The 72,089-nt window shown below is 36.7% G+C and overlaps 1 non-coding gene across 1 annotated transcript; it reads right to left on the bottom strand.

Annotated features, from left to right (window-relative positions):
- Nucleotides 1-49,473: 49,473 nt before the first annotated feature.
- LOC141716463 (small nucleolar RNA R71) lies at nucleotides 49,474-49,580 on the bottom strand. The gene has a single exon (XR_012573172.1). It is a non-coding gene; the product is annotated as a small nucleolar RNA R71 (small nucleolar RNA).
- Between the last annotated feature and the right edge of the window lie 22,509 nt (nucleotides 49,581-72,089).

Raw genomic sequence — 72,089 nt, forward strand, 5'->3', positions numbered from 1 at the left:
TCGGCTAACTAGACAACTAGACTATTCCATCATCAATCCTGAATCACACACCGGAGCGGGTCAGCTCCCAAACCCTTTCCATCGCACAACGGAAGATATAGTCGGCCTGCCGCCTGGAGATCCTACCATGCCTGTCCCCCTGGAGAGATCTGAGTCTCGCTCGGGACGTGAGCTCTATCCCCGTAAGCTCCCTCCTCAAGGATCGGGGTATAGAAGCCCTGGTCTCATAAGCTCGGGTACGCCTACCCGCCCTCTCTGCATCCAACTCCCTCCTGGCCTCATCTAGTCGGCCCTCGGCAACAGCCACTCGGGTCCTCAATACATCCTGAACATATCCATGAGCTAACGAAGACTGCCTGTGGGCAGGGTCAAGAGGTGGTGAATCCGGAGCCGCTGAGGGTGCCTCCTCGGTCTGCCTAGGCTCGGAAGTATGGGTCTCTGAGCTGTCATCATCAGGAATCCAAGATAGTGGTGGAGGGGTAGGGGCTCTGACCACCGGAAGTGTGGGTAAAGGGATACCAGCATACACTACCATAGATCCAACACGTTCCTCAGCTACTGAGACCTCATCCGGGTCCTCCTCATCTGGAATAGCAATAACCCCTGTCTCTGACTCCTCTGAGGGGTCCTCCTCATCTGAAACAGCAATGACCTCCGTCTCAGGCTCCTCTGAGGGGTCCTCCTCATCCTCCTCCATCTCAGGCTCCTCCTGATCCTCAACATCTAGCAATGCCTCATCATGCTCACGCTCGAACATCTCAGGGTCCTCTATCTCAGGCGCCTACACATTAAACGAGCTAAGTTACTATCATGATACTTATAAGGGTTCCCGTAAGGGTTTTAACTGTCAGCACTACTTTAAGTAGTCCGACCATGAACTTGGCAAGAGTTCTTATTATCTTTGTGAGTTTGTTATTATATCATCGCATCATCTCTGAGGTTTATAACGCTTAGCTCTGATACCATTTCTGTAACACCCCCAGATCCGGGGTCGGGGATCCGGGTTGTCACGGTCTTTCTTTCCACAATATCACTTCACTTAATTAATAATAAATAACCTCATGCTGTGACCCCATACTAACATACACCACAACCCGTTATAGTCTCAGAGATGAAATTAAAATAAGTACAAGTCTTTGAATCCACAATTTAAAATTATTACAACCCAAAGTGATTACTTGATAATTTACAGTTAATTGCCATTATCTTCCACAAGTTATAATTATACATAATTTGATTCTCAAAAGTAGATGGTCTGAACTACAATGGATCTACCTCTGCAGCTATAGCAGCCACAACATCATCGGGAAGACGCGGGGCGCTTCCCACGCGCTTGCGCTGGGTCTGCTGGAGTCTGGCCATCTCTCCTAACTGTTGTTGTGTGATGAAGAAATAAAGCAAGAGTGAGCCTTACAGCCCGCAAGATAATACATAGTGATAACAATAATATAAGTATCTAAATGGATACTCACTATAATCTTTATCGTGTGTAAGATAATTACTTACTAGATATAATGTAAAAACAAGGAATGAAGTTACCAATACTTCACCACACTTATATCATTTATAAAGCTACTTGAACTACCACCGTTCAAAGTATTATAAGTTTTAAGAAAAACATCCCATAGATGAGACCACAAGTTAAGACTTGAATAGATTCAATCTTTGAAATATTATTGAATGAAAAAGTTATGAGATACTTTATTTAGTCCCGATATATATATATATCCACATATATATATCTCTAAAACATTTCCTGGAACCTCTGTTATGTAAAGTATGAACAGAGTTGCAATATCCAATGAATTTGGAAGGAAAAGAAAACCTTTGGCATAAACCAGATATCTTGCTGATCAGGCAAAGATACCCATAAGTAACCTTTTCTACTAGTAGATGGACGAATTCCCCACTGGTCATCACCCTGGCCGCATTAGGACCTATGCTGGACTGCCACTCAGCCACTTATGCATTTGATGGACTCCCACTGAGCCACTTACACTATTATGGATGCCCACTGAGCCCATGTTGCTTATGCCGACTCAATAGATGGACTTACTTCCCGAACGTTGGGTAAGTAATCAATTCATTTACCAAAACTGCAACCTTGTTGCGAATATAAAATACACCACAGAGCCGGATTCCCCAGGTTTTGAACGAGTATTTAAATCCCCTTTAAAAGGAAGATCTTAAATATAAAAATGAGTTTTGGGATCCGCTCTAACTTTTAAAAATCATTTTGAAGACTCGAAAACACTTTAAAGAGTGTTTGGAGTAAAGCTGATTTAATGAAGTAAATCAGTCCTCAGAATATTTAGAAAATGACTGAATATTATTATTTAAATAATATTCCCATAAAGAATAATCTTTTATAAAAATAATTGAAGTAGAAGTATTGAAATTTATACTTGAAACGAGTATTAAATAACCAAAGATATACTTATATAAAAGTATTATCTTTATTTGAATAACCGAAAATAAGTTTGATTATTTACACCTTATTCTTTAATAAAATAAAGAATATATTTCAGCAAATAATCGGAGTCATAGATCCTCAAATGAATATTCAAATAATATTCAATAAATAAAATAAGCTGAGTCATAAGCCCTCGAATGAATATTCGAAATAATATTCAATAAATAAATAAGCTGAGTCATAAGCCCTCGAATCAATATTCGAAATAATATTCAATAAATAAATAAGCTGAGTCATAAGCCCTCGAATGAATATTCGAAATAATATTCATTAAATAATAAGCTGAGTCATAATACCTCGAATGAATATTATAAATAATATTCATTAAATAAAATAAAGGAGTCATACATCCTCAAATGAATATCCAAGTAATATTCAATAAATAATATAAAGGAGTCATACGCCTTCGAATAATATTCGAAATAATATTCAATAATAAAATAAAGTGAAAGTTATCGAATAAACCTTATTCGATTAATAGTTTTGAAAACTATGACCATATATATGTATATATATAAATATATATATATATATATAAATATCCATATCCATATATATACAAAATCTACTCGGGATCCTCGACTCCCGGTTTTAGAAAATATTTTCACCTTTGGGTCCCTATACTAAGGGTATATGCAAGTTACCGCTATCCTCTAGCATATGTATTATCAACTGAATCAACAATTATATATGGAAAGAATATGAAACAGGCATGCATATATATACCATAGCAGCATGCTTCAATATATTGCAACATTTGCTAATATAAACATCATGCATCTATCGCAAGATAATGCATATACAAGTGTATACATCACAACAACAGTATAACGGATAGAATACTTGCCTCAGCGACTTGGGGGTGAGAAAGGCTCGGGACGAGTCTGATAACCTATAAACAACAAGTAAGTTGGAATTAAACCAAAATCACTTGTAAACCTATACTTTAACTAACTTAGGCTCTAACGCTTGTTTTGCGCTCACCGATTCGCTTAAGTCACTCGGGTACCCTCGGCTCCACCATTTTTAATAATTTAACCTTTACGAGTTTTAAAGCGATTCCTTCGCGAATGTCTTACCAACTGCCTAACACACTTACCATAAATGTTTCATACATTAATTAACCCTTTTTGGTCTTTAACCTATGTTTCAAAGTAAGGCGAGGGAAAAAGTTTCGTTCGCGAAACGCCGTTACTTGAAACGGTCGTTTCTCCTAAACCGTGCATCAGAATCGAACGAACTACATATCAAAACGAAGCTCGTAACATGAGCTATCTAATCATGGCAGTGGTCATAATCTAGAAGGGGGTTCTCGGGTCCTAATGCTATGCACAAAAACAGTCCAAAGAAAATCGGACGTTACGACGGCTATGTTTACGCGATTTCCAAATTTTAAACCATACAAAACCAACCACAAACCAACCTCAAATCCAACATACAACCAACATCCATCCTTATCACATCATAACAACCCCAACCAATTCAATTTAATCATTCATACTTATGCTTAAACTTAACTTTAATCATACTTAAGTTCCTTTAAATCAAAACCACAACAATTACCATTCCATTTCACTACCATTCCAAATCCCAAACTCTAAATCATAACAACAAGCTACAATATCAACCCACTAATCAAAATCATCTTATAATATATAGGAATCTAGGGTTTGGAGATGGTATACCTTCCTTGAAGTGGTGGGTGGAGCTAGGAAGCCTTAAGAAGCTTGGAGAAGTCTTAAGAATGCTTGGATCTTCAAGAAAACCAAGAAAAGTTCAAGTTAAAAAACTTGAAAACACTATTCATTGTCTTCTTCTTTGATTAAATGAAGAAGATTGAGAAAGAATTAATGGCTTAAACTCATGATATAGTCCTAACTAAGCATGAAGATGACTAGGGAATTATCTTACCAATTTAGGAAGCTTGGATCTTTGATTTTGAAATTCTTGCCTTTGAAAATGTTAAAAAGCCGAGAGCTCTCAAGAACAAGCCTTGGTTGCTTTTGATTTTTTTGATGAGAATGATTTTTACTTGGCTTGGTTGACTTGTTTTGTATTTGATTTAGTCAATTACTTTCTTGCCCTTGAAATTGTGTGGTTACAAAGCTACCACACCTCCTTCCTTCCCATGTCATGCTTATGTCATCTTCATGATGTCATCCTCCCTTCCTTGTACTCTTTCTATTGGTTGGATGACATCCTTCCCACTAATCCCTTTGATTAACTTCCTAATCGTTTGCCTAATGACCGCTGATCTGTTATACGGTTCGCTTAACTTTTGTTCTCGTTTATCGTTTGAAGGATCATACCCGAGATCTTATTACTTAGGTTCCCTTAACCTTTCTCAATACATTATATTCCTTTTTATGATCCTTTATTATAATCCTTTAATTTAAATCCTTTTTATCCTGTTACCTTATACTCAATTCTCTCCGTATCTTGTGGATTTCCGGGAAAAACCAAAGTGTTCGGAATTGGATTCTGACGATCTTTACATACACTTATATACTTCATAGAGTACTAATAATATCCCAGAATATCCATAACAGAACCCCTACATAGTGTGGCGTGAAAAGTTTTCTCATTCAGCTAAAACACTATTCACAAGGGTTACAAAAAGTTGAAAAATTTTGGGGTTATTACAATTTATCTCCTCTCCTTCATTAGGGTCTATTTCTTTCTGTAATCAATGAACACTTCCGCTGTCGTTGCACGTTATCTTATTCGTAGCTTTACATTAAGGCTCCTATACTGGTAGTACTCCCGTTAACCACTTTGTAATCATTAAGTAGAACAGACTATCCAATAGTTAACAAGTCAGCTAATGTCGCATCTTCTTGTTAGAATATATATCACATCATTACAACACCATTAATTCCAAGAAATCTTCAGATCCCTAATCTCCTCTAACTTTCTCTCTTCAACACTTATCCACTCTATTTCACAAGCTAGTCATGAGTGGCCTAATTACTAATAGCTTCTTGTAACCTGATAACAGCCATCCTCCAGAATACTTGAATCTTCTTTCTAAACTCCTTATCACCTTAATTTGTATCTCAATACTCACCATTTACTACAGCTATTGTGTCCCTTCTCGCAATTGCTATTGTTTCATTGATAGAATATGGTGTATAGTAAACAAAAAAAAATACATTCATAGTTGAATGTTCAAAGGAACAAGAATAAGCAAATGAAGGTGTTTAAATAGGTAGTCTCATATCAAGAGATGATAAAATAGCGTTAAATAACTTTAAGAGGCGCAAATGTCGTGATAGAAGGTAATACCATTAATACTGATGGAAGAACAAGGCGCAAATCGAATCTGGAAGAGGATGACGATCCTTAAACGGAAAGCTCCAAACGATCAGTTGATGCAGAGAAATCAGGATCTGCCATTGCCATTGCCTGGATATCACGTTGCTAGTTAAGAATCCCGAATCACAACATGAACCGTGCCGGAGACCTACTATACAGTCGCACTCAACCTCATAATGACCTATCTTTCTATTTCCTATTCCTAATCCTAACCCTCTACCCAATCCCGACAATCTAGGCTTGTATCAGTGACTTATAACCTGTAGCTCTAATACCAACCTGTGGCGCCCTCCAAACCCGGGTCAGAAGTTTGGGGTCCACAACACATACTCAATATATAAGCCTGTATATAAAATATTATTGGCAATGACCCTGCTTTGCATAACCACGGATCGCAACAGGTTAAAGTATGAAAACAAGCCATAACCTTAACTCTTATTACAACGCACCAAATCCCAACTAATTTAATTTACAATTGATATGAAATTATTCTTACAACCTTACTACCTCACTACTGCAATAAGCTCCTGCTAGCTCGATCAATCATAATCTGGAATCCTAGCTCGAACATTGAACTGGGAAACCTCGCTATCAACCGTATCCTTCTTACCTGTAGAATACATAAAAAGATTTGCAAGAGTGAGATAACTAGCTCAGCAAGTCATATTATCAATATCTGAGGTTAAACAATAATAAACGAGATGATTCAAAGGAATCAAGTTTCTTGTTAAACAACCAATAGAATTGGATATTCAATTTAAGTTTTTAAAACCAAGGTTAGGCTGCTGATCAGTCACGCACTAACCCCGAGCAGAGCACACAACACTGCTCTAACTACTGGATCCAAGGCACACATTGGCCTAACTTGACCATCGATGTGGTCTGACCACGAATCTGGTCCATACAAGAAAACTATCCAATTCTAAAGCATTTCAATATGATAAACAAGAGAGTTCAATAAACCGGATCATAATCAATAACAATGAAACATTTGTATAAGAGCATAATAAAAATTCATGGTTACCGAAAGGGTATGTCAAAGTACATAAAAGAATTGGCCTCCAGCCGGTAGGATAATCGGGTATTAGATGAATAGTGTTTTTACAAAGTTTTAGTGCTTTGATATCACCAGGTATGGTTAAGTATAAAAGTTTATGTATATATATACAATTTTGTTCCAGTATTTGGTATATGACGGATATCTATTTGTGGAGTAGTATCGTATTTGTGTGGTTTAATATCTGGTAAATCCACAAGAAATGGTTCACAAAGAATAAGGCTTATGACTCAAAGATCAAATGATGTGGCTTAGGTTCAAGGCTGGAGGATTTAAAGTATTTCCAATATAAAACAGAGCTATTTTGAATATTAACAATAGGTCACAAGAGAATTTAGAAATATTCGCAATAAGTCTTAAGAAAGGTTTAGAAGTACTTGCCTTATCATAATCGATTCCAACTTCAGTTGTACTTGTCTATGACTCTATTCAACCACCATTCATCTGTTTCTCCTATGCCTCGCTTCTAATCTCTGATCACTTGCTGTATTTTCTACATGTCAATTTTATTTCTGATCACCTGCTTCCCTTTCTTACGCCTTGCTTACTCTGCTAGGCATTATAAATATCTATCAATATTTAACTCATGCGATTCTATTCGACATACACTTCTATCTACCCTTCATTTTACCCAAATCCGATTAACGGATTGAAAGTTACGCTATAAACAAGTAATCACCGAACATATAGACCGACAGTCAACCAACAAGTCACATATAACACATAACACGTCAAATAATCAATAACATCTCATTTATAAAGAAGTCTCGGGTCATAAACAGGCTTTCGGGTATTTAAAATGATTTTTAAAACATTTTTTTCGAAATTAAAACAGGTCGTTGGATCAATTTCAGAGTAATAAACAAGGTTCGGTTGGCCAATTTTGGCTTCGAAACAATTTTATAATAATTATCGAGCCTTGGAAATAATTTAAAATAATATTTTAAAGCTCGAAACTATTTTTCGGAATTTTTAAATCATTTATAAATAATTAAATCCAATTAAATTATCAATTAAAATTAATTAATAAATAATTAAACTAATTAATCAATTAATATCTAACTTAATTAATCAATTAATCAATTAAATATTAATTAAAATTAATTAATTAAGTAATTTAGATTTATTTTTAAATTAAAAATAAATTTTAGAATTAAAGTAAATGATTTTCGGAATTTTTTTGAAAATAAAAATCAATTTTATAAATGATTTTATAAAAGAAATCCAGTTTTTAAAAGATTTTAAAACAGAAATCTGGTTTTTGAAAGTTTCAGAAACTTCCAGGTACTAATCTGCAAATCTGCCAAAAACATTTTTGATTTAAGAACTTTTTAGATCAAAACCGGGTCAAAATATAAACAAAACGGGTCAACAATCGGGTTGCCAAGAACAACCCAGACCCGCCGGAAATTTTGCAGAATCCGGCGAGGTCGGGAAGCTCCCGCGACCCCGATTAATGTTCAAATCGATACGTTTTGGTCTGGTTTTTGCTTGGAATTCATTTACAGCCTTCCCAGAAACACTAATCAAGTAACAATCATCACAAACCATGTCTGGAACACAACCTCCGACCAAAATCGATATAAACTCCGGCGAAATCTTTAAAAGACAACTCCGTACTTTTCAGGAATCGTTTGTAAGATATAAATACATGGTTCGATTGCAAATTTGATAAGGAACACAAAGAACCCATCCAGATCAACTGAGAACCCCTAACAAAGATTTCCCCAAATCGAATTGAAAACATTCAAAGTAATATAAACCCTAATTTCTAAATTCCGAGAATCAAACCCAAAATTAAACATGTTATTGAACTCCAAATTTGAAGTATAATATATCAAAATGATCAGGAAAACAAGCTCTACAACATACAATCATCAAATCATTCAAACAACCATCCGTATATAAATTCATAATTTAAATACCAAGAAATTCGAATATAAATAATTAAATAGAAAATCACCTGATGTTTCTGGGTTGAAATTGATGGAAGATTTGGATTCTAGATTTCAGTAGCTTCGTTTTGAATATATGTACGCCAAAATCGGATATCAATAACGCCTTCGAATTTGTGTTTGATTACGAAGAACAAAATATAATTATAGTATTTTCTCTGTAAAAACTCTGTAAATACTGTTTGCAATTGATTTCCGGTACAAAATAAAATACGGTAGAGGCTATTTATAATTACGGAAAATTAGTATCCCGTTGGATCATTCCAGATATAAAACAGTACATTTATTTATAAAAACTGATCCAAACGGTATCGGTTTTCGTGATAATTATCCAAATCAGTACAATTTGTACTGCGGTCTTGGTCTCAGCGCCTGGTTACACGTATTACGAAGTGATAATTGTAATAGTTTTAATAAAAAGCTCCCGTTTATCAAAAATACGAGTTTTATTGATTTACCGAAACGAATATTGTATCGAAAATGTTGCGCCGGGACCCGCGCAGGACAAACCGTACGCCGGATCGAAAAAGTCAAAACACGGAATATGCTCAGAATATTACAATTAGGTTAGAAATGAGTTCTCGGAAGAGTTTCGGGTTCTAAAAACGTAACAACGGATGACGTCGGTTGGTTCCCGTTTTTATAAAATAGGTTTTAAATACCCGGAAAAAGATTTTATAAATTTCATATGATTCCTATAAATTCATAAATCAACATAAAAATAAATAGGAAGATATGACAATTATCTATATTTTATTTGGGACATATAGAAATTGAAATACTCAATTAATTTTATTTTTAAACATCCAAACACCTTTAACACTTAACAAATAATTCACAGAATAGATACTGAACACATATAATAATTATTTATTAGCAAAATAATTACACGATATAACCCGGATATTACATTTACCAAGCCACTGGATGAATCCACCTTTTCAAGGTTGGTAAGTGAGTTAGGTATGCTTAATTACTCTTAAATCTATCTGAGTTATTTGCAAGTTGGTATGCAGCCAGAAATTTAATTGATTTTTCAGTCATGGATGAAATTTTGGCTAAGTCAAAATTTACATCTCGACGGATGATCTTTATCCATCGTGTTTGATCATCCGTCGATATATTATTTGCTAACAAAAATCAATTATATTTCTGGATTATTTTATGTCTCGACGGATAACAGTTTATCCTCATCTATCGAATTGTCTTAATCTCAGCCGTTAATTCCCTGTACATTATCCATCGAGTATACTTATAGTTTGTAAGCATAACACGACGGATAATGGGTGGAATTTTATAGTTTATTTTTAAACGACTATTTTAGGCAATTTCTATTGGTTACTTTATTTTACTTTATTATTTTTATCAGTTATTTTTGAGATAGTATAAAAGCTTATTTCATTGCAATTGCTTTTCTTTTATCATTCTCAATTCAACTGCTCTAATTTCATTCTCTCTCAAAGCACTTACTCTCTTTCTCTCCAAGCTCTTACTCTCTAACAATGGTACCTGTTGTAAAGATTATGTCTCAAATTGGGTTCATTTATGAGAAGAACAATTTCACTGCATTAGTGAACAAGGGTATTCAGCAATCGGATGACTATCACAAGATGATGGACTTTGTGAAGAATTGCAAGCTCAATTATGTCATGCTGGAATCACCCACAATCTTCTGTGAAGTTAAAGAGATGTGGACCACTGCTACCTATAACTCTACAGATAAAACCATCACTCTAACCATTAAAGGTAAAGAATTCTATATAAATAGTGATGTGATAAAAGCATGTTTCAAAATTCCTGATAATAATGTGACTTCACCACACACTGACACTGATATAGTCAATATGCTCAATCCATGCACTATACACTTCCTACTTCTAAACTGAGTGATATTAGGAGAATGGGTCTTAGGAAAAAGTGGAGTTTCTTGTGTGATGTAGTTACAAAGGTTTTCTCATTCGGTGAATATTTCCATGCTTAACATGCTATACATGCTAGTTACAGATAAATTTTATAATTTCAGTGATCTTGTCTTGTTTGAGTTAGGTTTTAAATTAGGGGAGTTAAATAAAAGAGGTAAAAATGTGTATTATGCTAGATTTCTTATGTTATTATCTAACCACCTCTGTGAAGAGATTGTGCTTGAGAACCCTAACAACAAACTGGATTGTTGGGTTCAAGAGAGAAGGTTCATTGCAGATTTGAACAGGGCCAATCATCACAAGGACGTGCCAATTTTCTACTTTCCTGTAATGCAGGTACCTCAGGTAAGTGAGGTAAGTTCATCCATCCCTACAACTATTCCAACCTCCACAATTTCTTTGAGTTCAAGAGTAGCTATGGCAACTGTGCGACCAAACAGTTGCCTACCAAAGCTGCCAAACCTACTATTATCTCAAAATCCAAATCAAAGAAAGCCCCCTCTGGTATCTCCCAAAAGATGCCAGTTGCAAAATCCACAAAAGCCAAAGAGGGGAGTGTGAAGGAGGGTAAGTTAGGTGAGGGAAGGGGTGAACATAAAAGAAACCCCAAGAATAAGGTTGAAGAGTTGAGTGAATCTCAGCCTAGCCACACTACAGTTTCCCAACAAACTGCAGTGCTTAAAAAGGACAAAAGCTCATTTCTAGATGCATCCTCCCAAAAGGATGTAGCTATTGAACAAAGCTCTCAACCAAGAGCACAGGCCAAGAGGGTTAGGGACACAAGCTCACCCCAAACTTATGCCAGAAAGAAGAAATCAAAAACCTTTGGGGATGCACAGGGTACACACACTATGCAAACTGGTGCTAAAGACACAGTCACTGCACCTTCACAAATTCAGCTTGATGTGGCTCCAATAATTGTGGAGTCATAGTCAAAATCTCTAGTTATAGAAGCACCTCAAACACCATACTCACCAACAAATTCTCTGGATGTGGATATGATAAACACATCAATTCCTGATTCCCCTTCTTTAACTCTATTGGGGAAGCCAAAATCTAGTGCAAGTGAACATCATCTTTTAGATGATTTGTTGGCTCACTTGCCAATTCTTTCAGGAACTGTTGTGTCATCTGTGCCTAAAATATCTTCAATCAGCACAGAGTCAACAATAGTTTCTATTCTCAGCTCATTCATTTTTACTCTCTCGACGAATATTGCTCATCCATCGAGTAGTGATTGTATCCCGACGGATAAGCCTAACAGCAGTTATCCGTCGGATAGCAAAACCACTCACTCGATGGATATCACTCATCCATCGAGTATCTCTGCACAACTTCAAACTTTAATTCTTTCAAGTGCAGAAGATTTAGTGGTTGTACAGTCACTCTTAGGATTGAGAGAGAAAAGTGTTTTGAGTGAGAGTCTGGGTTGCTCCCAGGAAAAAGGAGAGGAAATGAGTGAAAATCTGCAATCCATTTCTTCAGGATTGGCAAAAGGGAGTGAGAGGAGTCCCACCTTAGTAGGTGAAGGTGAGGGTGTGAGGGTGGGGAGCCAGGGTGAGACCCTGATGTAACAAAAGAGAGAAAATGAGAGAAATGCAGGTACTGGAGCAATAAGGATGGATGTCATTGCTAGCGAGTCAATGAATGTCCAGGTTATAGACAGGGAAGGACTATCTCAGCATCCTAAAGCTGTTATAGATTCTACTTCTCTTGATGCTGAGGCATTTACTCACCCTGTTCCAGCTTATCAAATTCTAGCTGAACAGGGCAATGACAATACATAAAGGATGCTCAATCTGGTGCATACCACCCAGTCTATGCAAAGGGCTAAGGATGCCATCATAGCTTTGCCTTCTACAGCTGGTGATGTGGACTATGAGACTGGGGGTTCAGATGATTTCTTTGGATATGAGAGTGGGGATAGTGAAGATGAAGCAATGGACATAGGGGAGAAGTAGGCTCAAGCTCAAGGTCAGGTATGACATCATGGGTATTCTCAAAGCACTGTGATGAGCATTACTTCAAGACAACCCTGATCCAGTTAATTAATCAAGCTCACACTGCTCTTCAAACCACTACCAATTCTAGCATCAAGAAGCTCCTTCAGGCACATCTAACCTCCCTGCAACTTCAGCAAATCCAGGGCTTCCAGCATGCTAGAGATTTGAACACCATGAAGGGTGATATTGAGGAGATGAAGAAGGCCATTTCAGATAAAATAGACTCTAAACTTCCAGACACTGCAATGATTGACATCAAGAGGCGATTAAGGAAAAATTCTGATCTTGCAACCAAGATAGATACCTTGGATACAAGAGTGTCAGCTATGGAAGCATCTTTGACTGCCATTCATCTCCATCAAGCCCAACAAACTGATCTACTTCAAAAACTGGTAGTAGCTCAAACCCCCTCCACAACTCAACTTGATGATAACAAAAAGGGGGAGAAAGGACCAAGTGAGGGGGAGAAGCTTCAGATACAAATCAGTAAAGTAATTGTGCCTTCAATTACTATCTCAAAGCCACCAGTCACAGATGGTATAGATCTGATTTAAGCAGCAGCAGCCAACTTGAAAGTTACTGAGAAGGAAAAGTTGAGTTTGGTCAACTGGGAGAAGATTGATGAGGAGATACAGAAGAAGTTTAAACTTGTCAAGGAGCCAGTAAAGTCAGCCATCCGTCACTCTCAAGTCAAGCAAATTAGTGTGAATGACATGAGCATGAACTATCTGGAAAGAGGACAATCTTCCTGCATCAAGTCTCCAAAGGATGAAATGATTCTTAAACCAAGGGGAAACTACTCAAAATCATCTTTGAAGAACCCCTTGGACACTGTGTATGAGACACCCAAGCCTGATGAGAAGAAGCTTCTGTCAAGATCAATTTCCTTCTATAAAGATCCAGCTGATTCAGCTTCTAAAAGGAGGATTGCTAAGATTTTCAGAAATGGGAAAGAAATTTGTGTGGTGGCTGGACACCCACAATTTGCTCAAGAAAAGAGAGAAGAAAAAGCTAGATTGAAGAATAAAAAGAAGCAGGCTGCTCTAGATGCTAAAAAGGCTAAACAGAAGAAAGAGCAGATTGCTATCCTGGCCAAGCTACATGCTGTAAATTCATCACAACAAATTCCCTCTCAATCATCTGAAGCTACTGAATCAAGGAAGAAAGTTGAAGAACTAAAAGAAATCTCCAAGAAAGAATGCATTGGCTAAAAGAACTAAAAGGAAACTGGATATTGTTGACAAGGAATTGGAAGATCAATTTCCTAAGGAATCCACACCAGTTACAACTCAAGCATCAAAGCCCTCTGTGGTATTTGAAGACATAAGGGTGGTGGATCCCTACAGAAATATTCACGGTGAACCTATTGTGCCCAAGGATGAGCCAATAGAATGGGAGAACATACCAATTCCAGACTTCAGTCTACCAATCCTTAGCAAGCCAAAAAGGAAAAAGTCAAGAGCAGTCAAGAAAGTGAAGCTGTCACATCTCAAATCCAAATCTATAGTCAAAGCTCAGCCCAAAGTCCATAGGGGAGACTATCTGTACTTGTGTAACATCAAAGAATTTTTTGATCAAAATCTCTATCTGGATGAACTAGATGAAGTAAGAGGTATTGATGCATACAGGAACCTACCTGAAAGGTTAGTGTTCAAGTACTAAGGAGGAAAGGAGATTTAGTGGCCACTTTACAGGATTCTTCAAGAGAGCCAAGAGGTACTGATTAAAGTTTATTCATCCTTCAAGAAGAACTTTGGGTTCAGTATCACTGCAAGAAGACTAGTATTGAAGAAGATTGAAGAACTAAGGAGTGTTAGAGCTAAAGATGCACTCCCAAAGACTCTAATCATCCCATACACAGGGAAAAAAGTGTATCTAAGGCCCTACTGGCTGATGGAGTTCATAGATGACAAAGGTGTGAGAAGATTCTTCAGATTAGAAGACCAATTGAGCATCTCCAGCAATGAAACTCTCTTGGAAATGCAAGGAAAGCTAAATCTCTCAGAATCTGATGAACTGGAATTCCACAGGCAGCTCCAAAATCAGATTGATGAAAATAATAGAAAGCTTGGAAGAAAATCCAGACCTTTAAGAAACTAGATAAATCTGCTTAGGCTAGAGGAGCATCTTGGAAAAGACTGTGAGCAAAACTTTGTACATTTTGTTAATTGAAGCACTTTTCAGTATTCTCTACTTTTCTTTAAAGCTGTATGTTTAGGGTGTTTTGTTATCATCAAGTATCTCTTAATTTATGGCTACAATTCCAGTAGACATAAATTGGGGGAGATTGTTGTGTATATGTTGTGTACTTGATGATTACTTGAACAAAACACCTTAGTAGATCTTACTTAGTGAAATAATGTAGCACTCGACGGATAAGATTTATAGTCCCGACGGATGACTCATTATAGTCCCGACGGATGATGTCTTATTATCCATCGAGTGAGTAGCTTATGTAACAATAAGTCTGTAGCACATTTCTGCATTCACCATTGTGTAGATTCTGAAATTAGTATTTAAGTCATGTTGACTTTAACTAGATATGCAGAATAGGTTGATTAATTGTACATAGATGATGTCTTGTAATTCTGCATAAGTGAAATGAAGTCAAGTGCCAGTATTCTAGCCGACGGATAACCTACAATGAAGTCGATGGATGATCAAATACACAACCCGACGGATGATCAATATCTCGACGGATGATCAATCTCGACGGATGATCATGAACCCGACGGATGAAGAATTCAAACATCAGTTGACAGTGACAACACAGTCACATGTGTCGAGTGGATGCAAATGGAATGTGGTAGCCTATTCAACTGGGTTTTTCGAGAACAAAGAAGCATTGCCATTTCCATGCTATTATAGAGATATTCAAAGATGCTGGAATAGAGTAATGAAGTAGCATTGTAATAGATTAGATAGTTTTTGTTTTTATTATCTTGTCTTATTACTTTGTAATCTTGGTGATATATAAACCAAGAAGTAGCAAATAGAAACAAGAATCTGAGAGACAACAAGAGAAACATTTGTAAGCAGAATTCTTAGCATTTCTCTGTATTCTCAGCAGTTCAATATTTGTAAGCAACTGTGAGCATTTTTGCACACGGGGTTCTCTCGATATATAATATATATCTCTGGTGGAATCATTCAAATCCACTAGAAAGTTTTTAAAGACTCTTGTTTTTAATTACTTGTGTTTTGATTCACTTAAGTTTTATTCCGCATTGTGCTAATCAATACACTTATATTTATATTTGGGTTAGAACATTTTATTTCATGAAAAGTTTCAAGAATTCCATTCAACCCCCCTTCTGTAATTCTTGTCATATTGTTAAGGGACTAACAGATGACCGTTAAATTCTGATAATATTCAAGTTTTGATGCAAACTAAGATGCTTACGTGTCACATTTTAATTGCTTGACTTATTTTAAGTATTTACTGTAACGGTTATATTTCACAGGAAAATAATTAAGTGAGATAAAAACAGTGATAATGATTTGGTTAATAGGCTGTGTGTTTGTTTTGGTAACCGCATGTGAGCAATAATTACTGCACATTTATCGTGCCCACTAATAATGTTTTGACTATTTACATGCTGCCAGGTGTAAAATATTGGTTTTACTTCCAAAAAGAGCCGTTGAGTGGAAAGAGTATAAATATTAGAGATAAAAGATTATACAAATCTTTTAACTTATCTCTTATCTCATCTCTTATTTTTTTTACTCTCTCTCTCTTTTTCTCTCTATTTTCTGACGGACTTTCTTACAGGCATTTTATCAAACACCTTGCGTACACATAACTTTTCACTTAATTTTTCATAGAAATGGCACCTAATGATCTTATCTATGATGGAGCCAAGTTTGTCCCCAATAACTATATGGCTATTCTCAACAAGGACGAGGCTCCTTCAGAACTTCACTTCATTCAAGATTTTCTCGCTCGAAGTAAAATTGGGTATGCTCTGACCCAACCACAGACTCTCTCAGGCAAGCACATTCCGGAGTTTTGGAGGCCTGGAGTCTATGATGATGGTGGTGAAAATGGGTCCCCAAGTATTATTTTTACAACAGGGGAAGATGAGCACTTGGTCACCTTGTCAATTCTTCGACAAGCATTGTATTTGCCAGAAAACTGTACTTACGGTTTACAAGTTGGAGAGTCAGTACTTCAAAACATGATGGCAAATCTTGGCTATGACAAATCTTTGTCCAAGTTGGGGACAACTAAAGAGGCCCTACATCAGGAGGGAGTGGAGCTTCTCTTTCGACTGTATTACCAAAGCCTTTGCCAACAAATGCTCCAACTTTGATGTTATTCCAATCATGAGTCAGAAAATTGGGTATGCTGTTCTTAATAAAACTCATTTTGATTATGCTAGTACTGTGCTAGGTTTTATTGGGGATAGGATGAAAGAGGACCCAAATACTATTTATTTTTCTAAGTTCTATCAGCTTATTTATATTTTTTGTTGTTATGATAAGCCCTAAAACTTTAGTGAGATAATTGAACCCTTTAAACTTCACAAAAGGGCTTTCACAGACTTATTATTTGCTGATAATAAGAAGGATATACTAAGACCCCTCCAAATTCCTCAATCTGTAAAACAGTTCTTAGTAAATTCTGATCCTTACAAATACCAACCATATATCCTGATGTTGCACCTACACAGCCTTCTACTCCTCAACCTCCACTAAGACAACCTTCCAATACTCAACCACAGCCTACTATCAGAACCTACTATTAACCAGCACAATCCTCTCAACCATAACCATTAGCACCTACTACCAGAACTTCACCTCTCACATCCAAAACCAAACCAACCTCTGGTACTTCTCAAAAGGTGCCAGTTGTAAAATCTGACACATCCTCTAGGCCCAAAACCAAAAGAACTATCTTTGTGCCTAAATCTCCACCAAGGAGAAGAAGAAGGATGATTCTGAGAGATGAATCTGATGAGGAAGAACAAGTCCAGGTTCCTGCATCAGAACCTGTGACAGTAGAAGCTGAAGGGTCAACTCTTCAGAAGGAGAATGAAGCCGAGGGTTCTGGGATTTTGAAAAGGAAAAGATCTTCAAATTCTGATACAGATAAAGTCACTCCTCCATCTAAAAGATAAAGGAAGACTAGAGCAGGTGTGAAAATTACACAATCTCAATATGAAGATGCTGAGGAAGGGGATCAGGAATCTCTGATCTCATCAGAACCTTTTGTCATTGAAGCCCTTCCAGCACCTGAAGACACTGTTCAAGACACCATGATCACACCTCCTATCTCTCTATTCAAAGAAATAGCTACAGTTGAAGATTCAGGGTTAAGTCTTGAAATTGACATTCACAGGCTGAATATTCCAACTGTCTTGTATCTGGAAGCACCACCAGCAACAGAGTCAACTCCACCTGTTTCTCCAATGCTAAATGCTGAAGTTCCTACTACACCAATTCTGGATTTGGAACCTGAAACAAATGAAGTTGTTCCATAATCTCCTCCAGTTACACACACTCTGGTTTTATCAGAAAATGATGAGATTTTATCAAGTTCTGGAGACAGTGCTCCAGTCAGTGCTCCAATTCTTGGAAAGGAGGCACTACTTAAGTTTGTTGAAGAAGATGCTCCTGTTCCTTGGGAAGAGACCTTTAGAGGAGTTGAGTGGACAAAGAAGTGGAATAAACCTGACTTCATTCCCAGCTCAAATGTTCTGTCAGAGCATATTTCAAAAGCTGATGAGTTGCTGACAAGTTCTGATTTCAAGCACCAACTAAAAGTCACAGCTCTCAGTACTAAATCTCTTCAAGGTCTACACTCCAAGACTCATGAAAAGGTTGATAAACTTCAGGAATCAGCTGATAAGCTAGACCTGATGCTCAAACTAGACAAGAATAGGGTTATTAGACCAATTCAAAAGAAAGTTAAAGCTATTGAGCAGGTTCAAGAAAAGCAGCAGGCCCAACTGGATGAGGTCTTGCAGAATCAAGCCTCTCAACAAAAACAACTCAATGAAATCCAATCTTCAGTGGAACTCCTTCTTTCTCTACTCCTGCTAGATGATGCCAAAAAGGGGGAGAAAGTATTTAAGTCCAAATGCTCAATTAGAAAATCACTGAAGAAAAAGGATGATTCTGAAGATGACCAGGGAAACCCTAGTAAGGGTAAAGGTCAAGGTCAAAGCAAGCAAAGCATCAAAGGTTCTTCACATAAACTAATTTCTGATTCTAAAAAATCTTTTACACAGAAGAATACAAGTTCTGAAGCTGTGAATGCTCAAACTCTGATATCAAGTTCTGATATTCTGATTCAGTCTGGAAGTCAAGACTTTCAGAAGTTTTTACAAACTCTGAAGCTTAAGGGAAGGGAGACTACTGTCTACTATAAGGATCCCAAGATTCAGACTCTTGATGAAGAAATTGCTAAAAGATTGTTTCTCAAGCATAATCCTGGAATGGATTTAGAGACTCTAAAGGAGGAAGAAGCTAGATTTACTGCTGAGAAGACAAATCCTAAATCTAAAGCTTCTAATGCAAAGAAGCCTCCCAAAGCTAAGGAGAAAGGTATTGTGATAAAAGAAAGATCTGCCACATAGATTCCTAGATCAAGTACTAGATCTCAAACTACTACTGATCCCAAAGACAAGGGAAAAGGAAAAGTTGAGGAGACAGTCAAGAAGCAGGAAATGAAGATTCCTCAAATTCTGATGGGTCCTATGTGCAAGTTGGTTCAAGTCTCTGATGATGCTGCTGCAGAAGATGAAACTGTTGAAACTCTGAAAAGAAGAAAGATGATAGAAGAATCTAAGACTATCTATGACATAGCTCAAGTTGTTCAGAGTGAAGAAGTTCAGAACTTGACAAATTCTGAAGAAATTTCAGAACATCAAGCTACAAGAGAATCTGCAAATCCTGAACCAGTCATCAAGACATCAACCTCTGACAGAGCTCAAGTTGATTTGAACAAGATGATAACTGCTGATAAGAAAAAACTCCTATGGAAAAATGTTACACCATCAGATCCTAAGAAAAGTCAACTGCTATCTGATTTCTTGACTGTTGGATTGAATGCTAGAGAAGCAAGAGACAGATCTGGGTTAGGATCAAGTGAAGCCAAGATCAAAACAGGAGTTGAAGTAACTATCAAAGATCCATTTATATTAACTGACAAACCACTTGAGGAAGTTACACAGAAACACCTTGATAAGGTTATATCTGCTCAAGTGGTACTGGATACTCATGATAAGAGTAAAGTCAAGGAAAAGCTGAAACTATTTCTTAAAGATGGAAGAACATACAGAATGTTAGAATCGGATGTGCTGAACAAATCTCTTAAAGAACTTCAATTCATTCATTATCTTTTGGAGATAAAGTCTGAGGTTACCAGAAGATGGTCAAATTTCTTGATGAAGACCATAAGGGATAAAGCTAGAATCTCTGGATCAAGGGTTACAGAATTTATTCCAAAAATAGTTGAAGATGATGGAAGTGAAATTCCAATGAAGAAGAATTCTGCTAAGATGGAAGTTATTCTGAAAGAAAAATGTCTATGCTACAATTGAGACTCCTCTCATCCAAGGGTAATCAGACTTGGTGATGGATTGGAAAGAAATCACATTTCAGCACTTAGGACTGCCATCTACCAGATTGGAAGTCAAGATGAAGAACTGAAGCAAGTCAAGGCTACATTAGCTCAAGTCCTGAGAAATGTAGAAGAGAAACTGATATCAAACTTTGTCAAAAATCATTTTGGATTCAGATTGATTCAGTAAGATTGGTAAAAGCTGCAAGGACTGTGAGTTGTAGTTAGTTGTCTAAATAAACTCTTATTGCATTTGTACTTAAATGTTTTTGACATCATCAAATCTATTAACTTGTATATTTTTCATAATTTACAAGTTGGGCGACATTGTTAGATATATTTGTGATGTCTTGACTAATCTGATGTGTTTAGTTTCAGAACTTAATATCAGGACTTATCTGGACTCAGCTGGAAATCAGGATTTACTGAAGATAGGAAGATATCAGAACTTAAAGTATCAGAACTTGTGATATCAGAACTTAAGGAAAGATATGCTTCAGAAGTAAAGTGCGGCTGATTTACAGGAGAGGATCTGGATTAAACAAATAAAGATATGCATGGAGAGTTGGATAGCTAAAGGACTACAGAAGATAATATCTGATTGATATATTTTAGGAAGAGATATATTTCATATCAATTAGAAGATATCTTGTAACTGTGTACTATATAAACACAGTTTAGGGTTTACACTAGATGTGTTATCATTCACGAGAAAGATTATTGATTGTAACCCTAGCAGCTCTTAGTGATATTCATACATCATTAAGAGAGTAGTTTAACCTACTTTGTAACAGAGTTTATTATATTGAATAAACTTGATTATTGTTACATACTTGTGTTCATAATCGATTTGATTATATAAACACTATATTCAACCCCCTTCTATAGTGTTGTGTGACCTAACATTATTAAATTCGAATTCTAATATATTTACAATTAATCAAGTCTCACATAATTATTTTAATAATTAAATTCGAACTAACAACAAGAAAATATTTAAATTCATAATTTAAATAACACTACGTTTTAAACGTTCTTTGTGTGTGACCCTTTAGGTTATTATTATGTTGGCAATAATTTTATTTTCTAATAATAAAATTATAAACAATGAGTGGCACATCATTGCTCCCCAAGTAATAATAATAATTGGTGATTCAATTAAACCTTTTGTGAATAATGTACAATGTAATATAATCCCTTTAGCCTTATATTATTGATCAAACTCGAGACATGCATTGTGTCATCCTCTGTTAACGTTTAATCCTTCTTTCCTTGACCAATGAGTAAGCTATTAAACAAATTAGTATTTGAGCACGACCATGCATTTTATAGTCTTACTCAATCAAGAGGCCAATAATATCACTCCTTTAATAAAGAAGGGATAAATCCCATCTAGATCATTCATATTTCTCATACGATTCATAATATACCCAATGTCTACTTTTATTATTACCCGGTCAAGGATAACTTTTGTTATTCCCTAACAATACAACAAGAATTACAAAAGGGGGGTTGAATGTAATTATGGCTTCTTTTTGAGATTTTTAAAACTGTTCTAACTCAATAATATATAAGTGTTTGATTTGCAAATTGCGGAATGAAAGAATTATATAAATCAAAACACAAGTGATAAAAACACAAGTCTTTAAAACTTTCTGGTGGATTTGAATGTATCCATCAGAGATATATATATATATATATATATATATCGAGAGAACCCTGTGAAGCTTGAATAGCTCACAGTTGCTTTTTACAAGTGAACAAACAAACTACAGAGAAATTCTTAACAGATACAGCTTTTTCTATTTCTCTTCTAAAATGTGTTTACTTAGTTATTTCTTCTACTAGCTACACTTGGTTTATATATCACCAAGTTTACATGGTAATAAGACAGGATAATAAAACAAAACCTATCAAGTGTAACTCCATGCTGCTTCACTACTCTATTCCAGCATCTTTGAATATCTTCATAATAGCATGAAAATGGTAATGCTTCTTTGTTCTCAAAACCCTGCTAAACAGGCTGCCACATTCCTTTTGCAAAAACTCGATGCATATGACTGTGTTGTCACTGTCAACAGATATTTGAATTGATCATCCGTCGGGTACATGCTTGTTATCCGTCAGGTAGCTTTATTGATCATATATCGGGTATCTTTGTTGATCATCCATCGGGTAGCTATTTGACACTTGACTCCATATCATTTATGCAGAATTACAAGACATCTTATATTTACAATTAATAAACCTATTCTGCATATCTACTAGTAGTCAACATGATTCATATGCTACTATAGAATCTACATAAAGTTGTTTGCAGGAATGTGCTACATTACTTATTGTTACATAAGCTACTCACCCGATGGATATCAATTAGTCATCCGTCGGGACTATAATGAATCATCCGTCGGGACTATAATTGATCATCCGTCGGGTGCTACAAAATTCACTAAGTTAAATCTACTAAGGTATTTTGTTTAGCTTATCATCAAGTACACAACATATTCCTAACAATCTTCCCCAATTTATGTCTACTGGAATTGGAGCCATAAATTAAGAGAAACTTGATGATAACAAAACATATTAAAAATACAGATTGAAAAATAGTAGATAAAACTGATAAGTGCTACAATTTACTGAAAATTGAACAATGCAAAGTACACAAAGAAATTGCTCACAATAATTATGAAGGTGCTCCCCTAGTCTGAGCAGATAGATCTATTTCCTTGATTGTCTGGATTTCTTTCCAAGCCTTCTATTGTTTTCTTTAATTTGATTCTGGAGTTGTCTGTGGAATTTAAGTTCATCAGCTTCTGAGAGATTTAGCATTTCCTTTATTTCCAAAAGAGTCTCATTCCTAGAGATACTCAATTGGTCCTCCAATATGAAGAATCTTCTAACTCCTTTTTCATCCCTGAATTCCATCAGCCAATAGGGCCTTAGATGCACTCTCTTTCCTGTAAAGGGAATAGATTGAGTTCTTGGAAGTGCATCTTTGGCTCTAGTACTCCTCATCTCCTTAATCTTCTTTAGAACTAGTCTTCTTGTAGTCACATTGTAACCAAAATTCTTTTTGAATGAAGAGTAGACCGTTATTAGCACAAATTGGCTTTCTAGAAGAATCCTGTGAAGTGGCTATATGATCTCTCTTCCTCCCCTGTATTTGAATACTAACCTTTCAAAGAGATGTTTGTGAGCATCAATTCCTCTAACTTCATCAAATTCATCTAAGTAGAGGTTTATGTCAGAAAACTCTTTGATGTCACAGATGTACAACATGTCTCCCTTGTTGACTTTAGATTGATCTTTGATTGAGGTCTTGGATCTGAGAGTCACAGGCTTCACTTTCTTGATTGCTGTAATCTTTGTCTTCTTTGGATTATTGAAGATTGGAAAGTTTAGTTCAGGAATTGTTAAACTATCCCAGTCTACTGGCTCATCCTTAGGAATTATGGGCTCACCATGAATATTCCTTGTTGGATCCACCACTTTGAATTCTTCAAATACCACAGAGGGTTTTGATGTTTGAGTTGTAGTTGTAGGCTTCTTGGGAATAAAGTTTTCCTTTTCCTCATCACTGAGGTCCAATTTTCTCTTGATTCTTTGCTTGTACCTTGGTTTTTTTTCTATTGAGGTTAATCTTGCACTTTCTGATTTTGAGGTTCAGCAATTACAGATGGTTGTGCAGAGATCTCAGTTGAAGTCTTCACAGCCTGAAGTTTGGCTAAGATAGTAGCTTGCTCCTTCTTTTGTTTGAGCTTCTTAGCATCCAAGGCAACTTGCTTCTTTTCTTGCCTTATTCTCTCTTTCTCTTCCTTTTTGGCTTCCACAAACTGAGGGTGTCTAACCACCACACATATCTCTTTACAATTTCTGTAGATCTTTGCAATTCTCTTTTTAAGTGCTGAATCTGCTGGATCCTTGTAAAATGCAATTGACCTAGCCAACAGCTTCTTCTCATCTGGCCTAGGTGTCTCATACACAGTATCCATAGGATTTTTGTCTGAGAACTTGGAGTAGTTTCTTTTAGGCTTCATGATGAACTTTGCTTTTGGAGATTTGATACAGGAAGTTTGACCCTTTTTCCAGATAGTTCATACTTATGTCATTCACAGAGATTTTTATGACTTGAGAGTGATGACTGAAGACTTTATCTGGTTTCTGAATTGGCTCAAACTTTTGTTGAATATTTGCATCTATCTTTCTCCATTTTTCTCTTAGTTCCTTCTCTATAGCTGTAACATCAAGCATCTTAGGATTTGATTTTGACTCAAGCTTTTCAGCTGCTATTTGGATTAGATCAATGCTATCCAACACTGGTGGCTTTGAGAAAGCAATTGTTGGCATAATCACTTTGCTGACTTGTATGTTTAGCTGTAGCTCCCCCTTACTTGAGCCTTTCTCCCCCTCCCCCTTACTTGAGCTTTTCTCCGCCTTTTTGTTATCATCAAGTAGAGTGGAGGATGAAGATTGTGCAACCACTAGCTGTTGTAGTAGTTGAGTTTGCTGAGCTTGATATAGATGTATAGCTATTAAAGAAGCTTCCATTGTAGTCATTCTGGTATCCAAGGAATCTATCTTTGTGGCAAGATCAGAGTACTTCCTAAGTTGTCTCTTAATATCAAGCATTGAAGCTTCTGGAAGTTTAGAATCCAACCTTTCAGAAATGTCCTTTTTCATTTGATCAATTTCACCTTTGATAGAAGTGACATCCTGAGTATGTTGAAAACCTTGGATTTGTTGTAATTGAAGAGAAGCAAGATGTGTTTGTAGGAGCTTCTTGGTGATGGCATTTGTTGTGGATTGAAGAGTAGAGTGTGTCTGACTTATAAGTTGAATGAGGGTGGTCTTGAAATAGTGGTCATCATATTGCTTTGAAAATGTCCAAGATGGCATACCAGATGTGGAACTAGGGCCTACTTCTCCCCTATGTCCAGTGACCCCTCTTCACTTGTATCACCAAAGAAATCAGCAGATTCCCCAGTCCCATAGTCAACATCATCATCAGCTCTAGGTGGTATAACTATGATGGCATCCTTAGCTCTTTGCATTGACTGGGTGGTGTGCACCAAGTTTAGTATTCTTTCTGCATGTTCATTGCCCTGTCCAGCAAAAATTTGATATGCTGGAACAAGATGAGTAAATACCTCAGCATCCAAAGAGATGGAACTTATAACAGCTTGATTATGCTGAGATAGTCTCTCAATGTCTGCATCATTGACATTCATTGACTCACTAGCAATGATATCCACCCTTATTCCTCCTGTACCTGCATTTCTCTCAATTTCTCTCTCTTTTTACATTAAGGGCTCCCCTTGGCTCCTGACCCTCACACCTCACCTTCACCATCTAAGGTGGGACTCCTCTCACTCACTTTTTCCAGTCCTGAAGAAATGGACTGCATTTGTTCATTCTTTTTCTCTCCTTTTTCCTGGGAGCAACCCAGACTCTCACTTAAATCACTCATTTCCCTCAGTCCTAAGAGTGATTGCACTACTACTAAGTCTTCTACACTTGTAAGAATTGAAGAAATTTGAAGTTGTGCAGAGACACCCGACCGATGATGAATATCCATCGGGTTAGTAGTATGGCTATCCGATGGATGACTACTGTTAGGCTTATCCGTCGGGATACAATCACTACTCGGCGGATGATGAATATCCATCGAGATAGTAGAAATGAAAGAGTTTGGAATGGAGACTATTGTAGACTCTGTGCAGATTGATGAAAATTTTGGCACAAATGTCTCAACAGTCTCAGAAAGGAATGGTAAATGAGCGAACAAATCATCTAAAAGATGATGCTCACTTACTTGGATTTTTGGCTTCTCCAAGAGAGTTAAAGATGGAGAATTTGGAAGTGATGTATTAATCATGTTAACATCCAGTGAGTGGGTGGGAGAGTTTGGTATATCAGGTGCTTCAATTATGAGAGATTTTGGCTGTGACTCCACATTTATTGGAGCCATATCAACCTAACTTTGAGAAGGTGCAGTGACTGGGTCTTTAGTACCAGTTTGCACTAAGTGTGTACCCTGTGCATCCCCAAGGGTTTTTGATTTTTTCTTTCTGATATAGGTTTGGGGTGAGCTTGTGTCCCTTACCCTTTTGGCCTGTGCTCTTGGCTGAGAGATTTGTTCAATAGTCACATCCTTTTGGGAGGATGCAACTAGTAAAGAGCTTAAATCCTTTTTAAGCACTGCAGTTTGTTAAGAAACTGTAGTGTGGCTAGGCTGGGAAATACTCACCTCTCTAACCTTATTCTTAGGGCTTCTTTGATTTTCACCCTGTCCCTCACCTTTCTTATCCTCCTTCACACTCCCCTCTTTAGGTTTAGTAGATTTTACTACTGATTTCTTTTGAAAGAAATCAGAGGGGGCTTTCTTAGCTTTGGATTTTGGAATTTTTGTTTTGGCAGCTTGGGTAGGCATCTGTTTGGTCATTGACACAGATGCCATAGCTACAATAGAAGGCAAAGAAATGTGTGAGGTTGGAAGAGTAGAGACAGAAGAAATTATCTCACTTACCTGAGGTCTCTCCATTACTGGAAAATAGAATAAGAGCACCTCCTTGTGATGATTTGCTCTATTTAAATCTGCAATAATCCTTCTTTATTGAACCTAATAATTCAACTTGTTGGTTGGGTTCTCAATCACAATATTCTTAATAAGATGGTTAGCAAGCATCATAAAGAATCTAGCATAATAGATACTTTTACCTCTCTTATTAAGTTCTCCTAACCTAAAGCCTAACTCAAACAAAACCAAGTCACTGAAATTATAGTACTTATCATTAACTAGCATGTAAAGCATATTAAGCATGGATATATTGATAGAGTCAAAATTGCTAACCTTACCAGAAAACACTTTAGTTTCCACATCACACAGATACCTCCATTCTTTCCTAAGACCCAACCTTCTAATTTCACTTAACTTAGAGGTAGATAGTGCATAGCCCATGGAATTAAGCATGTTAACAATGTCAGTGTCTATGTGTGAAGCAGTTACAATATTATCAAGAATCCTAAGGCATGCTTTGACAATATCACAATTTATGTAGAACTGCTTACCTTTTAGGGTGAATGTGATGGTCTTGTCTGTTGAGTTATAAACTGCAGTTGTCCATATCTCTTCTACAACCTCACAGTAAATAGTGGGTGATTCCAGAATGTCACAGTTGAGTTTGCAGTTCTTCACAAAATCTATCATTTTGTGATAGTCACCAGACTGTTGAATCTCCTTGTTTACTAAAGCTAAGAAGTTGTTTTTCTCATAGATGTAACCGGTTTGAGACATGATTTTCACTACAGGTGCCATTGCTAGAGATTTGGAAGTTTGCAGAGAAAGAGTTTACTTTTGAGAAGAAGGAAATTAGAGCAATTGAATCTTGAGAATGATAAAAAAAATTGAAAATGAATTTAGCTTTTATACTATCTAAGAGATAAACTGACAAAAATAATGAAGTAAAATAAAGGACCAATAAAAATTGCCCAAATAGCCGTTTAAAAATGAATAAACTGTAAAAATTCCATCACTTATCCGTCGTGTCATGCTTACAAACTGTAAGTATACTCGATGGATAATGTTTAGGGAATTAACGGCTAGGATTGTGACAATTCGACAGATGAGGATAAATTAGTTATCCGTCGAGTTATAAAAATTTTCAGAAAAATAATTAATTTTTATAGACAAATTATATTCCGACGGATGATCAAACTCAATGGATAATGAGCATCCGCCGGGATGTAAATTTTGACTTAGCCAAAATTTCATCAAAATAAAAAGATCAATTAAATTTCTGGCTGCTTAAGAACTTACAAAATATATAAAATGATTCAAGAATAATTGAGCATACCTAACTCACTTACCAACCTTGAAAAGGTGGATTCATCAAGTGGCTTGGTAAATATGTCTACAAGCTATTTTTCACTTGGAACAAAATGCAGTTCTACAGTACCATTCATCACATGTTCCCTTATGAAGTGGTAGTTGGTGTCTATGTACTTTGTTCTTGAATGCTGTACTGGATTTTCAGTGATGGCAATTGCACTTGTGTTATCACAGAAAATAGGAATCCTATCCACTTGTAGACCATAGTCCAACAATTGGTTTTTTCATCCACAAAATCTTTGCACAACAACTACCAGCAGCAATATATTCAGCTTCAATTGTAGAAGTAAAAACCGAATTTTGCTTTTTACTGAACCAGGACACAAGCTTATTCCCTAGAAATTGACAGGTTCCTGTTGTACTTTTTCTGTCTATTTTACAACCTGCATAATCTACATCTCAATAACCAGTTAGATCAAAACCAGAATCTCTAGGGTACCAATTGCCAAGTTCTGGTGTTCCCTTGAGATATCTGAAAATTCTCTTAATAGCTACTAAATGAGATTCTCTAGGATCAACCTGAAATCTAGCACAAAGATAAGTAGCAAACATTATATCTGGCCTACTAGCTTTTAAGTAGAGAAGTGAGCCAACCATGCCCCTATAGCTTGAAATATCCACAAACTTTTCAGTAGTGTTTAATTCAAGCTTAGTTGCAGTGGCCATGGGGGTTTTTGCAGATGTGCAATCCATTAGTTCAAACCTCTTTAAAAGATCATGAATGTATTTAGTTTTACTTATGAATATTACATCACTAACTTGCTTAACTTGCAAACCAAGAAAGTAAGTTAGTTCTCCCATAATGCTCATTTCATACTTCCTTTGCATCAATTTGGCAAACTTTTTGTAAAGTTTTTCATCTGTGGAGCCAAATATAATGTCATCTACATAAATTTGAACAAGTATACTAAAGCCATTAACATTTCTAAAGAATAAAGTTTTATCAACAGTACCTCTTGTGAAGTGATTTTCCAAAAGAAACTTTGATAAAGTGTCATACCAGGCTCTAGGTGCTTGCTTCAGTCCATAAAGTGCTTTCGAAAGGTATTAAACATGATTTGGGAGGTTTGGATCCTCAAAACCAGGAGGCTGACTAACATAGACTTCCTCCTCCAAATCTCCATTCAGAAATGCACTTTTGACATCCATTTGATAGACCTTGAAATTGGCATGAGCTGCATAGGCCAAGAAAATTCTGATGACTTCAAGTCTTGCAACAAGAGCAAAAGTTTCATCAAAATCTATTCCTTCTTGTTGACATTAGCCCTTAGCAACTAATCTAGCTTTGTTCCTTACTACTATGTCATTTTCATCCATCTTGTTTCTGAATACCCATTTGGTGTCAATTGGATTCTTTCCTTTAGGCTTGGGTACCAGCTTCCATACTTTGTTCCTTATAAATTGGTTTAGCTCCTCCTGTATAGCTAAAATCCAATCAGGATCCAACAAAGCTTCTTCTACCTTCTTTGGTTCTTCCTTAGATAGGAAGCTACTATATAGACATTCTTCTTGAGTTGCTCTCTTTGTTTGAACTCTAGAAGACACATCACCAATGATGAGCTCAAAGGGGTGATCTTTTGTCCATTTTCTTTGTTGAGGTAGATTAGCTCTAGATGAAGAGGCCTCATTGTTGTCTTGATGTGTGACTGAGTTTTGATTATTAGAAACTCCCCCCGAGTTTGTGAATCTTTGTTTTGAGAAAGAAGAATTTTCTGTAAGTGATCTATTCTGACTTTCAGCTTCTTTTGATGACCCGACGGATGGTGCACTTTATGTTCCAATGGATGAGGCTGATTATCTCCTGAAGGATAAAGCAGATTATCTCCCAACGGATGAAGCATTTTGTAACTCGACAGATGTTGAATTTTTTGCTTCATTTGTAGTAGATTTTTCTGCATTATCCTTTGCCATTGTTTCCTGATCACTTTCATCATCACTATCATCACTAACTATCTCCACATTATCTAATTTGAGACTCTCATGAGGATCTTCATCTTGCAGTCCTTCAATCTTTTTATCATCAAACACAACATGTATTGATTTCATAAAAATGTTGGTTCTCAGATTGTAGACTCTATATGCTTTTCCCACAGCATATCCAAAAAAATTCCTTCATCTGGTTTAGCATCAAACTTCCCATGTTGATCAGTTTGATTTCTCAAGATATAACATTTGCAGCCAAAGACATGAAGAAAATTTAGAGTTGGTTTCTTGTTCTTGAATAATTGGTAGGGTGTCATACACTTTGCTTGATTAATCAAAGAAATGTTCTGAGTGTAGCAGACAGTATTCACAGTTTCAGTCCAGAAATATGTTGGTAACTTTTATTCTTCAAGCATTGTCCTTATAGCTTCAATAAGAGATCTGTTCTTTCTTTCCACTACTCCATTTTGTTGTGGAGTTCTTGCTGCTAGAAAACTCATGCATTATCCCATTCTCTTCACAAAATGATCTTATCACATAATTCTTGAACTCAGTTCTATTGTCACTCCTGATTCTTCTTACTTTAAAATCAGGATGATTGTTGACTTGCCTTATGTGATTGATGATGATTTCACTAGACTCATCTTTAGACTTTAGGAAATATGTCCAAGAGAACTTTGAGAAATTATCTACAATTACTAGGAAAAATCTTTTCCTTGAGATGGAAAACACATTGACTGATTCAAACAAATCCATGTGTATAAATTACAAAGGTTCTTCAATTGTTGAATCAAGCTTCTTTCCGAATGATGCTTTAATCCGCTTTCCCTTTTGGCAGGCATCACACAGTCCATCCTTAGAAAACTCCACTTGAGGAATTCCATTAACCAGTTCTTTCTTGACAATCTCATTAATGGTCTTGAAGTTTAGACGGGATAGCTTCTTGTGCCATAACCAACTTTCATCTTGACTTGCTTTACTGAGAAGACAAGTAACAGATTCTGCATTTGATGAGTTGAAGTCAGCTAGATACATATTTCCTCTTCTCACACCAATGAGAACCACTTTGTTGCTCCTTTTGTTTGTCAGAACACAGGCTTCTGAGTTGAAGGCTACTGAATTGCCCTTATCACAAAGCTGGATGATACTCAACAAATTATGCTTGAGACCATCCACTAGGGCAACCTTCTCAATGATGACATTGTCTTTTGAAATGAAGCCATATCCCATAGTATAACCCTTGCTATCATCTCCAAAGGTAATACTTGGGCCAGCTCTCTCCTTGAACTCTGTGAGCGGGGTAGAATCTCCAGTCATGTGCCTTGAACAACCACTATTCAGGTACCAAAGATTCTTTCTGTTTCCCTGCAGACATTAAAACCAAATCAAGTTGATTTTGGTACCCAAGTTTCCTTGGGTCCTGCCTTGTTAGCTTTCTTCTTTGGTTTCTTAGGTTTGATCTCATTTGACTTGGGAATTTCTGATTCATCCTTAGTCATTTGAGTTGGACCTTTGAAACCAGTCATTAAGAAATAATTATCATGCACACTTTGATTAACAGGGTAAGGCATGCTATTTACAAACATGTTATTCCAGTAAGGCATGCTAAATGGCATTTGAGGCATACTAAATACATCATAATAAGGATTAGATGCAAATGGCATATTAGCAAATTGTGCATTCATATTCTGAGCAGACATAACATTCATAGGCATAGAAGGCATGACAGTCATGTTGGGAAACGAAGAGGGTACAGACATAGGAGTAGGCATGGCAATTTTTCAATTAACAGACAAGTGATTAACACTACCACACTTAACACAGATTTTTCTTGGAGCATATTTATCAGGTGTGTAGTTGTTATGTTTGTTAATCCCCTACTTTCCCATTTCTATTGTTTTTCCTTTTAGCTTCTGTTTTAATCTCAATCTTCTCCAATCTGTCATTCAATTTCTTGATAGACATATGACCAACATTAACTTTCTTCTCCTACTTCACTTGACTTAATTCTCATGGAACAAAGTTTTTGGAAACTGATCCATATTTCTCATTCAGCTTGGCAAGTTTGGCTTTGCTCACAGGTTTGCTTACAGCCAACGGATGAGGATTTGTGTCACTCGACAGATAATCCTTTTGATTATCCAACGGATGACTCTCATCATCTGTCGAGTCCACATCTGTTAGCAATCCTTCAACCAAATTGGATTCCAGCTTCTCCTTACTCTTTTTCCAGGATGCATCATAAAAGGACTCAATACCTTGAACTTTAGTAATTTGAGCATGAACATCTCTGGATGATTTCCATTCCTTAATCACCTATTGTTCTCGTTTAAGTTGCTTCTTCAAAATCTCTTCTTTCTTTAAAGACTCAGTTAATTCATCCTTAGCAACCTTACATTCTATTCTTAATTTCTCAAATTCAATAAACTGAGACTCTTGCACATTATTCCTTTCACTTAAAAACTGATGGCTTTAATTCTGTAGACATGTCATTTATGGCATCATTACACTCAGCTTTAGATAAATGTGCTAGTTAGTGGTGATTACCTGATTACTTGAAGGACTTGTTTCTGTTTCATCAGGCTTGGCCATTAGGGCTAGATTGACATAGCTGACATCCTCATCTTCATCGAAACCATCAGCTGCCCAGTCATTTTCCTGTGCAATGAAAGCCCTTTACTTTTTCTTGAGCAACTCAAAATACTTCTGTTTATAATCAACTGGCTCAAACTTCTTTTTACTGGAATTTGACTTTCTATACTCACTAGCAAAGTGCCCTGCCAAGCCATATTTGAAATATTTGAATTTAGATTTATCCACCATATTTCTATTTGGCTTGGCTACTCCAAAGTTCTTTTTGAACTTGAGCTTGGAAACTCTTCTAGAAAGAAAAGCTAAATGCTCATCAATATCATCCATGTCATCTTGGCTCAAATTGTCTTCATTTTCAGCTTCTAGCCCTTTACCCTTGTTCTCACAGGATTTTGAAGTAGACTCAACAATATCTATCTTCATCTCTTTCTCTTTCTCTAACTCAGCAACCAGTGCTATGGACCCTCCTTTTTTTCTTCCTTTCTCCATCCTCTCATCTTGCTCTATTTCGAGCTCATAAGTTTTCAGGATGCCATACAGTCTCTCCAAAGTAAACTCCTTGTAATCTTGAGAGTTTCTCAATGAGACTGTCATTGGTTTCCATTCCTTTGAAAGAGATCTAAGGAACTTGAGATTGGAGTCTTTTGTCTAATAGACTCTTCCATGCAATTTCAGAGCATTTAGTAGTTTTTGAAATCTACTAAAAATGTCAGTGAGAGACTCACTGTCTTCACAATGAAAGTGCTCATATTGCTGAATTAGCAGCTACATCTTATTCTCCCTTACTTGTTCAGTACCATCACATATAATCTGAATTATGTCCCAAACCTCCTTGGCCTGCTTTGTAGTTAATGATGTTATCAAACATATCACCATCAACTCCATTGAACAATATATTCATGGCCTTCTTGTCTTTCCTGACTTGCTCAATATCAGGATCTGACCATTCATGCCTATGCTTGGGAACAGATGGTTCATTCCCTGTTGCAGCTCTCATTGGTACATGAGGACCTCTCTCTATACAATCCACATAGGCCTCATCTTGAGAAAGAAGATATAGGTGCATCTTCACCTTCCAGTGGTGATAATTGTCTTTGTCCAGAAATGGAATTTTAACTCCAACATTCTTCTTGTTCATCTTGCTGTTTGATGTGATCTTTAAACTCTTTGTACTTCAAGAGCTTACTCTTATACCAATTATTATTCCCTAACAATACAACAAGAATTACATAAGGGGGGTTGAATGTAATTCTGGCATCTTTTTGAGATTTTTAAAATTGTTCTAACTCAATAATATATAAGTGTTTGATTTGCAAAGTGCGGAATGAAAGAATTATATAAATCAAAACACAAGTAATAAAAACACAAGTCTTTACAACTTTCTGGTGGATTTGAATGTATCCACCAGATATATATATATATATATATATATATATATATATATATATATATATATATATATATATATATATATATATATCGAGAGAACCCTGTGAAGCTTGAATATCTCACAACTGCTTTTTACAAGTGAACAAACAAATTACAGAGAAATTCTTAACAGTTATAGCTTTTCTATTTCTCTTCTAAAATGTGTTTGCTTAGTTATTTGTTCTACTAGCTACACTTGGTTTATATATCACCAAGTTTACATGGTAATAAGACAGGATAATAAAACAAAACCTATCAAGTCTAACTCCATGCTGCTTCACTACTCTATTCCAGCATCTTTGAATATCTTCATAATAGCATGGAAATGGTAATGCTTCTTTGTTCTCAAAACCCTGCTAAACAGGCTGCCACATTCCTTTTGCAAACACTCGACGCATGTGACTGTGTTGTCACTATCAAAAGATATTTGAATTGATCATCCGTCGGGTACATGCTTGTTATTCGTCGGGTAGCTTTGTTGATCATCTTTCGAGTAGCTTTGTTGATCATCCGTCGGGTAGCTGTTTGACACTTGACTCCATTTTATTTATAGCAGAATTACAAGTCATCTTATATTTACAATTAATCAACCTATTATGCATATCTACTAGTAGTCAACATGACTCACATGCTACTATAGAATCTACACAAATTTGTTTGCATGAATGTGCTACATTACTTATTGTTACATAAGCTACTCACCCGGTGGATATCAATTAGTCATCCGTCGGGACTATAATGAATCATCCGTCGGGACTATAATTGATCATCCGTCGGGTGCTACAAAATTCACTAAGTTAATTCTACTAAGGTGTTTTGTTTAGCTTATCATAAAGTATACAACATATTCCTAACAACTTTCAATAGTATCAAAGTATATTAATTATCGTATATAAATATAATGATTTCAGGTCAAAGGACCAATATTTCATTATCACTGTGAGATTAACTTATGACACTCTAAACATGTAGTATCTCACAACGGGTCAATCCAACACCATGTATTTAATACATGTGCCTGTGTTTTGACATTAGTATCACCATACCTATGATCAATGAGATGTGATCATCAGTCAACAAACACACTAGTCTCAACGTATTTATTATCGTCCCTTAACAATAATACCTTTAGGAATATCAATACTATTCTCATAATCTCATTTCTAAGTCACGTACTTAGAGATATAGATTTACATATCATATTCCAAGGACATTTATTAATCTAATATTTTATCACAGAAAATAAAGATATAATAAATTACTAAAGAATAATCCATAGAATCATAATTAATAATCCAAATGTTTCATAATATAAACATAATAGTGTTGTCTCTAGGGAACAAACACTAATAATCTCCCATTTGCACTAGAGCCAATCATTCATGTATCTAATACCCATGGAACTAGTATGACCTTCGTGCTTTCGCTGCGACAAATCCTTAGTCAGTGGGTCTGCAACATTATCATCAATATGCACTTTACATATATATATATATATATATATATATATATATATATCTCCTCTTTCATTAATCTTTCGAAGAAGGTGATATCTCCTAAGTATATGCTTTGCCCGAGAATGGGACCTTGGTTCTTTAGCCTGCACAATGGCTCCATTATTATCACAGGATCTGTGATCGATGGAACCACACCGAGTCCCGTTATGAATTTCCGTATCCAAACAGCCTCCTTGGCTGCTTCACTGGCAGCAATATACTCAGTTTTCATTGTTGAATCAGCTACTGTCTCTTGCTTTGAACTCTTCCAGCTTAAGGCAAAACACAAAACCTGACTGATATTTTGGCACCCCAAAATCCGGGGTCAGGGATCTAGGAGGCCACGCCATCTTGAATGCTATATAACACTTATATCGTATCATAATATATAAATACTCACACCTTTACGATCCCACACTTATCACACACACACACACTTATAGGTTATTATCTTGGAAACGAACCATTCATTACTAGAGTAAATCAATCCACAAAGTGATAATTATTACAACCCAAAAGTAATTTAAGTCTTACCGCGGAAATAACCTTTAAGTAAGGTTAGTCCGTCGGCCAAATATTCATTTTTTATTCATTATCGTACATAAGTCATACTTGTAAATAAGTCGGACCAAAAACAACTGAAAACCAATCCAGCTTATTTGATCTACCCGAGGTACAACACCAAACATCCTACAGAACAGCTAGTCATTTCCTACCCATTTCCTGGCTGTGAGTTTCATGATAGGCATCTTGATTCACTGTTATGTTGTGTCAATTTAAGAAAACAAGTGTGAGCTATAATGCCCAACATAATAATATACAGTATGAAATGACTGTATGATAAACTCAAGTATAATACCAGATATGATAAATGCAATTTATTCAAAAACAGTTTTCCTTGGTGATACACACCTTCTTTTAAAAACAATTCTTTAGTGGATTTATTATCCTGCGAATACCTTAATGGTAAACCCAACACCTAGGCTTGGGTTACAGTATTGCATCATAATTCTAATTGGAAGAATAGGATATTCACTTGGAGCTACTGCATACGATGATCAGTCATACTACGGACAATTAGTAACATTTTCTACTAGTAGAAGGATGACACCTTTGTATTCCGGTTATCACCCTTGCCGTATACGGGCTATGTGTCCTCATTTCGGGTATACACACACTTTGCAGGTCCTTAGTTACATATAGTACAGTCTCCCACGGTACCGGCAGTTTATCCAATACACGAAGTACTTGGATCCTACCCCTCCTTTGTCCTTTAGTAAATCCTATCATATACTTGGAATCATTGAACTATATCGAAGTTCTCCAAGTGTTTTGCTTGTTGATAGGTACAGCTCGTCTCATATGTATATATATATATGTACTTCCGAGAATTTTTGGAGGAAGTACTAATGATGTGAGTTGACTGTTGTCAATAGATAATTAAATAAGGGGGAGTTTCTTTTGAAACTATATTCAAAATATTTAAAATACGTCGAGATAATATTCTTCGACGATCTGAAATTATTCGAATGATTTTCTGAAATTCAGAAAGTATTTTAAATCAGGTTTTTATGATTTTTAAATCATATAAATTATTTAATAAATAATAAATAATTAAATAAATATTATTAAATAAGTAAACCTCGAATAATTATATTTTAAAAGAATATTTGAAATAATATTCCTCAACTTAATTTATGTTTAGATAATTAAAGTAATTTTTAATAATTAATTGAGTTTGAAATAAATAATCATTTGAGAGTAATTCTCCTATATTAAATGAATAAATGAAATAAAATTAATATTCTAGTAATTAAATATAGTTGAGGGAATACGATCGTTAGAAATTATTTTAATAAAGTTTGAGGTATTTAATGTTTCGCAGGAGGACGTCGAGTCCTTTGAAATAAAATAACCGCGGACTTTAATCGTCCAAAACATCACCGGAATGATTCCCGGGTTTTTATTTTAAAACTCCGACCGACTCTCGGTCTTATAATTATACATCACGCTCATGGATGCATTAAACATTCTACGACATATACATATCATACAACATCGCTATAATATGCGAAAACTCAATTACTTAGTATTATGGCAAGTATGGCATTTATGCAAAAGATAATAAAACAATCCTTTCACAATACAACAATATATGGAGTTGGGTTCGTAAACTTGCCTGGGTATTTCGAGGTGGAGGATACTCTAGGGTCCGCTTGGAAATCTATAACCATGAACATAAATCATTTCGTTAGATCCCGTTCTAATTTACGGCGACTGGTAATCATATGCTACTTATTATTCATTCTCTCAACTTATATTACCCTTATTATTTCTTTAAGTTCTTATTCATGTCACGGTCGCTTCCTTTTCGAAGTACCTTATGTCGGTTTATATTTTCATCGTCGGCTCAGCTTATGATTTCTAACGGTTTTCTAATCGCGCGGCCTTGTTTCCGATATTTTTATAAAATTGAAAAATCATTATTTTCACTTGAAATTATTATACAAGTTGAGGAACTCTATTTAATACTCTCTGTAAAAGTTTCATGATTTATGAATATTTTTAAGTTGATCATTTCCATTTCCAAAGTTCGTAATTCGTAGCAGTTTTTGTCGCGTAATTCATTTTTACTAAAATGGTCATAACGTTTGATCCGTAAATCGGAATCAAGCGATTCAAGCGCCTAAACGATCCTTATAATATTTTCTATCATAATCAAGTGTTACTTTTCAATAAAATACAGTTTATACCTTCAGGATCTTCTGCAGAAACTTAATATTGTGTTTTGTTTGTTTTAGCGAGATTACGATTACCATCCGAGTTTCGTTTACGTCTTAAATCTCTATACTACCATCAACAATCATCAAATCATCATCACCATACTAACTCCTCTCAAGAACATCATGTTATTGAGGCAACAATCATCAACCTTAGAACTAATTAACTAAACATCAAGATTACAACAAATCAACCACTAAAACTAAGTTTATAACTAGGTTTCAAAAGATTCTTGAACTTAAACCTTAAATAAAGATGGGTCAAATATTTATACCTTTCTTGAAATATTGAGACGTGTACTTGATGATGGTGAAGTCTTGGGAGTGCTTCATAGGGTTTTTAGGAACCTAGATCAACCATTAAAATCAAAAAACCAAAGAAAAGTTACTATTTATACTATTCATTATCATCTTTCTTGAATTTATTTCACCCATCAAACCTTGATAAAATGAGCTTAAAAATTTATCTTACCTTAGTTTAGGATGTATGAAGCTTGGGAATTAATGGGGGCTTTTTTCCACTAGAGCTTGATGTTTTGAATTTGATTTGCTTCTCCTTTTTGCTAGGGCCGAATGGAAGGGTTTGGGAGGGGGAGAGAGAGATTTTTATGATGCTTCTTGTTGCTTCTCTTGAAAGATTGTTTTGTGTGTATATCTCATCCTAAATATGGATATCTAATACAAATCTTTTCTAGCTTGCATAAATTCAAAACTAGGTTATTAGCTAAGTATTCCCTTGCACTATTCATGGTCACTATTTGCTGGCTTAGGTGATCATCCCTACCTAGCTTAGGTTACTATTTGATAACCTAGCCATGATTACTTCTTTGATTTAGTTCGATATATTTATTTATTCAGTTTACGCGTTTGTTCGGTGGCTTAATCGTTTTCGTAATAATTTCTCGTAAATGGTCCGCGGTGTAAATCCTTTCGTGTACATTATTTATGTTTTGAAGTATCGTTCTTGGATATAAATACGTATGGGTTTTAAATTTGTAATTATATTATGATTCCTGTAATCCTTGATGGTTCGTAAAGACGGTCATTTTTCAAAGTTCAGTTTTCTTTGGAAACTAATAGCGTTCACATACACTTATTTGGTACGTATAATCATGTTATCAACTCCTGAAACTCAATTTCTCATGCACAACATAGTGTGGGATAAAAAGTTTTCCCCATCTGTCAGGGTTACTATTCATTAAGCATTTTTACAAAGTCTCAAAAATTCGAGTTATTACAGATATACTAAATCTTCTCTATCTGTCTGGAAGCTAGCGTCAGTATAACCCTTTACAACCAGTTTCTCATCTCCCCCATACACAAAGAATGAATCTTTAGTCCTCTTCAAGTACTTAAGAATATTCTTGACAGCTGTCCAGTGAGCCTCACATGGATTATAATGGTATCTTCTCGTCATGCTCAAGGCATATGAAATATCAGGACGAGTACATATCATCGCATACATTATTGATCCAACTACCGAAGCATATATAACTTTGCTCATACGACCCTTATTATCTACTGATTTAGGGCAGCTGTCTTTTGAGATAAATATCCCATGAGACATTGAGACATATCCTCTTTTTGCCTCTTGCATCCCAAAACGATGCAATACTTTGTCAATATATGTACTCTGACTCAGGCCGATTAATTTCCTTGATCTATCTCTATAGATTTGATCCCTAATATATAGGTAGCATCGCCTAAGTGCTTCATCGAGAAACTATTTCCCAACCAAGTCTTAACAGCCTGTGGAGAAGGTATGTCATTCCCTATTAGTAATATGTCATCTACATATAGTACTAGGAATGCCACATGGCTCCCACTAACCTTCTTGTAAACACATGGTTCATCTTCATTTATAATAAAGCCAAATTCTTTGAATATTTCATTAAAACGATGATTCCATCTCCTTGAGGCTTGCTTCAATCTATAAATAGATCAAAGCAACTTACAGACCATCTTAGCAAACATGGATTCGAAAACACCCTTAGGTTGTATCATGTATACATCCTCTTCAAGGCTCCCATTTACGAAAGCGGTTTTGACATCCATTTTCCAAATCTCATAGTCGTAGTAAGCAACTATTGCTAGCAAAATCCTGATGGACTTGACCATCGAAACTGGTGAAAAGGTCTCATCATAGTATATACCATGAATATGTTTGAAACCTTTTGCCACTAGTCGCGCTTTGTAGGTCTGTACTTTACCATCTATGTCAGTTTTCTTCTTGAAAACCTACTTGCACCCTATAGGTTTTACCCCTTCAGGTGCATCAACTAAAGTCCATACTTTATTTTGATAAATTGATTCCATTTCGGATTTTATGGCCTCTAGCCATCTCTCGGAGTCTGGATTGTTCATAGCTTCTTGGTAGGTAAAAGGCTCATCATTGTCTATGAGAATTACATCATCATCTTGAATCAAGAGAAATCTATAATATCTCTCTGGCTCATGACAAGCCCTACTAGATCTACAAATAACCTATGTTTCTGGAGCAGGAACATCTTGATGTACTTCTTACCCACTTTCCAACTCTGGTTCAATATTATTTTGTACAACTCGATCTTTATCGAGATCTATACTCCTCCCACTAATTTTCTTAGAAAGTAACTATCTTTCAAGAAATACAGCGGTTCGAGGAACAAACACTTTGTTCTTGGTACGATTATAAAAATTATACCCTTCAGTTTCTTTAGGATATCCCACAAAATAACATTTATCTGATTTTGGTCCCATCTTGTCAGACACCAAGTGTTTCATAAACGCTTCGCATCCCCATACTTTCATAAATGACATGTTGTGATGTTTTTCAGTCCGTATCTCATATGGAGTCTTTTGAATCGATTTAGTTGGAAATTAGTTTAGTGTATATGTAGCTGTTTCTAGAGCATAACCCCGGAAACTTATTGGAAGATCTGCTAGACTCATCATCGATCGCACCATGTCCAATAAGGTATGATTTCTCCTCTCGGAAACTCCATTCCATTGAGGCGTTCCAGGAGGAGTAAGTTGTGATACGATACCACACTCCTTCAAGAAACCTTTAAACTCGAGGCTTAAGTATTCTCCTCCACGATCTGATCAGTAGAACTTTTATAATTTCCCCTGTTTACTTTTTCACTCGTTCCTTGTATTCTTTGAACTTTTCAAAAGAATCGGATTTGTTCTTCAAAAGATACACATATCCATATCTACTAATATCACCAGTAAATGTAGTGCAGTAGTAAAAGCCACCTTTTTCCATCGTATGCATTAGACCATATACATCACTATGTATAAGTCCTAATCGTTCGGTGGCCCTTTCACCTTGTCCAGTAAAAGGAGCTTTAGCCATTTTGCCAATGAGACATGATTTGCATTTTTCTTATGATTCAAAATCAAACTTATCCAAGTAACCATCTTGATGTAATTTGGAAATGCGTTTCTCATTTATGTGACCTAAATGACAATGCCAAAGGTATGTTTGATTTGAGTCTTTCATCTTAATACATTTATTATCATTATTTATGTTATAGACAGGAGTATCTAAATCAAGAACATATAAACCATTAAAAACGTGCAATCCCATAGGTAACATTATTGAATGAAAAGGAACAACTATTGTTCTGAATCAAAAACGAAAAACCTTTCTTGTCTAAACAAGAAACCGAAATAATGTTTCTGCAAATCGCATACACGTAAAAACAATTATCTAGTTCTAGGGCTGTAATTCGGGCCGAGCGAGCCGAGTTTCGATCCGGGCATAATTCGAGCCGAGATTAATCGAGTCGAGCCGAGATTAATCGAGTTAAGCCGAGCCGGATCTTTTAGTTAAACGAGCCTAAATCTCTTCCCGAACTCGACTCGTTTCATTTCACGAGTCGAGTCGAGCCGGCTCATTTATCTAAATGAGCCGATTTTAACGAGTCGGGAGAGCCGGCTCATTTAATTCTATACTTAATCAAGCCTAAATCTCTACCCGAACTCGGCTCGTTTAATTTTATGAGTCGAGCCGAGCCGGCTTGAGTAATTAAACGAGCCGGAACTTCTGCCCGAACTCGGCTCGTTTAACTAAACGAATCAAGCTGAGCCCACTTAAACGAGTTCGAGCCAGGAGAGCTCTCGAGCTGCACGACTCGAATTACAGCCCTATCTAGTTCTAAAACAAGCCCAGTGGGCAACGCTAAATGATAAGTCCCTACAGCTAAAGCAGCAACCATTGCTCTATTTCCAACTCGTAGGTCGACTTCTCCCTTCGCCAATGTCCTACTTCCCTGCAGTTCCTACAGATTTATACAAATATGAGAACCACATCCAGTATCTAATACCTAAGATGTAGAAATAGACAAATTTACTTTTATAACATAAATACCTGAATCAGAAGTAGCAACAACAGCCTTCTTCTTCTTCTTCAGATCCTCCAAATAAGCATGACAATTCCTCTTTCCAATGACCCAGTTTCTTGCAATTATGAAAATCACCAACCTTTGGAATACCACCTTTAGGCTTCAAATCCCTAGTCGGATCAGGTTTCAGATTGGCATTAGATTTAGATCCCATCTTCCTCTTTCCTTTCCATTTACCCTTTCCTTTGGCTTTCCCCTTATTCACCATCAACATGGGAGCAGGGGACGCCTTTTGAACGTTGGTCTCAGCAGTTTTAAGCCAACAATTCTGTAGGGTTCTTATCTATCTTATTCATATTGTAATTCATCAAAAATTGAGAATAGCTGCCGCTTAAATATTACAAAATTAGATTAATCTGGTGCTCCATAGCAATCGGGGCACCCAATTTGGCAAGGTACTCAATATACCCTATCATCCTTAGAACATGCGGTCCAACCAGATCATGTTCTCCCTGCTTACATGCATGCAATGATTTAAAAGTATCAAACCTCTCCTGATGAGCCTGTCATTCAAACATACATTTAAGGTGCTCAATCATATCATAAGAATCCATATTCTCATATTATTTCTGAAGTTCAGCACTCATGGTCGGTAACATGAGACATTGAACATCCGTGTCATCATCGATATATTTATAATAAACATTACTGTTGAGCACGGGTTGCTCCTTCAGGGAGGGTGCAGGGAGAGGGATATCTATTACATAGAGCTTACGCTCTTGTTTGAGGACAATCCTCAAGTTCCTCTACCAGTTAAGGAAGTTTGTTCATGTCAGCTTGTCCTTCTCAAGGACTGATTGCACATATAAGTTGTTTGAATTGATTTCCATGTGATATCTATAATGTTTAAAATGCATAAGTTAAATTAGTCTACATATGATTATTAAATTATGTTCAAGTGATTATTCATATATATTCATAATATATATCTCCCACTATTTTTATCAAATTAATAGCCCTAACTATTAATTCGGAAAGAATATCTTCTATATACTTTCTAGTGAGCCAAGATCCAAATTTCACAACATTTTAGTTCAGCTTTGGCTTTACTCCTAAAACATGATTCAATAAGGTAGACAACATTTGTCAATTATATCAACTATATAACTCTTGGATAGCTTAGTGGAACAACATTTATTCTTATTTATCCAATAAATCTCACCAAACTCTATGCCTCTAAATTCATAATCCTATTGTGGTAACTTAGTTAAGTCAAACCCAAAGGTCTAAAAAGTATCATATACTTCAACACACCGTCCCACGATAGATTGGAGTACTTCGCTCTGGCGAAACCCACTCCTTATCGATTTAGGGGTTAACGTGTTGGACATATTGGAAGGCATAAATAGTTTAAGATCTGAAAATCAATCTACAATGGAAGACAAAGAAGAAGAGACACAGAATCCAAAACCACAACCCCAAGCCATATCACAGATAACCAGCAACATGAGTAGGTATGAAGCAATCAAGGTGCCTATCCTCAAGATACATGAATATCCAATCTGGAAAGTCAGTATGGCCATGTGCTTGGAAGCCACAGATCCAGAATATCTAAACCGGATCTATGATGGTCCTCATAGACCAATGAAGGTAGTTGTTTCGATTACAGGAGAACCAGAGAAGAAGATAGACAAATACAGGAAATACTATACTCCTGAAGATATCTCGTCTATCATGAAGGATGTTGTTCGCATAAAAATATGCAAGCGTACGCGATCACAAGTAGTATAAGATTAATTTTAGTTTGTTCCCACATATACTGGTTTAATTCAGAATGTGCATTTATGCAACAATGTATGATTATTATTCACTGTTAAGACAAGTATCAAATTGAGTTTGATTATCTAAAAGTAATTATGCTAGAATGAATTAACTAATAGATTAAAATCAAGTTACTTATATGAAATAAAACATGGGATTCCAACTTCATTAAATACTTCATTCAGAGTTTATGCCTTTAATCATAGTATGTGATGGTTCTAATAACTAATCAGCCAACACGAAATTAGTGCACGTTATCTTTCAATATATACCTTACCACTCAGCATCCACAAATTAGATAGAAGCTAACAAACACCAATTATGTTTATGTTGGGTTTCAAGCTCATAAACGCAACGGAAACAATAATTAAAAAGTGAAAAACCAGAATTTTTGAAACCCACCGCAGGATCCATGTGAAAAACATATATTTAATTCGTAGATCAGATTGTTTACCTTATGAAGCTTTATAAATTGGTTGACTAATGGAGATCCAAACTTTTTCAATCACCGCGCATCCCGCTCTCGCGATCTACGCTCTATCGGTATCCACACGAATGCTTGAACGCAAGGATTGAATGTGTACTAGAACAAACTCGTTTCTTCTTGCTCTCTCCATCTTCTCTCTTGGTGGCTACGGTTTTAGTAAAAATCTTGCACACCAAATCATCCACCCAAAAGATATTATATAGAGAGTAGAAAAATAATTATAGCTCTTAAGTAATTATGAGTTATTATTAATTTGAAATTCCTATTTGTATTATAATTAAGTCTTACTTAATTATTTAACAAATAAATTTCATAATTAATATTAGTAAATTCGAATATCAGTATTTATCTAATTAATTAAGTCAAACTTAATTAATATTATAAATAATTCAAATTACTTTAATTTAATTTAAATCCAATTTAAATTAAATAATCCTTCAAGCATTCTTTGTATGTGACCCTATAGGTTATTATTACGTTGACAACGAATTATAAATCTAATTTAAAATCGTAAATAATGAGCGGCATTTAGTAATACATCATTGCTGCCCAAGTAATAATAATTAAATTGGTGATCGATTAAATCTTTCGCGAATAATGTACAATGTAATATAATCCCTTTAACTACATATTATAGATTAAACTAGAGGCATGTAATGTGTCATCCTCATCAATGTTTAATCCAGGTTTCCTTGATCAATGAGTAGACTGTCATATTAAATCAACATTTGAGCGTGGCCACGCATTTTATAGTCTAGCTCACACAAGAGGCCAATAATATCACTCCTAAAATATGAGGGTTAAATCCCATCTAGATCATTCATATTTCTCATACGATTCATAATATACCCAATATCCACTTTTATCATTACTCAGTCAAGGATAACTTTTAATGGAATCAATGTATATTAATTCTCGTATAGAAATATAATGACTTCAGGTCCTAGGACCATTACATCATTATCAGCGTGAGAATTACTTATGACACAACAGACATGTTTAATCTCACACTGGGTCTGTCCATCACCATGTACAAATACATCTGCCTGTGTTTTTTACTATAGTATCACTATACATATGATCAATGAGATGTGATCATCAGTCAATAAACACACCAGTATTAATGCATTATTATTGTCCCTTAATAATAATACTCGACTAGGGACCTTTAGGAATATTGATATTATTCTCATAATCTCATTTCTAAGTCACGTACTTAGAGATATAGAATTGCATATCATATTCCAAGGACATTTATTAATCTAATATTTATATCGCGGTAAATTAAGAATTACTAAACTATAAAGGGATTAATCTATAGAACACAAACATTAATAATCCTAATGTCTTAAACTAAAACATCATAGTGTTGTCTCTAGGGCACAAACACTAACAATCTCCCACTTGCACCAGAGTCAATCACCCATTTATCTAATACTCATGGAACTAGTATGCCATCGTGCTTTTGATGCGACAAAGCCTTAGTCAGTGGGTCTGCAACATTATCATTACTATGCACTTTACATTTATATCTCCTTGACATTAATCTCATTCATAAGGTGATATCTCTTAAGGACATGCCTAAACAGTCTCCTTGGCTGTTTAGAAAGCATCAATATATTCGGCTTTGATAGAATCATCAATGTTCTTGTTATGAACTATTCAAGCTAACATCAATTAGATTTAGACAAAACACAAACTAGACATAGATACATAATCATCCTTGTCTATTTAAAAATTAGGTTCAGAAACTAGTATCAGTATAACCCTTTACAACCAGTTCCCTATCTTCTCCATACACCAAAAATAAACCTTAAGTCCTCTTTAAGTACTTAAGAATATTTTTGAAAAATATCCAGTGACCCTTACCAGGATTAGACTGGTATCTGATCGTCATGCTCAAAGCATACGAAACATCAGGATAAATACATATCATTGTACACATTATAGATCCAATTGCTGACGCATCTGAAACTTTCTCAAACGGCCCTTATCATCTAATGATTTAGGGGGCAATTATCTTTTGAGATCACTATCCCATGAGATATTGAAACATATCCTGTCTTTGTTTCTTGCATTATAAAATGATGTAATACTTTATCAATGTATGTACTCCGACAAGGTCGATTAATCACTTCAATCTATCTCTATAGATCTTGATCCCAAATATATAGGTAGCTTCGCCTAAGTCTTTCATCGAGAAACTATTTCTCAACCAAGTCTTAACAACCTGTAGAGAAGGTATGCCACTCCTTATTTGTTATATGTCATCTACATATAATACTAGGAATGTCACATGGTTCCCACTAACCTTCTTGTAAACACATGGTTCATCTTCATTTTGAATAAATCCAAACTCTTTAACCGTTTCATCAAAATGAATATTCATTCTCCTTGAGGCTTGCTTCAATCTATAAATAGATAGAAGCAACTTACAAACTATCTTAGCAAACTTTGGATCGATAAAACCCTCAGGTTGTATCATATATACATCCTCTTCAAGGCTCCCATATAAGAAAGAATTTTTGACATCCATTTGCAAAATCTCATAGTCAAAGTAAGCAACTATTGCTAACAAAATCCTGATGGACTTGACCATAGAAACTGGTGAAAAAGTCTCATCATAGTCTATACCATGAATTTGTTTGAAAGCTTTTGCCACTAGTCCCACCTTATAGGTCTGTACTTTACCATCCATATTAGTTTTCTTCTTGAAAACCTACTAGCACCCTATAGGTTCTTGTTGAGTTGCATTTATGACACTTTATTACGCTCCATAAAGCTTTGAATTGGTGTATTTGTACTCAAATTATTGGTGTTTTAATGTATTTTCTAGTGATTTTGTATTTCAGGCATTAATCTGAGAATCAGGTGAATTAGCATTGATTTTATGCTAATATGGTGTTAGGTTGGTGTCTAGAGAATAAAGCTCATGAAGACGGGCTCAAATCTGCAAGAAAAAGAAAGAAGTCAAGTTTTGGCTGAAGCGTAGCGCGCCTGCGCTGATCAAGCGCGCGGCCGCGCCCGAACTTCAGAGAGCCAGCGCGCCCACACTGATCAAGCGCGCGGCCGCGCCAGGTCGGGTTTCAAGAATCCTGTTTTGAATAGAAGGCTGATTTTTGGACTTATCTATTGATCAGAGCTGCTATATAAATAACTTTAGGTCGTTTTTAATAACATATCAAGCCAGAGACATATCAAGGAGAGCGGTAAGAAGACCGTGTTAGCACGATTTAACAAAGACGAAGAAGATCTTATTTTTACTTGTGGATCTTTGTTCTAAGTTATAACTTGGATGCTAGTTTTCTTATTTGTGAACCTTACTCTTATTTCGTACTTGGTTTTATTTATTCGTTATAAAGACTACGTTTATTATACCAAGCTTTAATCGGAACCCACGTTGATGATGAGTCCGATTACGGGCTAATCGTTATCGCGGGGTTCTAGCAGATTTATTTTGGATTTCTTTAGTGAAATTATTTTGATGCCTTATTATGTGGTGATTGTATGATAACCTAGTATTGGTTGTGCGTATTCGTCTTATGAGTGTCGCGAACTTATAAGATAGTGTGTTAATTCTTAATGAAGCGACAGTGAATTTAAGGATTTAGAACTTGCCATGCTAGCATAGGTTCATGTATTTTTTATGCATGATTCGTAGGTAATTTTAACCATCTTACTTGCCCTATGTAATCAAGATAGATAACTTGTGCTTAAACCATTATATTGTCAAATTCTATAGACATACAGGGTCTCAATATAATTGATATCTATTCAGCTTCTATCTCTTTTGTGGATGTCTGGTAGTATGGTACTTGTGCAACGAAAGTTGGCGTTTATCAGTTTCGTGTTATCTGATTAGTATCATCACCATTGCATGTTAAGGTTAAGAACAATAAGGCTATTGAATGAAGTATTTAATGAAGTTAGAATCCCATATTGTCATATATATTAATTCAATCAATCTTATTTCCTTAATTATAATTGTTAGTTAATCTTTAGTTATAAACAACCTCAATTTGTTATCATCTTAGCATTGAATAATAACCATACATTGTTGCTTAAGTGCGTGAATTAATTAGTTAACCAAGCCAGTCTCTGTGGGAACTGAACTAGAAAAGATTCTATACTACTTGCGAACTCATATACTTGCATGTATTACTAGTAAAGCACGATTCAGATGATACAGAACTCAGTTCAGTTTGGGGGCTCTCTTACTGAAGACCCCAACATGGACATCAGGGATTTCATCGAGATCGACGACACTTTCAAATTCAATGATGTGAGTGAAGACACTATCAAGCTACGCATGTTCCCATTCTTTCTAAGGGACAAGGATAAGTGCTGGTTACACTCTCTGCCAGCAGGATCTATCACCATTTGGGAGGACCTTGCGCAAAAGTTTCTTACTAAATTCTTCCCCATGGCGAAGACTGTTACAATCAGGAATGCTCTTACCCAGTTTGCTTAGCAAACAGGAGAATCTCTGTGTGAGGCTTAGGATCGATATAAGGAGATGCTAAGGAAGTGCCCACACCATGGCATGCCTGATTGGATGATTATTAACTATTTCTACAATAGGATTGGGTGCTACTTCTATACCCATGCTTGATGCAGCATCAGGAGGAGCCTTGCGGGCTAAAAGATATGATGAAGCTTTTGAACTTATTGAACTGATGGCTGCTAATAAATACCAAAATCCTTCCCAGAGACTGACTCGGTGAAAAGTAGCAGGAATTTTGGAGTTGGATGCCGCAACTGCTATAGCTACCGAACTCAAGGCTTTGACGATGAAGGTAGACACTTTGGCTAATTATGGAGTTAATCAAATTGCTAGTGTCGGTGAGCTTTGTGCTGGTGCCCATGAGACTGATCAGTGCACAATTTCTAGTGAATCAGCTTAGTTCGTGAGCAATTTTCAGCATTCGCAGCAACCTAAGCCTGGCACTTATCATCCCAACAACCGCAATCATCTTAATTTTAATTGGAACAACGCTCAGAATGCGGTTAAACAACCTTATCAGTAGTATCCAGCTAAGCAATACAACCCCCGTGGTTTTCAGCAACCACAATATGCACCAGAACAAAAACTCCAGCTGTAACAAGCCAATGAAAAATCTGAATTAAAGGAGTTGAAGCTTATGTGCAAGAGTCAAGTTATTTCTATCAAGACCTTGGAAAATCAAATTAGGCAAATTGCCAATGCCTTGCTAAATCATCAGCCTGGTACTCTACCTAGCGACACTGAAGTTCCAGGAAAGAGGGAAGCTAATGAGCAGGTAAAGGCAATCACTTTGAGGTCTGGAAAGGTTGCGAATCCCGAACAAACTCAAGTGTTGACTGAAGAAGCTGAGGCTGAGAAAAAAGTAAAGCAACAGGAAGTAGAAGTGGAACCAAGGAAGATTACTGTTGAGCACACTCCTCCTGAAGGTAATACAAGGGAGAAACATATCCATCCTCCACCGCCTTTTCCTAAGTGTCTACAGAAGAATAAGCTGGAAAAGCAATTTGAGAAGTTTGTAATACAAGGGAGAAACATATCTATCCTCCACCGCCTTTTCCTAAGCGGCTACAGAAGAAGAAGCTGGACAAGCAATTTGAGAAGTTTCTAGAGGTGTTCAAGAAACTTCGTATCAACACACCTTTCGCTGAGGCTCTTGAGAAGATGCCTAGTTATGCAAAGTTTATGAAAGGTATTCTCTCTCGAAAGTGAAGCTAGATAATTTAGAGACTGTCGCTCTCATAGAGGAATGCATTGTTGTGCTGCAACAGAAGTTGCCTTCGAAGCTTAAAAACCCAGGAAGTTTCACTATTTTGTGTACTATTGGAAAAGTATCTTTTGATAGATGCTTATGTGACTTGGGAGCTAGCATTAATCTGATGCCTTTGTCAATCTTCAAGAAGTTGGACTTACCTGATCCAAAACTGACTTATATGACCTTGCAGTTGGCCGACTGTTCTATTACATATCCGTGAGGTATTGTGGAGGATGTCCTGTTCAAGGTTGATAAACTCATATTCCCTACTGATTTCATCATTCTTGATTTCGAGGATGATAATAAGATTCCCATAATCTTGGGGAAACCCTTCTTGGCGACTGGCCGAACCTTGATAGATGTGCAGAAGGGTGAGCTCACAATGCGTGTACTGGATCAGGATATAACTTTTAATGTGTTCAATGCTATAAAATTTCCTATGGAAAATGAAGAGTGCTTAAAGATGGAGTTGGTCGATTCTGTGGTTACTTCAGAAGTTGATCAATTGCTAAGGTCTGATCCCTTAGAAAAAGCCTTATTAGGAAATTCAGATAGTGAAGATGACGAAGGTGAAAAACAATTGCAATATTTGAATGGTCCTCCCTGGAAGAGGAAGATTGATATGCCCTTTGAATCTCATGGAATGGAGGAATTGAACAAAGCTCCTAAACGCCTCCAGCCATCTATTGAGGAAGCTCCCACTCTTGAGCTTAAGCCTTTACCTGAGCATTTGAGGTATGCGTTTTTAGGTGATACATCTACTTTGCCTGTTATTATTGCATCTGACCTTTCAGGAAGTGACTAGGAAAAGCTTCTGAGGATTCTGAGAGAGTTCAAATCAGCAATTGGTTGGACTATAGCAGATATCAAGGGAATCAACCCTTCTTGTTGTATGCATAAAATTCTGCTAGAGGAAGGTAGCAAGCCTACGGTCGAGCAGCAAAGACGACTTAATCCAATCATAAAGGAAGTAGTGAAGAAAGAAATTATTAAGTGGCTAGATGCAAGGATCATCTATTCTATTTCTGACAGTTCATGGGTAAGCCCGGTTCAATGTGTACCAAATAAAGGTAGAATTACTGTGGTAGCAAATGAGAAAAATGAGCTTATTCCTACGAGAACAGTCACGGGGTGGAGAGTTTGCATGCACTACAGGAAGCTAGACAAAGCCACTAGGAAGGATCACTTCCCTTTGCCCTTCATTGATCAGATGCTTGACAGATTGGCCGGTCATGAGTACTACTGTCTTCTGGACGGTTATTCGGGTTACAATCAGATTTGTATCGCTCTAGAAGATCAAGTAAAGACTACCTTCACTTGTCCATTTGGTACTTTCGCCTTCAGACGAGTTTCGTTTGGTGTGTGTGGTGCACCAGCCACATTTCAGAGATGTATGATGGCCATTTTTCTGATATTATTGGCTAGAATGTGGAGGTGTTCATGGACGACTTCTCTGTATTTGACGATTCTTTTGGTGAATGCTTGCAAAATCTTGGACACATTCTCAAGAGGTGTGTTGAGACCAATGTGGTTCTCAATTGGGAGAAATGTCACTTTGTGGTGCGACATGGCATTATTCTCGGGCACAAGGTTTCTAGTAAGGGTCTTGAGGTGGACAAAGCCAAGGTGGGGGTCATTTAAAATCTTCCTCCACCTATATCTGTTAAGGGAATTTGCAGTTTTCTTGGTCATGCGGGTTTCTATAGGCGTTTCATCAAAGTCTTCTCTAAGATTTCAAAACCATTGTGTAGTTTGCTAAAAAAAGATGTCTGATAATAAAATAAGGCCTGAGTATGTAATTAATGTTGCATATAGAATTGGGCTGAAAGTCAGGCCCATTTGATAAGGCCCAAAACCCTGAATATTAATTAATTTCATAATTAATTAATAATGGATAAGTCAGTTGACAAGATGAGTCCTAGTGGGGAAATAAATCCTTGTAGATTGGCCTCCAAGGAACCTGGTGGGATAAGGAATCAGCTTCGTACCTCTTAGAACTCAAAAGTCCATTCTAATTCTGAGACTTGCCCACCAAGTCTCCTAGATCTAGTCCAACTCAAGGACTCCCAACATCTATATAAGGGGCCTCACCCCACAAATCAGAACTACGGTTTTTTGACTTGATCCTTGACAATAAACAAGGTACATAGGCATCTTGTTAAGGCAGAACGAGTCACGAAACATAAGAGCAGTCAAATCGAGCTTCGAAGCTCACGTTCCTTAGTAATAAATACCAGCAATTATTATACCTTAGTTTTTGATTCATAACATTTGGCGCCGTCTGTGGGAAAGCACAACAACAACCATGGTGAGAACACGGAGAGGAAGCAAGCGCCCTAGAAGGAGGAACACCAGCAGGAACAACCCAAACAATTTCATCAACCGTGAAGGTACCTCCTCATTCAACCTATGTCTCCACCTAAGGAGGAGCCTAGGTAGAGGCAACTAAACCTCAACCCCAAGGGACGATTCCCCCGGCTCCTCAAGGTACGAATCCCCTACTTCAATAACTACATACACTTGTGAATTCTCGACCCGTTGGGTATGAGTATTCAACTGTTGTGACCACTAACCCCCCTTATGTCACACCCCCCAACTTAACAATACATAATATATAACTATTACAATATTTAAAAGAAAGTAAATACAACTGAATCCAAGATCTTACAGTTTAGGGTTTGGAACAGCCCAACACTACTAACTATTACAACTTGTTTTAATATCGAGTCCTCGTACAAAACTATCTCTTATTCTACCTGAGCTCGGACATACACATCGGCATCGCAAGTCTTACGTGCTGTCTGCTTGAATATAACCATAGATGCTAGCTGTAATATCAGGGTTAAAACAAGTAGTGAGCCAAATGCTCAACAAGTGCTAAACAATACGATACAAAACATAAATTAAGATATATATTAAAGAATGACAATTTGAAGATATAACTAATAATAACAAGAGATGAACTTTTGGGTGATGGCATCATTTGCTTGTATCAAAAACTTTTTCAAAATCATATCTTAATCAAAAACCATTTTATGACGCTACGGATTACAGCCGGTGATCAGCCGCGAAGTAATCCCGAACCTCGCTGGGTTCTAAAACATTAATGGGATCCCTAGGCAACTTTTAAGCCTACAATATTAGTGTGAAAAGGACTTGCGTCTCAGTCCAGATCCACTATTTAAAGAAAACATGTATCCCCCTTTAGGACTGAAAATCCAAATTTTAATCATTTCAAAAATTGATGCCAATTGATAGTAAAATTTCTTAAACAGTAAACATCTTTATCAAGGGATTGTAGATTGACTTGAAACACTGGAATTATGTTCACTAAATCTTAGGGCCATGATCCACTAGACTTTACTCTATCAGGGTAAGTGAAAGGTTTCCATTTACAAGAATTTTGACAAGGAGATTTAGTAGGGTTTTTGGATAATATGAAAGAGTAATGCCAAACTAGGTTTAAAGCAATGGTTTTAGACAAGGTATAGGTATTAGAACATCAAGAAGATAAGCATTACTGGTTACAAGTATGATAGATGTGTTAAGATATAAAGAAAGTGATCATTAGCTCAAGGTATATCAGGATGTCAAGCTTTAGGGTAAGGATAAGGTTATCAAACAATCGTGAACAACTTTAAAGAATATATGGCTTTTAGGTATCAAGATAAAGTGTCTATCGGGGTTCTTACAAGAGTTAAATCAAGCATCAAGGTGTAAAATCAAGATTTCTCAATAATCAATAGCATGTTAATCAAAAGGATCAATCAGGTATTATAACAATTCTCTATTTTATCATGGCATCCCGATTACTTTGGTATACTAGCATGGTATGATTTTTGATCTACTTGCAATAAATACTTGAGGGTTCTTGGAATTTCTATATAATACGAAGATAGATTTGAGAATCACTTGGTCCGGGTATAACAAGGTAAATCAGGATACTCGCATCATATATATAAGAACTAGTTATCACACATTCGCAGTAGTAAACTAAAAAGTAGGTTGAATCACTTGCCTTGAGAATGATGAACTGGACTTGGAAAGTAGGAGCAACTGGAAGCTTTACTTCGATCTTTATGGCAAGTTTACCCTCGTCTCGAGATCCTACACAATTAATAATAACCTCATTATAATATATTCTCACCAACGGAACCTATTTACAACCCGAAATTAAACATAAATGGCACTTAGGCCTATATGCACGCAATTTATAATCACCTTATAAATATAATAGTACACATAGCCACATATACTCACACACCATATTTTAAATACCAAACAATATCACACACACACACACCATATTGCAACACTAGGCTTGGATGATCTCGTTTCACAACTTAAGTCACTTGATCGCTAAACTAGACAAAGTCTCCATATTTTGGCCTCCTAACTCGATGTGCCTTTACTAAACTATCCAAAACCTATTGTCCCTCACTTGGTCCTTTCACTCTACTGGCTTTATGCTATCTTGAAACTATAGTGGTCAACCTAGGCCTCACTCATAAATGCTTTAAAATTTTGTGGTAAGTGAATGTGCTTACTAAGGTAAATTTCACAATGACATATATGGTTTCTTGAGTGCATTAGACACTCTTACACTACAAGTTTACCTCCAAAACTTCTACACTAGACTCTTCTGATCATAAGGAAACTCCCAAACTTGATGTGGCTCAAGGGCCTAGCTTGGGCCTCCCTAGGCCTAAGCTTAAAGTCCATGGTTCCCCTATTTTTCTGGGCAGAAAAGATCCTGACTTGAACTAACTTGTGACATATTATTCTAACTCAAATCCTATGAACTGTGGCTGGAAAAACTCCTCTGACACTCCCTCTAACTAAGGCCCAACAGGGCCTAATGAGGGCCTACCTATGATATGGTCAAAACTTCCAATTTCTAAGTTGCAATAAAACTGTCCCTGACTGGATAGATTTTGTGATTCCACTCGTGCACCTAACCAAACGTCTTACAAACCTCCAACAAACACCTAAAACCTATTATATACTCCTAGTGCTAGCTTCTGGTGGATTGGGCCTCAAAGTGCACAACAAATGCTCATTCAAAACATCCACATAAACTAGTGCATCAAATCTGGAAAAATGCAAACACTAACTAATCCCTTTTTCCACCTTGACTCCTACTTATTAACCAAACATCCAACCTTTACCAAAGAAAAACAGGTGCATCAACATCCTAAAATAGTGCCTCAACAGGAGTGGAGATCATTCATGCTCTAGAACACCAACATACAAATAATAATATAACATGTAACTCATAGAAAACACTTAACAAGATTTCGGGTAAAACATAGAGTTTAAATTCTTGTAAATTCGACTTGTACCTATTACTCAACCTTAATAATCATGAAATATATCTTCTCTAAACTATTATTAAGAAATATATATTGGAAAAAATCTATTTCAAGCACAAATAATTTGAATTTATAGATTTTTAAACATGAAAACATGATTTCGAGAAGAGTAGCATACACAACATCGTTGATCATCATATTAACATCTTAAAACTAGCATTCATGGCTAAACATGATGATATAGTGAAATTTCAATAGCATGCAAAGGTTTTTAAAGCATGGTTTCTCCATAAAACACTTAGTTAAAATATATATAAAATGTATCTCAGAGAGAGCTCTTGAATTCACAAGAATCAAGAGTTTCTCTTCGGAGATCACACAAAAGCTACACATGCAACCATGAAACTTCATCTCCTAAATCATAAAACTCTTGGGAAGTATATAAAATAAATGTAGGTGGAAGAATTACACTAGGGAAGATGAGAAATGGGATGGAAAAATGGAAGGGAGTGGGGGAGGGGGTTCTCGGCCGATAGCAAGGAGAGGGAGGGGGATGAGAGAAAAAGAGAGGTGAGTTGGAGTGTGGAGTGAGTGAAATTATTTCTCACATTTTGTTTTTGGTTTTATGCCTTTGATTGACTAAAAGAAATGAGTGGAAATGAGAATGTACAAGAATACCCTCTAGCTAAAGTTAGGCCATTTTGCATGCCAGGTTAATGTGGTAATTTGAATCAACAAGTGAGTTAGTGGGGTTGGAAAGGTCTCCTTTACCCTTTAACAGAATGGAAGAGTGATTTGCATGCAAGGGTTTCCATGTAATTTGCTAATTATAACAAATAAATTTTTAAAGATTTATTTTTATAAAATAAAATACAAGTTCAAAAATTATAAAATTTATACCATAAAATAACTTGGATTTTTAGAAATTTTGTAAGATCACTTTTGAAAGTTGTGAATGAAATAACTTTTAAAAGAAATTTTTTTACAAGGTTTAGAATATTCCTTATAAATCAAAAATAAGGGAAATAAATAAACTTTTGCTTTGAAAAATCATATTCTACATAAAGCAATTTATAATGCAGAAATTTTCATTCATACAACGTACAATCATTAAGTATATTTATATTCGGCTCTAATATTATACAAAGTTCACAAATAATATTACATAAAATGCCGGTCGTAACATCCTCTCCCCCTTAAGGGATTCTGTCCCCAGAATCTAAGAGAACAGATGAGGATACCGGGAACGCATATCAGACTCTAACTCCCAAATTGATTCTTCGACCTTGGGGTTCCTCCAAAGTACTTTCACTAACTTTACCGAGTTATTCCTAAGACTCTTTACTTGTCAGTCGAGTAATTTGACAGGTTGCTCCACAAATGACAGGTCTGCCTGAATTTCTACAGGTTCATATTCTATCACATGGTTGACATTAGGATTGTACTTCTTAAGGAATGACACATGGAACACATTATGCACATGCTGATACTGAGGTGGTAAGGCTAACTCGTAGCCCACCTTCCCCACTTGACTCAAAATACCAAAAGGACCTATATATCTAGGTGCTGACTTCCCTTTCTTGCCAAATCTAGACAACCCTTTCCTTGGTGACACCTTCAGCAAAACAGCTTCGCCTACTTGGAATCTAACATCCTTACGCGCTGGATCCGTATACTTTCTCTGTCTATCTTGAGCAGCAAGCAACCTTTTCTGAATTAACTTGACTGTCTCATGTAACTGTTGTACCAATTCCGAGCCTTGAATCTTTCCTTCTCCTACTTCATCCCAACTTGTCGGTGGTCTACATTTCCGTCCGTACAAAGCTTCGTATGGTGGTATGCCAATACTGGAGTGATAGCTGTTATTATAGGAGAATTCTACTAATGGAAAGTGGTCATCCCAACTTTCTGCAAAATCGATTGCACAACTGCGCAACATGTCTTCGATTGTTTGAATTGTTCTTTCGATCTGACCATCAGTCTGCGGGTGATACGCCGTACTCATGTTCAACTTCGTGCTAAGACTCTCTTGAAATTGCTTCCAGAATCTCGAGTTAAATCGGGGATCTCTGTCTGAAACTATCGACATGGGTACTCCATGTCTTAGTACGATTTCACGCACATACAGATGAACCAATCTGTTTAATGACGACTTCTCATTAATTGGAAGGAAATGCGCCGACTTCGTAAAGCGATCAACTATAACCCATATAGCATCATGTCCGGATTTCATTCGCGGTAGTCCCACTATAAAGTCCATAACAATATTTTCCCATTTCCATTCCAGAATCTTTAGGGGCTGAATTAATCCGCTTGGTCGTTGATGTTCTACCTTCACTTCTTGACAAGTATAACACTTCGCAACCCATTCCGCCACCTCTCGCTTCATATTTGGCCACCAAAAGTTCTGCTTCAATTCCCTGATACATCTTGGTGCTTCCGGATGGATTGAAAATCTTGAATTAGTGGGCTTCTTGCAAAATCTCATTCTTCAATTCAGGTACATGAGGAATCCAAATTCTTGAGGAAAACCTTAGTATACCTTGCTCATCCTTTTGAGTACCAATCTCTTCTCCAGTTAGCTGATTCTTCTCTTTCTCCATTATTTCTTCGTAACATTTCCTTATCTTTTCCACTAGTGTTGCTGAAAAGTCATTGCACGACAAACTTCTTCAACTATTGCACAATCATAAAGTTCCAATCCAAATCTCTTAATCTCTTCAAACAATTCTTTTGGTGTTGCTATCATATTCAATATTTCCTTCCTACTCAAAGCATCGGCTACAACGTTCGCCTTTCCAGGATGATAATTTATCGAGCAATCATAGTCCTTAATCAATTCCAACCATCTCCTTTGCCTCATATTGGGTTCTTTCTGAGTGAAAATGTACTTTAAACTCTTGTGATCCGTGTAGATTTCACACTTTTCCCCGTAGAGGTAATGTCTCCAAATCTTAAGTGCGAACACTATGGCGGCTAGTTCCAAGTCATGCGTCGGGTACTTCAATTCATGCGGTTTTAACTGTCTTGACACATACGTGATCACCTTATTGTGTTGCATTAGCACACAACCCAATCCTTTATGTGAAGCATCGCTAAAAATCACAAAGTCTCCTTGGTCGTCTGGTAGTACTAACACCTGAGCTTGTTACCAATCTCTATTTCAACTCTTGAAAGCTATCCTCACATTCTGCATTCCATTCGATCTTCTGATTCTTCCTGGTTAACTTAGTTTCAAAAATCCTTGACAAATCTTCTATAATACCCTGCCAATCCTAGAAAACTTCACACTTCCGTAGGTGTCTTTGGCCTCTCCCAACTCATAATCGCCTCAATCTTTGCCGGATCTACTTTAACTCCTTCATCTCCAATGACGTGCCCCAAAAATTGAACTTCCTTTAACCAAAACTCACATTTAGAAAACTTGGCATACAACTTTTCTTGTCGGAGTATCTCCAATGCTATCCACAGATGCTGTTTATGTTCTTCTTCCGACTTTGAATAAATAAGGATGTCACCAATGAATACCACTACGAACTTGTCCAAATACTTTTTAAATACCTGATTCATCAGATCCATAAATGATGCCGGGGCATTAGTCAATCCAAAAGGCATTACTAAGAATTCATAATGTCCGTATCTTGTCCTGAATATTGTCTTTGGGATATCTTCTTCTTTGATCTTTAATTGTTGGTATCCTGATCTTAAGTCAATCTTTGAAAAGCACTTTGCTCCTTTCAGCTGATCAAATAGGTCATCTATTCTTGGTAGCGGGTATCGGTTCTTAATCGTCACCTTATTCAACTCCCGATAATCTATACATAACCGCATACTTCCATCTTTCTTCTTTACGAACAAGACAGGTGCTCCCCATGGCGACGTACTTGGCCGTATCACTCCTTTGTCCAACAATTCTTGTAGCCGGCTCGCCAACTCTTTCATTTCTGCTGGTGCCATCCTATATGGGGTCTTCGAAACTGCTTCTGTGCCCGGAGCAAGGTTGATCTCGAACTCGATTTGTCGATCTGGTGGTAAGCCTGGTAGTTCGTCTGAAAACACATCTGGAAATTCGTTACCTACGGGAATACCTTCTATGTTGGGGTTGCCCTTTTCTGAATCCACTACATAAGCTAGGAACGACTCACAACCTTTTCTAAGTAACTTCTTAGCCTGAATGATTGTAAGAAACAGTTGCTCTTGCCTCTGTCCCTTAAATACTACTTTCTCTCCATTCTTCATCTTTAAATACACTTTCTTGGACTTATAATTAATCTGGGCGTTATTCTTCCCTAACTAGTCCATACCTAAAATTACATCGAACTCTCCCAACTTTAAGAGTATCAAGTCGGCTAAAAACTTATACCCCGAAATATCAATCTCACACTTTGGATAGAGTTGACTCACAGGAATCTTCTCTTGGTTCGCAATTACCACATTTACTACCTCGTTCATAACCATTTTATCATATTGAAGTTTATCAACAAATGTTTCTGATATGAAAGATCTCGTTGCTCCCGAATCAATCAATACTTTAGCTTCGACATTATTTAGTAAAAGTGTACCTGCTATCACCTCTGTGTTCTAAACAGCGTCCTTCATTTTCAAATCGAATGTCCTTGATGTTGCTTGCAGAGTTGTTGTAGGTGGTGGAGGTAATTCCAATACCTCAGCTGGCACGTTTGTACTGGTACTTGCCACATTCATCAGAGCTTTAACTGGTCCGGTTGTGTTGCGCTCCCTAGCTATGTGTCCAGTCTTTCCATACTTGTAACATGTAACTCCTGGCTTCGGCATCTTACACTTTTCCAAATGTCCCTTCTGGTTGCACATATAGTATGTCATGCTCAGCTTATTACACACTCCGGGGTGCCTTGTTCCAAAATGCTTGCATTCCGGTCTCTGAAATCTGTTTTCTCCAACTTGTCATTGGCTTGTCCTGGTTGTTCCCCTTTGATTCTTGTCTTTTGCTCAAATTTTCCTTCTTTTGAAAATTTCCGCCCTTATGGAATCCAATCCTCTGTACATTCCGATCTTGTGAATTTCCGGCTTCAGACTTTTCTCCATAAAATGGAACCTTTCTCTTCTTGTTATCCCTTTCCTTTCTTGACTGCATCCCATTATTCTCAATCAGAGCAGCTTCTGTACTACGCCTGCATAAGTATCAAGCTCAAACATAGCCACTCTATCTCTGATCCAAGGCTCTAATCCTTGTTGAAATCTCTTTGCTTTTTCCTCCTCACTGCTGGTATACTTTGTCACAAACCTTGACAATTCTGTGAACTTCTTCTCATACTCCATTACAGACATATTCCCTTACTTCAATTCAATAAATTTTAGCTCCATCTGATTCTGCATGTACTTAGGGTAATAAATTTCCAGAAATAACTTCTTAAATCTTTCCCAAGAAACCTGCTGATTTGCTTCCATAGCTTTTACTGATTCCCACCAATAGATGACTTCACCCTTCAAGAAGTAAGTAGCATATGGTGTCTTCTGATCGTCCCCTAACTGTACCAACTCAAAATCCCTTTCCATTTCCTTAATCCATGTGTTAGCTATTATTGGATGAGTGGTATCATGAAATGCTAGGTGGGTTCACATTCTGAAAAGCCTTGAAAGCAATAACTTGTCGAGGTGGTACTGGTGGATCAGGTGGTTGGTGTGGTTCATGGTTATCTTGTTTTTCAAATCGTTGTTGAAGAGTTAGTTGTTGTTGAGCTATAGCGTTTGTTTGCTGTTGTAAGGTTTCCACCAATCGAAGAATATTTGGATCTGTGGTAGATGTGGTTGTTGGGTTCTTCTTTTTGGGTGGCATGATCCTGAAATAAGAGTTACGTCAAAATAGGTATAAATAATGAAATAATTCGAGGGTGTCGCATGGCATTCTTATTTACATATGAGGTCAAGTTTCAAATTAATCAAATATGGTGATGTATATAAAGGCGTAAGATAATAGTTGAAAGCATATGGAACGATAGTGCATAATAATTGAAATTTAAAGGTCACAATACATCAAGATTAGGATAAAGTCTGATTCTTGGAATAACAAGCTTATTTAAAGTAAACAACTGGGAATTCTACAAAGTCCAATAATACAACAACATGAAAGGTAGATAATGGAAAGAACTAAGGCTCCACTCCATCGGAACGGGGCTTGGTAGTCTTCTCCTCTCGAAGCGTCTTCACAATGCTCTGGAGCTCATCCGCCACCATCTGGATGATATACTGACTGGTACGGTCTCGGTGTGATGGCATTTCCTCAAGCTTAGTGTTGACGTACTGAACCAAAGTCTCAAGTCTCGCAGTCATCTGCTCATTAGGCTTCCCCTCATAGTTTCGGCTGTCTGGATACACGTTCTTCAATTGGTCTATCAGTCGGTCAGTACTTGTCCTGAAGCATGTCAAACTCGCTCCTTAACTCAGCATACACGGAGAAAGCAATAGTGTCGTCCGACCCAGAGGATGACGAGGAGTGCGCCCTTTGCTGACAAACCAATAAGAGGAGTATTAATAATAAATTTACTTAACCTACTCTCTCGCATATTATCTATAACCTATACATATATTCTATAACCTATTTAGGCTGTCCAGGGACTCTAAACCGTCGCTCTGATACCAAAACCTGTCTCACCCCCCCAACTTAACAATACATAATATATAACTATTATAATATTTAAAAGAAAGTAAATACAACTGAATCCAAGATCTTAAAGTTTAGGGTTTGGAACAGCCCAACACTACTAACTATTATAACTGGTTTTAATATCGAGTCCTCATACAAAACTCTCTCTTATTCTACCTGAGCTCGGACATACGCATCGGCATCACAAGTCTTACGTGCTGTGTGCTTGAATCTAACCATAGCTGCTAGCTGTAATATCAGGGTTAAAGCAAGTAGTGAGCCAAATGCTCAACAAGTGCTAAACAATACGATACAAAATATAAATCAAGATATATATTAAAGAATGACAATGTGAAGATATAACTAATAATAACAAGAGATGAACTTTTGGGTGATGGCATCATTTGCTTGTATCAAAAACTTTTTCAAAATCATATCTTAATCAAAAACCATTTTATGACGCTACGGATTACAGCCGGTGATCAGCCGCGAAGTAATCCCGAACCTCGCTGGGTTCTAAAACATGAATGGGATCCCTAGGCAACTTTTAAGCCTACAATATCAGTGTGGAAAGGACTTGTGTCTCAGTCGAGATCCACTATTTAAAGAAAACATGTATCCCCCTTTAGGACTAAAAATCCAAATTTTAATCATTTCAAAAACTGATGACGATTGATAGTAAAATTTCTTAAACAGTAAACATCTTTATCAAGGGTTTGTAGATTGACTTGAAACACTGGAATTATGTTCACTAAATCTTAGGGCCATGATCCACTAGACTTTACTCTATCAGGGTAACTGAAAGGTTTCCATTTACAAGAATTTTAACAAGGAGATTTAGTAGGGTTATTGGATAATATTAAAGAGTAATGCCAAACTAGGCTTAAAGCAATGGTTTTAGACAAGTTATAGGTATTAGAACATCAAGAAGATAAGCATTACTGGTTACAAATATGATAGAGGTGTTAAGATATAAAGAAAGTGATCATTAGCTCAAGGTATATCAGGATGTCAAGCTTTAGGGTAAGGATAGGGTTATCAAACAATCGTGAACGACTTTAAAGAATATCTGGCTTTTAGGTATCAAGATAAAGTTTCTATCGGGGTTCTTATAAGAGTTAAATCAAGCATCAGGGTGTAAAATCAAGATTTCTCAGTAATCAATAGCATGTTAATCAAAAGGATCAATCAGGTATTATAACAATTCTCTATTTTATCATGGCATCCCAATTACTTTGGTAAACTAGCATGGTATGATATTTTGATCTACTTGCAATAAGTACTTGAGGGTTCATGACATTTTTATATAATACGAAGATAGATTCGAGAATCACTTGGTCTGGGTATAACAAGGTAAATCAGGATACTCGCATCATATATATAAGAACTAGTTATCACACATTCGCAGTGTAAACTAAAAAGTAGGTTGAATCACTTGCCTTGAGAAGGCTGGACTGGACTGGAAAGTAGGATCAACTGGAAGCTTTACTCGACCTTTATGGCAAGTTTACCCTCAGTCTCGAGATCCTACGAAATTAATAATAACCTTATTATAATATATTCTCACCAACGCAACATATTTACAACCCGAAATTAAACATAAATGGCACTTAGGCCTATATGTACGCAATTTATAATCACCTTATAAACATAATAGTACACATAGCCACATATACTCACATACCATATTTTAAATACCAAACAATATCACACACACACACACACCATATTGCAACACTAGGCTTGGATGATCTCGTTCCACAACTTAAGTCACTTGATCGCTAAACTAGACAAAGTCTCCAAATTTTGGCCTCCTAACTCGATGTGTCTTTACTAAACTATCCAAAACCTATTGACCCTCACTTGGGCCTTTCACTCTACTGGCTTTATGCTATCTTGCAACTATAGTGGTCAACCTAGGCCTCACTCATAAATGCTCTAAAATTGTGTGGTAAGTGAAGGTGCTTACTAAGGTAAATTTCAGAATGACATCTATGGTTTCTTGAATGCATTAGACACTCTTACACAAGTTTACCTCCAAAACATCTACACTAGACTCTTCTGATCATAAGGTAACTCCCAAACTTGATGTGGCTCAAGGGCCTAGCTTGGGCCTCCCTAGGCCTAAGCCTTAAAGTCCATGGTTCCCCTGTTTTTCTGGGCAGAAAAGGTCCTGACTTGAACTAACTTGTGACACATTATTCTAACTCAAATCCTATGAACTATGGCTGGAAAAACTCCTCTGACACTCCCTCTAACTAAGGCCCAATAGGGCCTAATGAGGGCCTACCTATGACATGGTCAAAACTATTGGATTTTAATCGCAGCGGGGCATGGCAAAACACTTTCGCACATATAAAATCCAAATAAAAGCATACAGATCATGAATAAAAATTCGAGGGATCGAATCTAACCTTTAAAATTAATTCGGAGACAACAATCAGAGATCCTTAGCAGTTGCTCCTCAAGTGTGAAGCACTCCACCGGTATCCACCAAGAAAATGATGTTAAGGAGGAGGAAGGAGGTGGAGAGAATTGGGTTTTCCAAACTTTTTGGGTTTTGGGGTTCGGATAAAAATAGGGTCTATAATAGTATATTTATAGGCAAAATTTTCAGCTGAAATTTTCCCATAAATATTATTATTATTATCCCATTTATTATTCTCATTAATAATTAAAACACCTTTTAATTATTAATCCTTTTTCTAAATACTTTAGAAATAATTCTCTCTCTTGATTTAATTTCCAAAAATTAAATCCTTAATTAATAATATTAAGAACTTTTCTTAATCAATTTATAATCAATTAAATCTCATTTAATCAATTATTAAATTTGCCAATTAATTATTTATTTCACAAATAAATAATCATTAGCCATTATTAATTAATTCCTCCACCATTAAATCATTCTCTTTTTATGGTGTGACCCTGTAGGTTCAATATTAAGCCGGTAGTAGAAATAAATAATAATAAAACTATTTTATCATTATTTATATAAATTTTCTAATTTATTAAATATGATTAATTAATTAATCACGTTTATTCTACATCGTGAGGGATACTTCTCAGCATATCGCGACTATCCGGATAATATGAATTCACTGCTTAGAATACCAAGAACCTATTCAGTGAATAGTTATCGTACAATAAACTCCTTCTACCCTACAACGTCCCGATTAAATACAAGGCATGGATCTCGTGTCAAGCCTATCTAATTCAATCACTTGCTTACCATTTACTATGCGTAGTTCTATGCAAATTAGAAACTCCTATCTAATTTCATTTACTCTGGCCAGAGATTCCTGAACTAGCATAAGTGGATCAGCCTTGAACATTCGCTTCCTTCACTGGAAGAGGTAGATCCTTTATTGATCATACACTATCTTCGTGTACAAATTCCTATACCCAGTAGAGCCCTAATAATTATCCCTGGAGACTAAGAACTAAACCAAAGCATAGTTCAGTGTACACAAGATGACTATAATGACCTCAAGTCTAAGGATACTTGTACAACTATCACTATGTGAACAACTGCTGACACGTGAGTGAACTCCATCAGTTGTTCAGCTGTGCGAGTCATGTTCAGTGAACTTATTCTATAATAAGCACCTACATACTAGCTATAGTGTCACCACACAAATGTCTATGAGAACAGAAATCCTTCATAATGAAGCAAGCATAGTATGTACTGATCTCTGCGGATTATTAATTACCAGTTAGTAATCCTACGACCAGGAACTATTTAAGTTTAGAGTTATCATCTTTTTAGGTCTCACTATTATGATCTGATCATAATCCATAAAAAGCTTTACTCTAAACTATGGTATATCTTATTTAAATACTTAAATAGATAGAGCCCGTAATAAAAACAAAATAAGTCTTTTATTAATATCAATGAAATCAAAACAGATTACACAGGAAGTTATTCCTAAATCCTAATACATGATTGGACTTAGGACATATTCCTTTCAAAAACTTCCTATTTTTAAGTTGCAACAAAACTGTCCCCTGCTGGACAGATTTTGTGATTTCACTCGTGCACCTAACCAAACGTCTTGCAAACCTCCAAAAAACACCTAAAACCTATTATATACTCCTAGTGCTAGCTTCTGGTGGCTTGGGCCTCTGGTGGCTTGGGCCTCAAAGTGCACAACAAATGCGCATTCAAAACTTCCCCATAAACTAGTGCATCAAATCTGGAAATATGCAAACACTAACTAATCCATTTCAACCTTGATTCCCACTTATTAACCAAACATCTAACCTTTACCAAAGCAAACCTAGTGCATCAACATCCTAAAATAGTGCCTCAACAGGAGTGGAGATCATCCATTCCCTAGAACACTAACATGCAAATAATAATATAACATGCAACTCATGGAAAACACTTAACAAGATTTCGGCTAAACCATAGAGTTTAAATTGTTGTAAATTCGACTTGTACCTATTACTCAACCTTAATAATCATGAAATATATCTTCTCTTAACTATTATTAAGAAATATATCATGGAAACAATCTATTTCAAGCACAAATAATTCGAATTTATATATTTTTAAACATGAAAACATGATTTCGAGAAGATTAGCATACACAACATGGTTGATCATCATATTAACATCTTAAAACTAGCATGCATGGCTAAACATGATGATATAGTGAAATTTCAGTAGCATGCAAAGATTTTTAAAGCATGGTTTCTCCATAAAACACTTAGTTAAAACATATATAAAATGTATCTCATAGAGAGCTTTTGAATTCACAAGAATCAAGAGTTTCTCTTTGGAGATCACAGAAAAGCTACACATGCAACCATGAAACTTCATCTCCCAAATCACAAAATTCTTGGGAAGTATATAAAATAAATGTAGGTGGAAGAATTACACTAGGGAAGATGAGAAATGGGATGGAAAAATGGAAGGGAGTGGGGGAGGGGGTTCTCGGCCGAGAGCAAGGAAAGGGAGGGGGAGGAGAGAAAAAGAAAGGTGAGTTGGAGTGTGGAGTGAGTGAAATGATTTCTCACATTTTGTTTTTGGTTTTATGCCTTTGATTGACTAAAAGAAATGAGTGGAAATGAGAATGTACAAGAATACCCTCTAGATAAAGTTAGGCCATTTTGCATGCCAGGTTAATGTGGTAATTTGAATCAACAAGTGAGTTAGTGGGGTTGGAAAGGTCTCCTTTGCCCTTTAACATAATGGAAGAGTGATTTGCATGCAAGGGTTTCCATGTAATTTGCTAATTATAACAAATAAATTTTTAAATATTTATTTTTATAAAATAAAATACAAGTTCAAAAATTATAAAATTTATACCATAAAATAACTTGGATTTTTAGAAATTTTGTAAGATCACTTTTGAAAGTTGTGAATGAAATAATTTTGAAAAGAAAATTTTTTCCAAGGTTTAGAATATTCCTTATAAATCAAAAATAAGGGAAATAAATAAACTTTTGCTTTGAAAAATCATATTCTACATAAAGCAATTTATAATGCATAAATTTTCATTCACACAACGTACAATCATTAAGTATATTTACATTCAGCTCTAATATTATACAAAGTTCACAAATAATATTACACAAAATGCCGGTCGTAACATCCTCTCCCCCTCAAGGGATTCTGTCCCCAGAATCTAAGAGAACAGATGAGGATACCGGGAATGCATATCAGACTCTAACTCCCAAGTTGATTCTTCGACCTTGGGGTTCCTCCAAAGTACTTTCACTAACTTTACCGACTTATTCCTAAGACTCTTTACTTGCCAGTCGAGTAATTTGACAGGTTGCTCCACAAATGACAGGTCTGCCTGAATTTCTACAGGTTCATATTCTATCACATGGTTGACATCAGGATTGTACTTCTTAAGCAATGACACATGGAACACATTATGTACATGCTGATATGAGGTGGTAAGGCTAACTCTTAGCCCACCTTCCCCACTTGACTCAAAATATCAAAAGGACCTATATGTCTAGGTGCTAACTTCCCTTTCTTGCCAAATCTAGACAACCCTTTCCTTGGTGACACCTTCAGCAAAACGGCTTCGCCTACTTGGAATCTAACATCCTTACGCGCTGGATCCGCATACTTTCTCTGTCTATCTTGAGCAGCAAACAACCTTTTCTGAATTAACTTGACTGTCTCATGCAATTGTTGTACCAATTCCGAGCCTAGAATCTTTCCTTCTCCTACTTCATTCACACAAGGTACAATCATTAAGTATATTTACATTCGGCTATAATATTATACAAAGTTCACAAATAATATTACACAAAATGCCAGTCGTAACACCTTATGGGATGCCCCTTTACCCCGAGGTAGGAGGAAGTGGACATGCTGGACGGAGTGAACCACGGGGGAAAACACCCCCTACATACAAGGTTTGGCTCATATCCCGGAGGATTGGGAATTTTCTGGTCCTTATACTGAGAGAGACTCCGAATCTTCAGATGATGAAGTGGCACCAAGAAGGAGATGTGCTGGCAAAAAGCGGATGCCTGATGGTAACCAACATCCCAGGAGCACCCGTGGGATGAATCCCCAAGAAGTGCATGAGAGAATCATGGCTCATGAGGCTGAGATTCAAAGGATGAAGCGCGACTTGGAGGCGCACCAGGCCCCCAGACCCCCAATACCACCTAAGGGGAGAAATCTTCCTCCGATCATAGACCTGGATGGTCCAACATAAAGAAGGGCCGTTGTCCCAAGAGCTGATCCAAGCAATCTTCTTCCCCTTGGAGATCCTAATGATCCTACCCCACCATTCACCAAGAGATAATGAGTGCCCATATCTCAAGGAAATTCAAGATGCCCACTATCAAAGCTTATGATGGCACTGGAGATCCTGCTAATCATGTCAGGACATTCTCTAATGCGCTGTTGTTGCATCCCGTGAATGACGCTATTAAGTATCGGGCCTATCCTCAAACCCAGTCGGGGATGGCTCAAAGATGGTACAGTCATTTGCCCCAAAACTCTATTGGATCCTTCAGGGAACTAAGTCAGGCTTTTATTAAGCAATTCATCAGCGGAAGAGTGCATGAGAAAAGATCAGCATCCCTCATGAGCATTGTGCAGGGAGCGAAGGAATCCTTGAGAGACTACCTGAATCGTTTCACAAAGGAAGCTTTAAAAGTCCCGGACCTTGATGACAAGGTAGCCATGATAGCGCTGCAAAAAGGAACTAGTGATGAGTTCTTTAAGATGTCCTTGGCCAAGCGCCCCCCTGAAAGCATGTTGCAGCTCCAAGATAGGGCCGAGAAGTACATCAAAGTGGAGGAGAGCATGAGGAAGACAATAGTAAGTAACGAGCCCATTGGAGGCAAGAAGCGGAAAACTGATCAGGAGTATATCGCTAAGGGCAAATATCCTAGAACTGAGCAAAACACTGATTCAACCCCAAAGAAGGGAGGACGTGGCCAAAAGTTCACTAAATACGCTAAGCTAAATGCTCCTAGAAGTCAGATCTTGATGGAAATCGAGAAAGATCACGATATTCGTTGGCCTAAACCCTTGAAGGTTGATCCTGCTAAGCTAGAAAAGAGAAAATATGGTAGATTTCACAAAGATGTTGGTCATGACACCGATGAGTGTAGGCAATTGAAAGATGAAATAGAATTCCTCATTCGGAAAGGAATATTGAACAAGTACACTAGGGAAGTAAGAGATAGGAATAACAATGGGAGAAAGAACTTTGAAAATCGTAGAAGGGACCAAGATGATCGGGGGTAGAATCCCCAGCTTAGGGGACTGGTTATAAATATAATCTTTGGAGGACCACGACCCCGAGGGCCTGTGATAAACACAATCTTTGGAGGACCAACTGCTGCTGGTTTATCCAAAAACTCAAGGAAAACATATACTAGAAAAGTCATGCATATTGTGGGGGAAGCCACGAAGAGGGCCAGGACAGGATTAACAATGACATTCGATGATTCTGACTTAGAGGGTGTGAAATTTCCTCATGACGACCCACTGGTCATAACACCAGTAATAGGAAACGGCCCAGTGAAGAGGGTCCTTGTAGATAATGGTACTTCAGTGGATATCCTGCTCCATGACACCTTTTTAAGGATGAGTTATAATGATTCTCAGTTGATCCCAACTGATATGTCGATATATGGATTTGCGGGAGTAGAGTATCCCGTGGAAGGGATAATTAAGTTGCCAACAACCATAGGTCAGGAACCAAGGCAAGCAACGCAGATGTTGGACTTTGTGGTAGTAAAGGCTAGTTCAACTTACAATACTATCATGGGGAGAATAGGGATACATGCCTTCAAGGTAGTCCCTTCTTCCTACCATTTAGTCATGAAGTTTCCTACCCGGAATTGGATGGGAGAATATAGAGGAGATCAAAAAATGGCTAGAAGTTGTTATGTGGCCTCTCTTAGGGCAGATGGAGCTGGGGGGCAATTTCTGCCTATTGAAGATCTGGATATCCGTGAGAGTGATGAGAATAGTGGGAAGCCAGCAGAAGACTTGGTTTCGATTCCTTTAGCTCCCGAGGATCCTGAGAAAGTGACTTTCGTTGGAGCCACACTAGAGGAGCCCCTTAGAGGGAAGTTGGTGAAATTTCTGCAAGAAAATAGTGATGTGTTTGTATGGTCGGCAGCTGATATGCCAGGCATAGACCCGAAACTGATTACTCACAAGCTAAATGTGGATCCGAGTCAGAAGACGGTGAAGCAAAAGAAAAGAAGTTTTGCTTTAGAAAGGTAAGAAGCTATAAAACAGGTGGTAGAAAAGCTCTTAGAGGCTGGTTTTGTTGAGGAGATATAATTTCCAGAATGGTTAGCAAACCCTGTGATGGTAAAGAAGGCCAATGGAAAATGGAGAATGTGTGTGGACTTTACTGACCTAAATGATGCATGCCCAAAGGATTGTTTCCCATTGCCAAGGATAGATACTTTGATAGATGCTATTGCTGGACATGAGATGCTGAGCTTCATGGATGGATTTAGTGGATACAATCAAATCAAGATGCCCAAGGACGACATCTCAAAGGTATCATTCATCACTAACTTTGGTGTTTATTGTTATCTTGTTATGGCATTTGGTCTGAAGAATGCAGGAGCCACCTATCAAAGGTTGGTAAATAAAATTTTTAAGGATCTTATTGGCAAGACCATGGAAGTTTATGTTGATGACACGTTAGTCAAGAGTCTAGTAAAGACTGACCATATAACCCATTTGAGGGAAGCTTTCGAGGTCCTGAGATACCACAGGATGATGTTAAATCCCACAAAGTGTGCTTTCGGAGTATGATCTGGAAAGTTTTTGGGATTGATGGTCTCCAAGAGAGGAATTGAGGCCAATCTCGACAAAATAAAGGCAATCCTGGACATGGAGCCACGAAAAACT

This window comes from Apium graveolens, chromosome 3, assembly GCF_009905375.1.
Source record: "Apium graveolens cultivar Ventura chromosome 3, ASM990537v1, whole genome shotgun sequence".
Lineage (NCBI taxonomy): Eukaryota > Viridiplantae > Streptophyta > Magnoliopsida > Apiales > Apiaceae > Apium > Apium graveolens.